Source organism: Vicia villosa, unplaced genomic scaffold (genome assembly GCF_029867415.1).
Source record: "Vicia villosa cultivar HV-30 ecotype Madison, WI unplaced genomic scaffold, Vvil1.0 ctg.000010F_1_1, whole genome shotgun sequence".
In the NCBI taxonomy this organism is placed as follows: Eukaryota; Viridiplantae; Streptophyta; class Magnoliopsida; order Fabales; family Fabaceae; genus Vicia; species Vicia villosa.
In genome coordinates this window covers 1,158,270-1,230,358 of record NW_026704940.1, presented here as the reverse complement: position 1 = coordinate 1,230,358, position 72,089 = coordinate 1,158,270, and the positions used below count along the sequence as shown (strand labels likewise).

Below are 72,089 nucleotides of genomic sequence, written 5' to 3'. Positions count from 1 at the left end.
TGAAGATGTCACCTTTAAGGAATGCGATTTCTGGTGTGATATGAAACTTATCAGTTCAAAGCTGCGTAATTTGAGGATAATTGATTGTCACTTTCGGAATCATGATTCTCATAAGATAGATATTGATGCTTTGAATCTCTCATCCTTTGAATATAGAGTTCACACTTGCACGAGGCCCATAATCTCTGTCGAGGCTCCAAAGTTATTGAAGGTTTTTTGGGATGCAGGTATCGGAGAGATAAATGTATATAGCTTTGGTACAATTGCAAAATTACATCAGGTTGAGAATTTAACTATGAATATGGGGTTTTCACAGGTGAGTCACTCAAAACCCATACATACTAGTTTATATTTACGTGTCTCTCACTCTTAGGTATCCTTTAATTGCTTTTAATTCACTTTAAATGTTACTTGTGTAATCAGATAACCAAGTTAACGAAGGATGTGGTTGGATTTCAAAATCTTAGACATTTGGAATTATTCATTGTTGGTCCATATAATCCTAATATGGATTACTTTTGGATTTTAGATATTGCAATGGCTTCTCAGCATCTCCAAAAACTTTCTCTAACAGCGAGCTATCCAACCTTATTCTCCATTTTTTAATATGTTACAATTTACCTTTTTTATACATATATTATTTCTAAATAGTCCTATGTAAATCAAGCTTATGAAATTAAACTTGACTTGAACTATAAGTTTCATTTTCCTTATTTAATATTTACTCCAATTTGTTGAAATTTGCACCTATTTTAAGCTCTGCATTTGTTATATATGCCTGATAAAATTTTATAATGTTTGTTTATTTAAATGTATTTTAATATTATGATTATTGTTCTATTTTCAGATTAAAATGGACATACGAAAATATCACATTTGGTTGGAGCTCAGAGACAAAGAAGAAAGTATGTCAGGTTTTTTCACAATGGTTTAAAATATGTGGAATTACATGGCTGTGTTTGCTCCATAAATGTAATTGAGTTAGCAACTCATCTATTGAGGAGTGCGGTTTTGCTTAAGCAAATTACTTTCAGTTCTAGTCACAATTACTATATAGGTGCTGGAGCATGGACTAACAAGGGCTCCAATGGTTGTTGTTGGTTTGAACGGAATCTTATTCATAAGCATCTTAAAGATGAAGTAAATGAACAATGTCGGCTCGTGATTTTGTAGTGTATGATATTTATTTATAATGAATTATGCCACGTTTCTGTTACTAGTTCATTCTTTCCTTCCAACATTGTATGATTTACATTGATTTGAATTACAATATTATTGAAAGATCTTATTCAATCCACAACTGAACTCTTGGAAGGATCAAGGATCCCACTATTCAATAATTAATGGTCATCAATATGTTAAGAACAGACTTTCATTTTCTGAATTGTAGTTGTTGAGCAAAGCGTCATGAAATTGAATGGTATGATGTTTAACATATCATGTTCATGTCATGCTAGGGTGCTTTAGGTCATGTTTACCTTGTTGACATTAAACATCATGTTAGAACTTAGAACAATGAGGAAACTGGTGATTGAACTCTTGAGCACTTGTTCGTTGAGCCTTCAGTGCTGTGTTGTTTAACACCTAAAATATTATATCATACATTAAATCAGTTATCATACAGAAGTGGACAAAATAAAAATTGGTGTTGGAACGACAAAAGTCGAAGAAAATTTTGATCGATCGATTGAGAAGTTGAAACCTGATGTGACACTGTGAGTGGAAAAGTGATTAGGATTAGAGCATGTACATTTTGGTGTTGAGGAGGTTCTTCCACCAGGAGTATCTGAAGTGTTGATCAGACATCACGAACTGGAACTGTTTTGCGGGTCATTGAACGAGTTGTATTGGATGTTACAATTAGAGATTTGAAGACCCGAATTAGTAATAGAAACGATTACAATGCTTATAGCAATTAATCATAAGCAATTCCAACGATGCAACATAAGAAATCACAAACGTGGTAAAAATTCGTAAAAATTAGAAGACGATTCCGACATATGCATGACGCCATTATTCCGTACAGTAACACAAAATAATGATAAATTTAAGAAAAGCACCATGGAAGGGCTCTTGGAATGGTGGTAGAAGTTTTTAGTGATAAAAAATAGAGGAGTCTATAAGGTAGCATTTCAAAGTTCAAGTAAATATTTAAAATGGTTTTAAATTGTGATCTGCAACCGATTGCACCCGCAATATTACGGATACAGTTGCCTTTGCAAACGTATCGAACCAAAATTGTGGTGTGATTTTAAAGTTACACCTCCAATTATATTAGGAATCACATCGAACAATTTCAATAATATTTATTTAAGTATTTTCATCAAAAATTAAAATATTAGAATTTTAAAACTCATTTTATTTGATAAAACTGAACATTAACTTTTTCATACCGCAATAACTGTAATACGCATCGCAAAAATTGTAATGATGCAATTGCAACATCCGTAATCGCAATCACATCTACAACTGCAATTTAAAACCATACTTCTGAGTTTATTCGATAAAATTTTGTTTTTTTCCGGATAGATATCTTCCATAGCCATTGTCGACATTCCTTGTTTCTTGTTGAACTTGAGATTCCTTGTTTCTTGTTGAACTTGAGATACTAAGGAGAGTGAAACAACAAAATTAAATAACTCTTTCTGTAATCATTTGGTCATTTTAGGGGAAGGAAAAAGAACCTTTATTTGTTCATTAAATAACTCTTTCTGGAATCATTTGATCATGTGGGTTAAAATTCATTGTAGGGGAAGGAAACAGAACCTTTAAATTGATTGTTCTATTTATTGGAATTTATTGGAAACAAGTGTTGTTGCTTCTCCTTGGTTGGAAGTTTCTGAGAAAGGGTGTAGTGATGCTGTGGAGATCAGAAACATGTATAGATTTTTTTTAGGTTAAATACACTTTGATCACTCTATTTTTGGTGTTTTTTTAATTTTTAATTCTCATATTTAAAAATAAGTTTTTTTAGTCCCTCAACTATATTTTTATTGGGATTTCGTTGTTCCTCCTCATGATTTTATCGACATTTTTGGAGGGTTCTGATTGCACTGACAAATTTGTGGTCTAATCGCCATTTGTATAAATATGGGCATATGTTATAGAGAAATGCAACACAAAAAAACACATCTTCCTCAATTTCTGATTAATGCGGAAGTTAATTCAACGAAAACGATCCTCCTGTTGAATTCAAGCTTCCAGATGGCGTTGCATCCCTTGCCAATTTGAAAGACAAGTTGAATGGATTGGTGTATGATACGAATAACAGTAGGATGAGAAAGATTGAGTTCCGTGAACATTGGATTGATACAAATGGAAGGGTGAAATACAACTTAATTGAGTTGAAGATCAACGAAGATGTCAAGGTCATGTGAAAATCATTTTGCCGTAGGATAACTAAAGGTCTGATTGAGTTGGATGCACAGATAACAAGATACATCAACAACATAATCAAGATGTTGAAACGTCCAGAATCATCTGGTAGTACATATATTTTCATGTTTAGTGTTTTTCAATTTATGTTGGTGGTACTGTTTTATGTTGTGTTCATCTTTAAATTATGTAATCCCCAAAATATTATGCAATAAATAAGTACCGTGATAAGAATTCTGTGTCATAAAATATACATATACATATACATAGGCAACACAGGCCTCCACAAGAATCTGCTCAGTCTCCACGGGAGCCTCCTCAACAACCACCTCCAAAATTGGTACCTCCTACTCCACAACGGGTACCTCAACAGATGACTCCTCCACAGTAGCCTCAATAGTTGCAACTCTAGCAGTCTGATGTTGGGGTGCACGGAATTGTGTAGCCCCTTCCCGTTTAACCATCCGCCCCCAATGATAATTGGTTGGAGGATGTCGTCCAACTCGTAGGTGGGAAGACTCTGCCTCATCCCTCCGAGCCAGAGCTTCTTCTCTATCAGTCAGCCTGCCCACAATGGTGTTGTCTTTACACATGGTTCTCACTAAAACAAAAAAGGCAAAAAAAAAGAAATTAGTTAAAGAATAAACTACCGGAAATTATGAAATTTCTGAGATTTTTCAAAAAAAAATTGTACTATCGGAGAGAGAGAGAGAGAGAGAGAGATAGAGGGGCTCACATTTTTGGATTTTAAAATGTGAAGGAAAGTGCCTCTAATTATAGGCTAGAGGTTGACACAAAAAAAAGATAATTTTTTGGGAAAATTTAATATGCCAACAATTGGCGTCATGCATCAACTGATTGAAAGGCCTTCAAATAAATGTTTAGGCTTTTTTAAAAGGGAATAAGGGATATATAGTTTCCATTCATTAAGACAATATCTTAAACGTTTGAGGATCATTTTTGCACTAACCTAACCAATTGGGTATAAGTGCCAATCAATTGGAGAGTGTAAATTTTGTCCCAAAAAATTCAGACAGTACCTAATTCAGGTAGAATGACTTCAAATTTTTTTTTACAAATGATTATTTTTAAAAATAGGCTTGAAAATGTATTTTAGTTTGTGTGTGTGATATAACCGTATAACCTTACGAAAAACCCTTGTACTTTTTCAACATATTGTTCACTCAGACGCAATAAGGAGAGCTTTCACACTTCATCTTTTTCAAGACTTGTCATATAATTCAACCATACACACACTTGCTTGAATTCATCTTGGAGATGAGGCTGGAGATTTATTCTTTGATTACTAAACGTGCAAAACATGGTTCCACATTCTCCCTCTTTTTTACGATGACAACACATCATTCAATGAGGTGGTAAAAGAGATAACAAATATATGTTTGGAGTAATTAAACACCCCCTCAATCAAGTAGAGAGTATAATCTACTCCCATTGAGAGTATACTTCTCCCCATTGATTCATTTCAATAATTTAAATATGCAAACACATTGTCACATAAGCATTATGAAAGGAAAAATATCACTTTTTTACTAATTCAAATTTTCTAAAATTCAAAGTACAGAAAGAGAGAATTTGTAGAATTAAAATTAGTACAAAAACAAGAAATTTAGGAATGAGAAAAACACCCTAAAATAAGACACATAAGTGAGACTATCTATTTTCATAAGTATCATCATCCCTTGAAATGATTTTCTTGATCTCTTCCACATCTTTCACTAAAATTTGACATATCTCTAGTACTTTGTTGGTTTTCGTGTCTTTTGATTCTTGAATCTCTTCTTCTTTGACTATTTAGTTGTCTTATAGTTCTCAATGTTTGATGAGAATCTTCATCTCTCTGAGGCGGTTGAAACATGCACAAGTCAACGTTGAATGTTCCTAGGAGTTTGGTGATCATTGCTTCGTAGGGAAGTCTTGCTGACTGGTTTTCTTTGGAGCGAATCATTTGATAAAGTATTCCTTTTACCCAATTTGTCTAAACTTTTAGGGTTAAGATCCAGACGGATACAACATCTTCTATGATGACAGAGTTAAGGTTGAGGCTCATTGGAAAAAGGATTATTTTTTGAAGATAGTGGATGATGAGAACCTTTGATTTTAAAAAGGTTGAATTGAAGGGGACTTTATTTTTTGTATGTGGTTGATAACAAGGTAGTTTAGGGTTGTGGAGTGCTTATCCTATGTGTCCATCATAGCTGTAGGATGTTCCTTCAAAGGAAAACTCAAATATTCTACCAAAGTTGTCCTTGCGGATATCTATTTCCACTCTTCTCACTAATGTTTTAGGGAGGTTCCTTCAATCTCTAGGTTCCAGTAAAATTATCTTACAAGGTTTTGGAAAAGTTCTATTGGATACCTTTGTGAAGAATTCTCTTAAAGAGGCTTGACATATTTAATAGTATGGTTTATAACTCCGCATAAAGTTTGGCTCCATGTAACATAGTTGGATCACCCTTTTTCCGAGGATCATTATCTTTTCTTTTTTCTTTCTATTTATCAACCCAGTGGGGAACACATTTATTTTTAGGGCATCAATAGATTTGTGGCTTTTTGATAAGGCTATGATGATACTTATAGCAAGTGAGTGAGTGAGTGAGAGAGAAGCTCACACAAGAAAAATTATAAGAGAGGAGAAAGTTTGAGAAAAATATAAAGTGAAGAATGCATACCTATTTATAGCGTGCCTCTTGATGATTTTAAGTGTGTATTTCTGACAAGAAATCAATGGAGAATGTGCTTACTGAAAATAAGATCAAAACCATTCCAAAAAGGTGTGTCAATCGATTGGCTATCGACTCCAATAGATTGGTTGATAAGACATTCCATGATTTTAAGGGATTATCATCAATGTTAGAATCGGATTGCCTTGGAGGCTATGTTTAGCTCAAATTTAATTTTGTGGACATCCACCATCATCTATCATTATTGGATCAGAGACTTCAAAAATATTATTTACTTGAAAAACGAGGCTACAATAATATTGTGTCAATTGGAGATATATTTCCCACCATCAATTTTGATATTATGGTTCCCTTAATTGTTCAAAGAAATAAGATTTTGTGGTCCAGTTTATTTAAGGTGAATGTATATAAAAGAGTGATATATGAAGATCTTTAAAGGATATACGGAGAATCATCACTGACCGAAAGCTTCGATCGTATAAAGGTACATCACATAAGAAGTCGTCGAGTTCTGTTCAAACTATTTGTCAGAAGCAGTCTATATAAATTCCAAAGTCTCATCATGCTTACAGTTATGGAGGTAGAGGTACTCAAGATTTAAATGTTATGTCAATGCCTTGGGATATAGTTCTTCAATCATATTTGTATATATTGAATAATGTTGATTAAGTTCAACCTTACTTATCTACTCTCAAAAGACTTATCAAAGAAAAATGTCCCTGAATGAGTGACCAATGGTTGTTGAAATAGCATAACAAGAATTTCATAATTTTTTTAATGAACGAATTTCTAATTATAACAGTGCATCTGAGGCAATTAAATGGATGTCATACATGTCAAAATCTAACTTAGTAACTTGGACTACATACAACATTACTAATTTTTTTATTTTATACAAAATTAAAAGATGGCCGCAGTACAAAGAAAAATAGTGGGATTATGGTTGAGGCCGAGCCCATTTATTTCTCTAGTTCGAAAGATACGAATCCTATATTGGCATCTAGAGCGTACTTTGGGGCCATTGAGGAGATTTGTGAGATTGACTTTATTTTATTCAAAGAGTCTTTATTTAAATGCAAGTGGATTGACAATAAAAATTGGTGTACAAACTAATGAGTTAGGCTTCGCACGGGTTGACCTTGGCAAGGAAACTTATATGACCGAACCATTCATCATGACATCGCAAGCAAAACAAGTGTTTTAGGTGACTGAACCTTCTGACAAAAGATGCTCAATTATTCTCCTAGAAAAATACATTCCTCGTAGTGATGAAAATCATGATTTAAATTTTGATATTCTTTCGACTCCTTCTTACACAACTCAAGTGCCTACTTCATATGAAAAAGTTGATAAAGATGATGTGCATGCTATGCGTAATTATCATGAAGAACGCATATGAGAAAATTAACAAGTAAATGTTTTTTTTATTCTTTATTCATAATTTATTGTATGTTACAATTTCTAAGGTTATTTACTAACAAGTATTATTATTTGAAATTATAGGTGTTTAAAGTCAAGACATCAAGAGACAAGTCATACTCATCACGTTGTAGATATTATTTGATGTAATGATGTGTAAATTGTATGTTATTTTGTGCCATTTTAATTTTGATATAATACAATTTTTTTGTTCTTAATAGTTGTCATCTATGGATATGGTTCACAAATTGTTTGTGTTGTCGTTTCTGGCCTAGTTATGATTCACAAAAATGAAGGTTAAAAAAGTTGTGGTTTCTAAAAATTCAAAAATTTATATTTAAAAAAAAAATTATTTCACCAGGGTTGGTTGTTTCAATCGTGGGTATATGTAGCGCGATGTCCAAAATAATACCGCCAAAATAACGTTTTTGGGTATCTAATCAGGATCTTTTAGTTTTTCACTACGGTTGTTTATTACAATGGTGATAATATGTAGAGTTATTTACAAATTATTACCACGTTCAATAGACCGTGGTGGTAAGTAGTCCACTTACTATCACACACTACTTTATCCAGGAGCATCAACCGTGGTTATATGTCTGTTTCAACCGTTAATTATGAAATGTGCAATTCGTAGTAGTGAAATCTGTTGTTCGAATCAAAAAGTTTTGTGAGTTGAATCAAGTGTAAACTATGAGTCCAATCATGACAAATTCATAAACTTCCCGAAAGCTTCTGTTTCATTTTATTCAAATCTTAGGATGTGTGATTCGAATCACACACCTAAAATCTTTTTTTGTTGCAATTTTAAAGGTGTTTCGGAATTCCAATAATGTCATGACTTGAATCAATCTAAAATATTGTTTTGATCTAAAAACTGGACTAATTAGCTTTAAGTATATTGCTTACATTAAAAAACAAAATTTTTCATTTATGCATGCAAAAACACGATGTAATGCAAAACATCATTTAAAAAACATTGCATTCAATTCTAAGTTGTTTTCAAAGATCTATGTTAGAAGAGACTCAATTACAAAAACGAAAAAATGATAAACGATAATAAAGGAGGCAAACAACAAAACCAAAGTTCTAGAAGGCAGAGCAACTTTACAATAGTGTAGGGAGGAAGAAGATGGCTAAGAAGAAGAAGAGTAAGAGAAATACCCATGGAGAGAGAGTGATGAAGTGAATTTAAAGTCTTGAATGGAGGGAAATATCTAGTTTAGTGAAAATGTTTGTGACACATGCAGTAGATGATAGTAATGTGAAAGTGATTTATTGGTTAATTTGTTAAAGACTCATTGGTGTAATTAATGTGTAATTAATTTGAACATGAAAAGGGTAGATTAGGTAGTGTGTAATGGTGTTATTATCTTAGTTACTAGTTAAAAATATATCCTATTTCAGCTGTTTCCAAATGATAAAGCAAATTAAACTGATATCTTGACGTAGGCTCTAAAGTATAGAGAGGGGAAGGACATAAATCAAAGCAATATGTACCAAAAAGAGTTCATTCAGAAGATGAACACGGCAGAATCTTGGAGATAGTGTTAAATTGTGGATTGAATAAGATCTTTCAATAGTATTGTAATTGTAATTCAAATCAAAGTAAATCATACAATGTTGGAAGGAAAGAAGTAACTAGTAACAGAAACATGACATAATTCATTGTAAATAAATGTCATAACACTACAAAATTACGAGCCGACATTGTTCATTTACTTCATCTTTAAGATGCTCATGAATAAGATTTCGTTCAAACCAACAACAACCATTGGAGCCATTATTAGTCCATGCTCCAGCACCTATATAGTAATTGTGACGAGAACTGAAAGTAATTTGCCTTAGCAAAGTTGCGCTCCTCAATAGATGACTTGCTAGCTCAATTACTTTTATGGAGCAAACACAGCCATGCAACTCCACATATTTTAAACCATTATGAAAAAATCTGACATACTCTCTTCTTTGCCTATGGGATTCAACCATATGTGATATTTTTGTATGTCTATTTTTAATCTGAAAATTGAATAATAATCATAATATTAAAATTGTAAATATTAAAGAAGGAAAATAAAACTTATAGCTCAAGTCAAGTTTAACTTCATAAGATTGATTTACATGTGACTATTTAGTAAAATATTATCCATAAGAAAAAAAAAGTAAATTGTAACATATGAAAAAATGGACAACAAAGTTGAATAACTCACTGTTAGAGAAAGTTTTTGGAGATGCGGAGAAGCCATTGCAATATCTAAAATTCCAAAGTAGTCTTTATTAGGATAATATTCTCCATCAATAAATAATTTCAACTGTATAAGATTTCGATATTGACCCAAATACTCCTTTGTAAACCTGAATATCTGTTTACAACATTAACATTTAAAGTGAATTAAAAGCAATTAAAGGATACCTAAGAGTGACAAACACACATAAAAATAAATGAGTATGTACGGGTACGGAGTGACTCACCAATGAAAGGTAAGAATTGATAGTTAAATTCTCAATATGATGTAATTTTGCAATTGTACCAAAGTTATATACATCTATCTTGTTAAAACCTCCGTCCCAAAAAACCTTCAATAACTTTGGAGCCTCAACAGAGATTATGGGGCTCGTGTAACCTCTATATTCAAAAGATGAGAGATTCAAAGCATCAATATCTATCTTAAAAGAATCATGTTCCCGACCACGACAATCAATTATGTTCAAATGACGCAACTTTGCGCTGATAATTTTCAGCTCACACGAGAGCCTGCACTTCTTAAAGGTGACCTCTTCAAGTTGGAGACATTTAGAAAACAAATGAGTTACAACATCACTTCGTATATGTTCAAAGAGTCCATCCAACACAATTGTTGTCACATTTTTCAATCGGGAAAATTTAACAAGATTAGAAATTTGACAACATCTGTAGTTAAACTGGGATAAGGTATGAGAATTAATGTTCAGTTTGTGCAATCTATGTGGAAAGATACACTTTGAAGAATATTCAATGGATAAGAGATTTGATGCAATGATATCAATTTTCCTTGCCATGGTGGCCTTTGTAATGGTTCGCCCGCAGTCAATGTTCAAATGAAGCAATGTTGTACTCCTTATTCTTAAATCAGATAAGAAGATACATTGGTTAAGAGTGAAGTTCTCAAGATGGATGCAGTTAAAGCATAGGTGCCGAAGCATATTCTTCTCCACAGGAACTAGAGTCAACACAAGAGTTTTCAAATTCTTCAGGCCAGAAAATTTCATAGATGTTGCTATGTGGCAGTTCTGTAGGTGCAGATATGTAACAGAATTAGTGCCAGACAAGAAAGGAAATAAAAATTTGTAGGGCTGTATTTTCAAATCAGTTTTATATGAGAAGAGAAGCTCAATACGATTGGCACCCTTAAGAACTCCTTTGTGAATCAATCCATCAATGGCATAAGTATGATCGACACCTAATGGAAATTTTACTCGGATTGAACTGATCATGTCACCGGGATATTTCTGCATGAAATAATCCAATCTTGTGGCAAATTGAGATTGAAGTTGTTGAAAGAGTGGGCGGGTTATTGGTAACTCTGGAAGTGTATTATAGTCAAACATGTTATGGAGATTAAACGTGAGGTCCTTCCTTAATCCCCATTCATGATACCATTGTTTGGACAAAGCACTAGTTTTCACCAAATTCTTCAAACTTAACTTGGAAAAGATATAAGATATAACACAATCAGGCAACTCAGTTGACTCGCTGTTGAGTTTTTTAACTCCATTCATTGTTGCTGCAAATAATAATAAATCAACTTTAGAATTTCAATTAACAGCATAACTTGAGTATATAGTAATTATTATTGTTAAACAGGAAGAAAAAAGTTTCATATTCCAACTAGAAGCTACAAAAGAAAATATTGAGTTACGGGAATGAGCAGCACCAACCTCAGGAGTGGCTGTTTTTGATCGTGATGCTTTGTGTTGTGAATGGAAAACCGGGAGAAGTAGGATTTCTATCAGTCTGGATTTAGGGTTTATTTCCTTCGGTTCATATTTATAAATAAATAAATAAATAGTGAAAACATTTGAAATCTCCATTATAAGGCTTTCACTGGGCCTCCTTATGGGTTTTTTCGCTGGTTAGGGTATGAGGAATTAACCTACCACCCCTCCACTTATATACGTCACTCTTCTAAATACGGTGTTATTATTCTAATGCTTTTTTTGAAAAAATTCCTTATTTTTACGGAAAACTTTTTAACTTTTTTTGAAAATTTACCATATTTTTTGAATAATTCCGTAGTACATTTTCAAAAAAAAAAATTTTTTTACACTATTTAAAATATTTGATATTTTAGTAAAAAATTTAGATGACTTCTAAGATAAGGGTTCAATTAAATCCCTTATGAGGAGAACATTTCATTAATGCTGTTAGATTCAATGAACAGATAGATTGTTTTAAAATAAAATTGAAACTTTTTACATATTTACATAGAGAAACAATATCCTTTCTCTTTTATTTCTTCTTCTCCATGTTGATCTTCTCGGATTAAAAAGAAAGGATTTTTAAAAATTAAAAAAAAAATTATCTTAATAGATTTATCTTTTAATAAAACCAACCATGAAGTTTGCTTTTTTTAAAACAGAAATGAAGTAAATAATATATTTAGTTTGATATCTACAAGCTTGTTGGTAATGGGAAAAATTTGATTGATATATGGGTGCTTAATATTTTTGTATCTAAATCAGTGAAGGTGTGTAGGTATATGTATGTATAAATCGAAGATCTAAAGAATTTGCCGTAATTTTTTTAATTTGCAGTCAATAATATTTTTGTAGATTTCTTTTTAATAAAGAAGAGATAGAGGCAAGATTCTATGTAGCATGTGTAAATTTTTTATATGTATTTTTAAATAAATCTAACCATTGATTAAATCTAACGGTATTATTTCAATGTTCCACCAGTGAAGGATTTAATTAAGCCCTCACCTTAGCCCTAGTTAAAAATTTAATATATTTCGAAAAAATTGATAGAATACAAAAAAAATCTAAAAATTATACCAAAAATTTATAAATGAACTATCTAAAATTTAATTCTTGAACACCACCTAAATTTATTGATCAGCATTTTTTGGAATATTTGAAAATGAGGTGCCAGGTTAAATCTTCTTAGAGTGCATATTTATTTGGCACTTTTTAAGGGTCTGATTTGATAAAAATAGTGGTTGACTGATAAGTTAGTTGATAGCTTATAGCTGATGATTGATGACTGATGACATATGGTTAGTTATAAGTTCATTAAAGTGTTTGATAAAATTAGCGGTTCAATTAACTTTTAAATGTAAAATGACATAAAAGATATTTAATATATAATTATTTTATTTTAAATTAAAATAAATTATAAGGGTTAAAAATGGATTTTAATTGAAATAATAAGGATAAAAAAGAAAGAAAAAATAATAAGCTATAAGACATAAGCTAAAACGCTATTTGAAATAGCGTTTGGAAAATAAGCTATAAAATAGTAAAATAAGCTATAAGCTTGTGATGAAAAGATCGTTACCAAACGAATCTAAATTATTATATGAGCTTATAAGACATAAAACATAAGGGTCTTGCTAACGAGTGCCCCAGGGGCACTCTTTAAGCATTCTATATAAAGAATATATTCCTTAAATAAATTATTTATTTCAATTTCTAATATATTGAATACAAGTATTTCAATAAAACAATCTATGTTATTATTTAAAAAAGTCAGTTATTTCCATTTCTAACACATTAAATACAAATATCGCTTACCTTTTTTAACTCTTAACAAGTGCCCCTGGGGCACTCGTTAGCATTTCCCAAAACATAAAACTTAAGATATAAGCTATAAGCTCGAAAACATATCTTACCAAACACAGCTTAAATCTATTGAGAGTTTGATTGAGTAATAAAAAAGATATATAAAATCTTTAAGTTATAAATCTAAAGTAACTAAATAAGTAACTCCCATTAAAAAAGTAACTAAATACAAAACATACATCATATTTACTAACATATAATAGATTTAATTTTGGTATTGATTTTCGAAATTGATCTTCCTATTTAAAATTTAAATAATTTTGATCTCTTATTTTAAATTTAAATAATTTTAGTTCTCTCTCGTACTTTTAGACTTAAAATTAATGATGTTTTTTACATTTTAAATGAAAAATTACTGGTAAAACATAAAAGATTGTCGTATATAAATTTAATATTAAATTTTATATATAAAAATATAAGTTAAATAATAAAAAATCTCATCAAATTTTTATTAAAACTGTTTAAATTTAAAATAAAATGACCAAAATTATTTGAATTTAAAATAAATGTACTAATCTCATAAATTAGATAAAATAAGAGAACAAAAATTTTAATTTAATAAATTTTAAAAATATTTATTTTATTTTCATAATCAACTGAGAATGTGGGAATAGGCATGAATTTTTTTAATTAAAGGAACGTGATTAGTGGTTTTTACACATTTGTTTACCGTTGATTTTAGTCGTCTTTGCTTTATATTATCAAGCGTTTTACTTCATTCTTCTACATTTTATGCTTTGGTTGTATATTGTACTGTTTGCAGACTCAAAGGAATAAATCGAGAGAAATCAATGCGAAAAAGTACAAAAAGGGAGTTTCGAAGGAAGTGAAAAATCATGCTACACAGACCTGACACGACCACTTGTGTCACCTGAAACTGGCCGTGTTAGGATGAAGCTGTTAGACACTAGGCTTACGTATCTAGAGGGGGGGTGAATAGATACTTCAGAATTTATTCAGATTTCCTTAAAAAATTATGGCGAAAGCGTTTAGGGATCGACTCACGTCTATTCCGAACCGCTACGAGAAGGATCAGATATGTTTTAAACCACAAACTGATTATGATGTGATGATGAAAACTATTAGAGAATCAACAAGTTATAATGCGATAAATCGTTTAAGTGTTTGCTTGGATAAACTTGTTTTCAATGACTTTGATTTATGAGGAAAGCAATATATCAAACACTTGGTGATAATGTCCAAATTGAATTATGAATCAATGTGTGGTGACTTGTGATGTTTATGCAGAATTGTAATACAGTGGGAGAACTGACTTTTTTTGAAATGTCGCGGTAAGCAAGAGTCGCCACCGACTTTTATTTTATCCAATTTAATAGAAAGGCTAAAAGAACAGAAAAAGACCTTTTAAAAAGATTTTGAGTTCGGGGGTAATTTATACAAAGGGAAGGTTTAAGGCACCCTTTGTATCTATGGTTTTCCATGGGCTCTTAATTGCTTAGCTCATTTGTTTTCAAAAGTTTAGAAATGTATAAAAAAAAGCATTTGAATAAGGACTTTAGCTTGCAAATAAGCGTAGCCTTTTTGATAAAAGGGTAAAATAGATTTAAACCAGAGCAAGCAATTAAGAGGTAATTACCCTTAAAATATTAAAAAGGTTCTTTTAAGTCAAGATTTGCATTACTTTTATAATTATCTTTTGAAATTTAAAATTTCATATTTAATTCTTCTCAGTATAAAAATTTCTTTAATTTAATAAAAAAAAATATTTTATAATATTCTAAAAACATATGAAAAAAATTATTCAAAAATTTAAAATTTTAAAGATAATTAAACAGTTTTGTAAATTTTAAAAAATAGTAGGGACTAAAACTGCATACATAAAAATCTCACGGTAACTTGTTAATTCTTACTAGATGCGCATAAGACCATTAAAAAATTGAATAAAGAGGTAAATCAACTTATTTAAATTAATTAAGTTACTAATTAAAAGATTTAAAAGTCGTGAATTCAATCTCTAACCAAAAAAAAAAATTGAAAAATATAATACAAAATATTAATAATTTGTTATTAAAAAATAATTTTAAGTTCAAACCGCCAATCAAATAAGATTGAAAATTAATGAATAGAGCAGTTTCAGAAAGTTATAAAATCATAGTTGCAATTAAATTGGTGAATTCAATGTAATTTGGCTATTTCACCGATTAGATTAGTGAATTATTGAATTTTTTAAACTAACATATTGATTTTATTTATATTTATTTTGTAACTCGTCAAATGATATTATTTAGCGTGGAAAATAAAAATAACAAATTCTAAAAATGGAAAGTACTTAGATGGACACAGTCATAACACATGGATTTACACACAGCCAATCACATTTTTTTATTAATTAAATAATAAAACTAAAATTATCTCTCTCCTTCATTATCACAACCACCCTCCATGTTGGCAATTAAAAACGAAATTAAAATTTAAATAAATTTAAATTCTCTCTCTCTTCTTATTGGTTGTGCCTAAATATATGAATTTAGGTTCGTGTCCATGCAAGAATTGCTCTCTAAAAATTAAAAGAAAAAAAAATGTTTATCCACCCTCACAGTTAATTTTTTTAATTTCTTATATTGTATTGTTATAATTTGAATTTGTTTTCTTTAATTTTTTTTTTTTATAATTGAGATACATTTTCAGGGCTATTCATACCATAAGAGGTAGGAAGTCCTTTTATTGGAGGTTGAAAGGTCATCGGGATTATCGTTCGCCATAAGACTGACCTTGCCATAAAGAGGGCAGGTAGTCTAAGGGAAGGATAAAATAGTCATTTTAGGCAAGGACACCTCAGCAATCGAAAGGGACTATCATATCATATTGTAGGCAATCTCGAGGGACGAGATCATATAACTGGAGACAACATCGAAGGGACTTATGATCTTCAGTAATGATAATGAACTGAGAGCAACATTTGTTGAGGCATCCTCGTATCCGAAGGACTGGACTATTCTGCAATAAACAATGCAACAAGGCAGCAAATAATAAGGCAACAGGCAACAGGCAACAAGAAGGTTACCCAAAAGTGTGAGTGTATGGCACAATCAGGTGGTTCAATTCAGTGGCATTTATCTTTTAAATTAGTTATTCTAATTCAATTCAGGGTTGCACTCCCTAGAATTACTAACCACGCAGTTAATCATACAGAAAATAAAGCAGCAAAATTAAACCCTAATTACTATTACAACCTCAGAGCAGTTACATAAGGCAAAAAAACAGTTTGTGGGCAAACCACAAGACAAGAAATAATTAAATAGATGATAAGTTTAGGGTTACCACAAGATTTGAGCTTTAATCAATCTGGTTAAAGTTGAAAATTAGGCACGAAGAAGAGAAATGTTAGTGCATTGATTGATCGACAACCCTGATTTATCGGGGTAAATCAGGGTTTTAAAAAAACCATAAGATTAAAGATCAATAATTTAAATAACACCCAAAATTAAAGAAAAGTCGAAAGTTCGATTTAATATATCAATTAAATAATTATTGGATTAAATCCTTATTATTTAATTGATTAAAAGGATTTATGAAAATAGAATTGAATTTTTTATTTAAAATATAACCATTATTAACAAAAATAAAAAATCGAACTTTCGATAAAAATAAAATAAACAATATAACAAAAAATAAATTTTGATAAATAAATAAAGATTTTTTAAAAAATAAATATTTAACAAATAAAAAAGAAAACAAATAAATAAAGAAAATTATATAATTAAAAATAAAAAATTGGAAAACTTAGCTTTTAATCTGGTGTGGCGTGGCGCTGAAGGTGTATGATGGACTGGCAGAATGACGTGCGTTGGATTGATTGGAGAGCAGATCTGGTGGCTGAGATGAGACATGCACATCGTAGGGATGTGAGTGAGGCGCATCATATCCAATTGGATTTAAATCCAAACGCGCGCGTGAACTACCCAATGAGAGGGTGCCACGCCATCGTCACATTCCTCTCTCCGTCGTTTTAGCGAACCAGGGTTGTAGTGACGGCACAAAAGCGTCGCCATAGACCCTGCAATTTATGGATAGTAGCAAAACGCAAAAGAAATCCTTCGCGAGACCATAGATCGATTACCTATATCTTGCTGAACACGATAATGGTCTCAATTCATTCCAATTTTAGCTGTAATACGAAGCCCTAATTTGGAACTAAAAACCCTAATAATGGCTGATTCTTTATTCGTACATATAATGGCAATTAAACGTCCATAATTATTCACAACATTACAACAAACACAAATATATAAACGTAATATATTCATGATGCATGAAACAGTGCAATCGAACAAATCTAAAGTGGTACAAACCTGGGCTTGAAGGAGATGATTTTGGGGGTGTTGCACGCGTGTAAGTATCCAAACAGCTTCAGACTACCTCAAGGAATCTTTCTGGATGCGTGGAATGCCTTAATTCTTCCTCTAACTCCAAAATCACGTTTCACTTTTCTTGAGAATTTTTGAAGCTTTTATGGTGCTCTTCACTGCAGAAATTCATCCCCTTATGATTTGATCAACTTCTCTACTTATAGTAGAATGATTTAGGTCAACAAAAACAAATCAAATCTCTTTGAATCAATCCATGACAAATTGATTGGAAATTGATTTTAAATGTTTCTAAATTTGTCCAAATTTCAATCCAATCTTCACAATCTTATTTGCACGAAATTAGATGGAAAATATGCTAATTAATCAATTGAATTTGATTGGAAATCAAATCCAAATCACCCCTTTTCCATAATTCCTTGAATATTTGATTTTAATCACTTTTTAGATGAATAAAAATTCATATAAAAATCAAATAAATCATATAATTTCGTGGCTATTGGATTTGAGAATCTTGGATACTTGGGAAACAAATTTGGACTTTAAAAAATTGGGCCTCTTTGCAAGAAAATCCATTTTGAGGTCTTTTATTTTACATTTTCCTTCTCAAAATTGTCTAACTTTGATAAGGAATATCTCCCTCAATTTTTAAGGTATGGAAGATTTCTAGGACTTTTTGGAAACCTCAAGATGTCCTCTTCAAGCCACTTTCGAAGCTTTTTTCCATTTGAGGATTTTATCTTGATGATATTGGCTTTGACAAAAAATTGCTTTTGGTTGACTTTCAAAAAGGAGCTATAATCTTTTGATCCATATCTCTCAATTGAAGCATTTTTAGACTTGGCATGTGAGAGGCAAAGTTGTAGAGAATGCAATTTCCTTCATAATGAGTTTTGAATGGGAATTTTCTGATGTGCCATATGGAAGTTATGGCTGGTCAAAGTTCAGTTGACTTTCTCCTAGTAACACCCTAATTTAGAAATTATAGGTTTTGTTGATTTCTGAGCTTCCCTTGATGAATCATGATCAATCCTTGATCAAATGATGAATGATACTTCAAAATGAGGATGTTGACAAAAAATCAGGAATTTTGACTGTACTTTGACCAGTTGACTTTTAGGTCAAACTGGTCGACTTTTGACCATTTGAGCAGTTGACTGAGCAATCTTATGGATCAAAGCTTGGAACTTGGCATGAGGATCCTTTGAAGCATATGATAGGCCATGGAGTCCACTTGAGGCATCAGAAGTTGATTTCTCCTTGAGAAAAGAGAAAACCCTAGTTGGAGGCTCTGTTGCCTAGGAGATAGGTAAGTGAGCCTAATCCTCAGTGCTTGAGAATTTGAAAGCCAGGTGGATCAAAATATCTTGAAATATGATGGGAAAATTTTGGGGTATGACAGCTGCCCCTGTTCAATCTTCTTAAACCTGAGGATGTAGATTGGCATGTGTGCGTGTCGGAATTTGAAGGTGAAAGAGGATTGAACACTAGAATACCCAAGAAATTTGCCCTTGCTTAGATAGGGACTTTTTGTAGGAGATGGGCTTAAAGATGCCATCCGGATGTTGGACAAGATATTTTTCTGGAGAGGTTCCTGAAAAGGGTAGATCACTGGCCTAAAGAAGACTATGATTACTGATTTAAAGGAGATTGGGCTTTAAACAAAGCTCGGGAAGAAATGTCTTAGAGAAGACTAACTAAAAAGCTCCATAAAAGGCCAAGAGATGTCTTTAGAAAGGATTGGATAAATGTTTTAAGGGAGATTACCTAAAAAGGCTGAGATACGTCTTAAACAAGACTCACCTAGAAAGACTCTTTAAACAAGACTACCTAGAAAGGATCCTACAAAGGATATGAATCATCTTAGAAAAGATTACCTAGAAAGGTTCCTAGAAAGGATGATAAACGTCTATGTCTTAAACAAGACTACCTAGAAAGGCTCCTAGAAAGGATATGAAACATATTAGAAAAGATTACCTAGAAAGGTTCCTAGAAAGGATGATAAACGTCTTAGAGAAGACTACCTAGAAAGGTTCCTAGAGAGGATGATAAATGTCTTAGAAAAGACTACCTAGAAAGGTTCCTAGAGAGGATGATAAACGTCTTAGAAAAGACTACCTAGAAAGGTTCCTAGAGAGGTTGTGATATGTCTTAAACAAGACTGACCTAGAAAGGCTCCTAGAAAGAATATGAAGTTCTTTGATTGTTGCTGAATCATCTTTGGAGAACGACCCGGAATGAAGCATCAGAGTTGTATTTGTGCCTTGAATGAGTGTTAAGTTGTGGTTAAAAAGGGTCTAAAAATATTGATTATGGTTAAACATTAACAAAATAAAACTTCTTTATTTTACGCAATTAAACTATGGTAAACCTACACATCATCACCGAAAACTTAAAACAATATTAATTTTTAAATTAACTAATTATACAATACACTTTAAATTGTTGCTATTATTATAATTTTTTAATAGATTTTATTATTTAATTAGCTTATAAAATAATTTAAAATATAAATTAATTAGAACTATATAGATATAAAAAAATTAGCTTATAAAATAATTTAAAATATTAATTAATTAGAACTATATAGATATAAAAAAATAGACCGGTAGTCTCGGTGATTACTCCTAGGGCCGGCTCTGACATACATGAAAGATAAATTAATATTTATTATGATGTATTAGAACTTTCAATAAGAGTCCAATTACTTTTTTTTGACTAAATAAAATATTCATTCATTCCAATCGATAGAGTATATTGTTGCAATACAAATTAAAAATCACCAAAAACAAAAAGGATGAATCTGCAAACAAACTCACAACATCCATGTTAATAGCATAAAACGGCAAATTGCATATGCCTACAAATATAACTATGACTATATTGAAATGTCTGAAATATTCATGCCTCCAGATCTGTAGCGTTAATGGCACCAAAGTCATAGATAGGATCTGCACTAGATCAAAACTCATCTTTCAACCTGAAATAAATGAACACTGCGCACAACGACAGAAAAACAAAATACACCGAACAAAGACGGGAAATCAAAACAAACAACGGCGCATTAAAATGACGAAATAAAAAAAAAACATTAAATATATGAGAAAACCACTTATTTAACTAATAAAGAAACAAGAACGATTTAAAGGGGTGATTTGGAGGGGTGGTTTTGAATCAAAATCGATCCTAAATCACCCCTCTCTAGAGGATACAGAAGAAGAAGAAAAGTGACGACGGATAGGGTTGAGAGAAGGTAAAATTTAACTTTCAATAAGAGTCCAATTACTTAAACTAAAAAGAAAACAAAAAACAAGAGTTCAATTTCATTGCATTAAAAACATATTTAATTAGGAGTTATATAATAGATTGTGCTAATTATATTTGTTTTAAGAATTTGTATCTTTGGTTTTTCTTATGAAAAACAACACATATCATCAAAACAAACATGTATTTGAGAATATTAGATAGGCACCCTAGCATATATCTCAAACATAAGTGGGGGCGTATCGCCACCAGGGGCGGTTCTTGGGCCCAGCCAAGGTGGGCACATGCCCAATATTTTTTTTAATATCCATGTGTTAAAAAAAGCAACAAAAAAAATTTTAAAAAAACATAAAGAAAAAGAAGTGAAGAGAAATAGAAAACGGTAAAGTGACCGCGCCGCTTCACATTCTCCTTCAGTCACCGCACCGCTCTTCCTCCCTCTGTAGCCTACATCACCTTCTCCATCCTATCAAAATCATCCCTCCTCTCTGTCTCCTCCGCCGTTCCACCACTTCTGTAACCACCGTCGACTCGTTGTTGGTCTCCGTTCCTCCTCCTCCGCGGCTCAACTCAGTCAGGCAAGGAAAGGTAACTTTTTTAAGAACTTGTTGAAGAAGAAGATGCATAAAAATCATGAAAAACTTGTTTAAGAATTTTTTCTGTTGAATAACTTGCAGAATATGCTTGTTTGTTTGTTTAATAGCTTGTTGAATTTTTTTTTTTTTAATAATTTCTTTTATAATTACTATTTAGAAGAAGTAGTCAAGGAGATGCTTATTATATTGGATTTTTTAACTATTATGACTATTTGTTGAATTTAATATATTTAAAGTAATGTTGTAATGCGTATCCTTAAACCTTAATGCTGGACAGCTGGAGAGATGTTGTCACGCGGCGACATATGCTAAAAAGGGAATGTTGTATAAATTTTTGTTTTATATGTGAGCAATGTATAGTTTTTGTTCTATATGTTTGTATTTTGAAGCACATTAAAATATTCAAGTTCTATTAATCTTTAAGTTGGGTTAAAAAAAAAATATTTATTATTTGTGGATAATGGTTTTAATACAAATAAAATATTTTTATGTTTATTTAATACTTTTATATTTTATTAATGATGAGGAGATTTTTGGTTGAATCAGAACCAGAACCAGAACTACCGCCTAATATGGTTAATGAGTTTAACCCAAATGAGATTGTGCGTGATTTAGGTAGTAGGAAACAAATTGATGAGTATGCTACGGATATTCAAGACCAAGTGTGTAACATCCCGATATTTTATACGCGATACATCTACCAATTTACTAAATTTTATTTTTCAGTGAATAATTTATTTTATGGGTATAGTTTTATTTTAATTAATTATTATTATTATCAATCTATTTAGTTATTTGTTTCAATCCTTCTGATATAGTTATTTTGATAACTTGGTAATATAAAAATCATTATTTTTATACCTCCTTTATTTTGTTATTTTTATAAATATATTGATTATATTTAATAATTAATATTGTTATATTTATTATTTTATTATTTTCATAATTGAAGAATTTTAATGTGAATATTTTAAATAAATAATATTTTAAATATTAATAGGAGTGGTGAGGTGGAGTTTTGAAAGAAAAAGATTTAAAAAAATGAATTAATTAAAGAAAAAAAATAGAGAGAATGATGCGTGGGGTTTGGAAAAATTGGTTATTGGTAGTAGTTTTTAGATATTAATTTTCAATAGTAATTATAATAACATTAATAGTAATAATGATAATTAATAATAAAAGTAAAATTTGAATTAGTCAAATTCTCTCTCTCTCTTTGTTCACTTGTACATTTTAGACTAATTCAATATTCTCCTAATTTGTAGAACTACACGATTCTTCTTTTTTTTCTCTTAACTTCCATTATGAACTTTAGTATGGTATAAACTCTTTACAAGATTAAAATAAAAATCTCTCATAAAATAGTTTCTCATCAACGTAACTCTTCTATTTCATTCTGGTTTTGTTCTCTGGAGTACTCTTGAAAGTGTGGTTCGTGTAATCAGATGATAGAGTCCTTAAAAATATTTTAATTCAAAGAGAAACACATCGATGTAAGGGCTTTTTCTCATGCAATTCTAAACTAGATTTGAGTTAAGAATTAGTTAAATATTATATGCATGTTATAATGTTTGAGAGGTTTAAATAATTGAAAATAAAATGACGTAGTAATGAAGTAGTATCTTATTGAAATGCGTGTAGGTATGTGGATCTCGTGACTATTACGCTATAAAACTGATACAATGTGTTTTATCTAATATATGTGAGTTTTTATACCTCGTGTGTCATCAAATATATGTGAGTTTAGTTATAAAATTTACTACTATGCCAAAACTTACTTATGTTGTGTAAAGTGTAAATGCTTGGTTTGTTTATTTTAGGTGTCATGTAAACATGGAGTATGTAATGGTGTATATGTATAGTGTTGTGGTATGGCTAGAATTTCCTCCGGCCTAAACAGAAGAAGAGATATAGCGTACGAAATTATTAAAGCTCATTAATATGTAGCCTAAGAGAATTAGTTTTAACATGAGGTAGATATCCAAGATTATATTTATTTTTAAATAAATTAAATAAATAAAATGAGACTTTATTTAAATTATTGTAGCGCGTTGCTTGAGTTAAGAGTGAATAAATTGTGTTTTTAAATTTATGTGAGATAAATATTGTTTGACTTTGTGGTTGTCTGAGTGATGGAGTTCTGTGTGATGGCCTTAGTGGCGGGTAAAGATTTCTGTGTGGATGCCTTAGTGGCGGGTAATTATATTTTTCATCATATATGACATATCATATGCATTTCTGTGTGGTGCCTTAGTGGCGGGTTATTTTCCTCATTGATATGAGATGAATTCTTTGTGGTGCCTTAGTGGCGGGCTAAAATATTCGGATCATATAGTTTAAGAACATTCATATTTTGCATATAATTATTTGTTGTCGTTGTGGTTGTTAATCTTGAGTTAATTACTCTATGTATATTGTGTCATAGTTACCGTGCGATATTAACAACTTCGGTGGACCTTCCTTTTATTTAGTTCTCTTTGACATGATATGTATATTTATATTTGGTTGATTTTTAATTCTCGTTTAGTTTAGTTTGACATGGGTAACTGACTCTTACAACAATATTGTAGGTACTGATGTGGAAATTCAAAGTGATTGATGTTTGACTAATGCGTGATCGCGGGAAAGAATGGGTTTTTTTAAAAGCATTATGTTGTAATTAAACCGACCCCATTACTTTTTGAAATTATTTATTTAGTATTTTCCATGGAATTAGAAACGCGATGATTTTTTTTCGCTTAGGAATTTGGATTGATGTTGAATGGATTACATTTTCTTAAACCATTTTATTTTTGTTTAAACAAGTATTTAATAATCTCTAAGTCATATCTCGGATGAAAATCCGGGGCGTTACAATTGGTATCAGAGCAATAATCCTCGGACAAAACATTTTGGGTTGGGACGAGCGTGTGTGACGTTTGCTTTAAATTATATGTGAATGTTTTTATGTCCTTATTTTTAGACTTGTTATTATTTTCTCCTTATTACTAGAATGATCAATAGTTATTTATTTGTAGTCATGGTATGTTTGATTTGTAATTTTGTGATCTATGTGTTTGTTATTGTATGTATGTGTTATTGTTGTAAATATAAAAATGTTTGTTATTGTCTACTTGGTTTAATATTTTAGAATTTGTAACTTTGATTTTAATGAAAAAATATTTTAACTTACTTGAGGTATATATTTAACTATCATATTCATTTGAGATTAGAGTGACTAGGAAAAGTGTGACATTTTTGTAGTAGTTATAAACTTAAATGATCAATTTACATGAATTTATACTTAAAAAAAATTTATTATAGTTTTCAATGGTGAATTTATATAAGAGGAGTTTAATAGTTCTAATATAGTTTTTAAGTATTTTCTTGATTTATCTCAATCGGTTAGTTTTGAAGATATAATTATTATTTTAGGTAGTAATAATGTGAGTCTTCGAATTATATTTTATTATAACTATTTTATTAATTGTTATAAAATTTTAACTTCACATCATATAAATAATTGTATTGTCGTTTGAATTTATTTATTGAAGAAGTTATATTCTAATATTTTAGATTTTTAGTTTCGAGGACGAAACTATTTTAAGGGGGTAAGAATGTAACATCCCGATATTTTATACGCGATACATCTACCAATTTACTAAATTTTATTTTTCAGTGAATAATTTATTTTATGGGTATAGTTTTATTTTAATTAATTATTATTATTATCAATCTATTTAGTTATTTGTTTCAATCCTTCTGATATAGTTATTTTGATAACTTGGTAATATAAAAATCATTATTTTTATACCTCCTTTATTTTGTTATTTTTATAAATATATTGATTATATTTAATAATTAATATTGTTATATTTATTATTTTATTATTTTTATAATTGAAGAATTTTAATGTGAATATTTTAAATAAATAATATTTTAAATATTAATAGGAGTGGTGAGGTGGAGTTTTGAAAGAAAAAGATTTAAAAAAATGAATTAATTAAAGAAAAAAAATAGAGAGGATGATGCGTGGGGTTTGGAAAAATTGGTTATTGGTAGTAGTTTTTAGATATTAATTTTCAATAGTAATTATAATAACATTAATAGTAATAATGATAATTAATAATAAAAGTAAAATTTGAATTAGTCAAATTCTCCCTCTCTCTTTGTTCACTTGTACATTTTAGACTAATTCAATATTCTCCTAATTTGTAGAACTACACGATTCTTCTTTTTTTTCTCTTAACTTCCATTATGAACTTTAGTATGGTATAAACTCTTTACAAGATTAAAATAAAAATCTCTCATAAAATAGTTTCTCATCAACGTAAGTTATTTGAAGATCTAATCATATAGGTACCCTAACACTCTCTCTAATATTGCCAACAAAATACTTAGACAACTTTATATTTTATTCTGGTACACAACTTGAACAAATTGAATACACCACATACTGAGTTATCCCATATATTGAGTTGTCCCATACAATTTCACCATAGAAAAGTATTAACGAAAAATCATCAATCTCTTAATATTATTAATTAAACGGTGATAAGCATCAAAGATTCATGAAGGAAAACACCAAAAACCCCTTGATAATACCCGCCCAGAACAATAATGTGAGAAAGTAAGAAGCTCCAATTGGGAGCATAGGCCTGACGGCGTCTTTTAGCCTTATAGATTCGGAAACAAACAAAGACTTAAGAGATTAACCAAATGAGTGATGTCAACACGGGCTGGGTTTAAGAGACTTTAAGAGGGAAAGTCACCATGTTATTTAACATAACATGTTATCAATAAGCTGCTATAGCAACGTTGTAACATAGTACTTAGTAGTAGCATAGTAGAATTTGGAAAAACACCTATTATGCATCCCGCAATTGAAGAAACACGCATGAAAAAAAAAACGCAGTCAGATATCAAACTAACTAACAAAACATTCAATCAAGGATTAGACTAATTGATCAAAGACGAAATCAACAATTAAACTAACAAACGAAAGACATTTGAGGATGTTCATATTGATATTTTTTTCACAGCATGTTTGTATTGATACCTGCGCCAGTGCACCAGAACAAGGGACACCTTTATCAACAACGGCAACCAATAAGTCCGAATCCATCAAAAACTGGCGAGCAACTGTCAAACCGAAAGGTAATTCTAAAGACTGGCAAGTTAGGGCTCTCTCACAAACATATAATTCTACTTTAACAAAAACTTGAAAGATAGAGCAGTTATCCATTAAGAACTACCTCTATTTCTGGATCATGCTACTCGAAAACCAAGCTACTGGAAACTGGAAATTACAAATGAAGAGAGGGACGATGGTGGTGAGCTGACAAAGGGCTGAGTTCGACGGAGAATGAGTTTTGTTCGTTCTTTCTTTCCGTTGTTTCCTCTTTCCGTTCAAGTGGTGAATTGGAGGTGAATCTGAATCGATAGTGTTTTCACTTTCCGGTGGTTAATCGATGATGAATCGATGATCGAGGGTGAAAAGTATGTCTTCTGGCCTGATGAAGAGAGAAGAATGTGTGGCTGGGTTGGGGGTTCGACGGCGTGAGTGAATCGAAGGAAGGAAGGTTCGACGATGTGAGTGAGTGAATAGAAGGAAGGAAGGTTTGATAGCGTGAATGAATCGACGGCGTGAGTGTGTGTTCTGGGCTGATGAAGGAAGGTTTCGTGTGAGTGGGTTCTGGGTTTGGGGAGAGATAATGGGTGTTTTGATTTTTGGTGGTGAGGGGCCAAAAATTGTGCGCCAAACGAAAATTGTCTGCCAAGAGTGTCTTCCTTTTTTTAATTTTTTTATATTACTTCTTTTATTTAAATATATATTTTATAAAGTTTAACAATAGCCCTTTCACACAAACGATAACATAGGATAGTAAATTAATAGCGTTTTAGAAAAAAGTGTTATCTTAGTGAAGAATATTTATAGCGTCTCGAATGAAGTGCTAACTTAGTGAAGTCAAATAATAGTGTTTTTCTATAAAGCGCTATCAAAATCACATTGTATGTAATTTATGATAGCATCCGAACATAAAGTGCTATTATAGATATGTTTTTTCCTTTTTAATAGCACTTTCTTTAAAAGTGCTATTAAATTAGGTGATACCAAAAATCAATTTTGGCGTAGTGGATGCAACTTTTTGTTTTTATTGCTTTCTCTTTAAGAAACCCGGGAGGGCCGAGCGCTTTGGTTTTGAAGTCTTCACTAAAAGCGGATATAAAGATTGGAAGCATTCATCTCAAGGATTTAAAGATCATGTTGGTAGTCATAATAGTTTACACAACTCATGTGTCAAGCACTATGATGATTATAATAATCAAAGACAAAGCGTGACAAGTAAGTTTGCTAAAGCAACCAAGGAATCGGAAGAATTGTATAAGATTCGTTTGACTTGTTCTGTAGATTGTTCAAGATATCTCATTGCACAAGGCATGGCTTTCCGTGGCCATGATGAATCCTCTATTTCTCTAAATAAGGGAAATTTTAGAGAGATGGTAGATTGGGTAAAATCTAATAATGAACAAGTGAGGGATGCTTTTGAACGTGGTGGAAAAAATGGCACAATGACTCCCGATGATATTCAAAAGGAGCTTGCAATGTGTTGTGCTCATGAAGTTACCAAGGTGATTATGGAAGAGCTTGGTGATAGACAATTCTCTATGCTTATTGATGAGTCACGTGATATATCCGTCAAAGAGAAAATGGCGGCGATGTTGAGGTTAGTAGTTGTATTTTCTAATTTCTAATTTTCATTACCTATTATTCTCTATGCTGCCAAGTAAACTTGTTGAATTTGTTTTAGTTTTTTGAATGACAAAGGGAGTGTTGTAGAACGATGTATTGCTTTACATCATGTCAAAGATACTACATCTGAGTCATTAAAGGATGCTCTTTATGGTATTCTTGATAAGCACACATTATCTATTTCAAGGATACGAGGGCAAGGATATGATGGAGCTTCTAATATGAGAGGTGAATTTAATGGTTTGTAAAGAAAAATTCTAGATGAAAACCCTTATGCTTTCTATGTCCATTGTTATGCTCACCGTTTGCAATTGGTTGTTGTATCCGTTGCTAGTACTTGCTCATCTATTCATGATTTCTTTGAGTACATCTCGTTGATTGTGACCACAACAAGTGCATCTTGTAAGAGGAAGGATGCTTTGACAGAGGCACAACACCAAGATATTTTAAATAAATTTGAGATTGGTGATATATCTAGAGGAAAGGGCTTGCACCAATCATCTAGTCTCACTAGATCTGGGGATACTAGATGGGGTTCACATCACACTACATTGCTTCGTTTGGACCAAATGTGGTCCTCCGTGTTAAAGGTGCTTTCTATGGTTCATGAAGATGGACGTGGGCCATCTCAAGCAGCGAGTTTGATAGAAAAAATGGAGAGCTTTAAATTTGCTTTTATTTTGAAGTTAATGTTAAAGTTGTTTGGTATCACAATCGAGCTTTCAAATGTCTTGCAAAGAAAAGATCTTAATATTGTGATCGCCATGGAATTAGTTGATGTTGTCAAAGTTCGGTTGGCCACAATGAGAGAGAGTGGTTGGGATAATTTATTTTCCGATGTTCAAGAATTTTGTGTTGCTAAAGGTATTCCGGTGCCAAATATGGATGAAGAAATACCGGTTCGGGGTCGTTCAATGGCAGAAGGGAGGACTATCACTAATTTACATCATTATCGTGCAGAGATTTTTTATGTTGCTATTGACAAAATATGTTTGGAGATTGATCACCGCTTTAGTGAAGGAAGTAACGTTATCCTTGATTGCATCTCATGTCTTGACCCCAAGAACTCTTTCTCCAAGTTTGATGTTGACAAGCTTGCTCGTCTTGCTGACATTTATGATGCAGACTTTTCTGATAATGACCGTGGAACAATAAGGGATCAACTTGAAACTTATGTTCTTCAAGTAAAAAGAAATGCTTCATTTTCCACTTGTGAAGATGTTCACAGTTTGGCTATGAAGATGGTTCAAACTGAGAAACATTTGGTATTTCCATTGGTTTACAAACTTATTGAGTTAGCTTTGATATTGCCAGTGTCGACAGCATCCGTTGAAAGAGCTTTTTCAGCAATGAAGATTATCAAGTCTAAATTGCGCAATAAGATCAATGATGTGTGTTTCAATGACTTGATGATATGTTACACCGAGCGGGAGATATTCAAGTCACTTAATGATATTGATATCATTCGAGCATTCACCGCAAAGAAGTCTCGGAAAGGACATTTACCTCGTGATTTTATTTGACACGTAATTGTAAGGTTATGTTTCATCTCTTTCAATAATTTTATTTTAGACTATTTATATATTATATACAATATAAATTTGCAGTCTTTATATTTTTTGCCCGGGCTTTAAATTTTTTATGGCTCCGCCACTAATCGCCACACATATAAAACGAATGGCTCCCTCGACCCTGTTGTGGGCTATGATTGCCATGGCAGGTCTTTGTTCACAAATTTCATATGGATTGGTGATTGACATAAAGGTAATATTTGATCAGGGAAGAAAGTGATAGGTTGATTAAAATGATAAGATAAAGAGTTGTGGACACTCCTACAAATGATGATGGGGTTACGAGACCAAGGGATTTATCCAACACAACTCTTGCAAGTGGTATTCTCTATATTCGAAACACAATTTTAAATTCGTATTTTTACCTGATGCAGACTCCTGAAGACGCAGGATCACCGGTTGATGTGGTTAGCTGCATGTTTGGATTGACTTCTACAAACCTCAAAAGCACTTCTAATCCACTTTAACTTGAAAATTGTATTTTTTTTTTTGTTTGGATACTTTTTCAAATTCAATTCTCCTCCTGCAAAAACAATTCTAGTACAAACTACAATTCCTAGCTTTTGAGTTTAGTAGAATCAATTATACATTTATTATATATTATTTATTACAACTCTTTTAAATTTTCCTACTTTATCCTCTTTAATTGTCATCAATTACTTATTTTCTTCTTGATTTGTACTAGAATTTATTACCATTTTAGTATTTATACAATTCAAAATCAATTTTGTTGAAACTATTCAAATAACATTAATTGATAACAATCATTTTTATATCATTGTATCCAAACATAAATAATTCTTCTAAACTCAATTCTATTAAAATCAATTCTACCAAACTCAATTCTCTCAGAATCAATTCTGACCACCGCCAACCCAAACACACCCTAAGTCATATACGCGTGCACGGTACAAGTGAGGTGCAAGTACATGTGAGGTTTTAAAGATATGAAATTAAAATAACTTTTTTTGAAGAAGTCACATTCTGATCAATCACAATTATGTCCCAAGTTTTTGTCAAAATTAAATAAATTATGTCCTAAGTCCTCCTAAAATGCCATATAAGACTATATTATAAATGCTATTTACTATGGTAATTATTTAGTTATAATTACTGCAATTAAGTCTCTAATATATTAAAATTGTTTTTAAATTTAAATTTTAATCTATAACAATATATAAAGAGGATAGAGAAATTTGGGCTGGCCTATTTTCATTCCAAAATTAACCTCCACTTCTCTTATTTTGATCCACAAATACCCTCAATTTGAATTATTGAAAACCTGATTATTATTTAAAATAGTAACTACCTGTAACTTCTATTTTATCTATCTATAATATAAGAAAAGAAACTGTTCTGGATTTCTCAAAAATACCCTTTTACTCATCTTAGTCTAAATTAATATATTTGAGGATAAAAAAGGTCTTTTAATTATTTATTAAAAATATTTAGTTACAACCATGATTTATGACTGGCCCATGAAAAAACAAATTGGAACAAAAAGTCTGTTAGTTTATCACCGGCCCACATCCCAACTAATTAAAACCCTAAAAATTAATTTTTTTCTCTGCTCATGTCAGACCACTTTATACCTCTTCACGCATAATATAGTCCAAATTGTCTCACCCCTTTATCTTCTTTCTCCTAAAATTTCTTGAAACCGTAAAAAGTTATGATTACACACTGTTCTTCTTCTGCATACATAAGCCTCACATGCTACCTTTTCGCTCTTCTTCCTTCATACACGTTTCCTACTATCTCTCTCAAAAGATTTTATACTTCTCTGTTTATCTTTCCAAATAACAACAAATTGATTCTTCCAACAATCATCTGCTCTCAAGTTTGCAAGTTCTCGCAATGGCAAGACCTTCCGAGAAGCTGAAGGACATCAATGAGAGTAAGGAACTATCCAAAATCGCCGTCAGAATCCATCACAAGTGGACAGTTTTATCAAAGACCAAGGAGCACTTCGAATTGATTCTGGTTGATAAAGAGGTTTGTCTTTTGGTTTCGATTTTTTCTTGTGTTTCATGTTAGTGTTTCGTTGTTACAAATCTTAAATTGGTTCTGGTTTCGTGTTTGTCTTCATATTGTTATTCTGGTTTCGTGTTAAACTCGATTTTAATATTTGCATATTTTGTTAAAAAATAAAAAATTGATCGTGTTTCATTTGAGAGTTGGTCTGGTTTGTTGTTAAACTGGAATTTCATTTTAGGGTTTGTTTGTTCCAAAACTGAAATTGAAAGTGTTTCATTTTAGGGTTGGTCTGGTTTCGTGTTAAACTGTGTTTTCTTTTTAGGGTTTGTTTGTTAAGAAACTGAAATTTTCTGCCTACTCAAAAGGTGCATCATAATTTCAGAGAGAAAAACTTATCTCTCTGAATCATATGTCATTTACAACTGCAACACCGTAATGCAACTCTAGAGATCCAATTTCAAACTATAATGGTTTAAACTAAATTCCGGTTGGGACTTTATTTTTGAAGTCTTGATTTTGAGTAACTGGGTGTCTTTATATGATCATAAAGTTTTGGTCTTTGAAGATTTGTTTGGTGAAATTGAATAGATAAGTACACCTTTTGAAGTGTGTTTAGTTTTGAGCTTTGATCTATTGGGTATAGTGACATGAAAATTTGGAGTAGATTATTGTAATTAAAAAATTCTCTGAATTACATTATATTGTTATGTTAATTCAGCTCAATAGGTAGTTGTGCAGAAACATCTAATATAAGGTCGTGTTCGGACCCGCAACATCTCACTTATTCACCTTTAGAATGAAATTTCAGGCATCAGGCTTTTATACCAACAAGAATTTGAATATTTTGGTATTGTATATGATCATTTTAAGATGAATATTCTGGTAAAGTGATTTGATTCATTTGTTGAATTCTGCAGGACCAGTGTGTGAAAATAATAGCGCATTTGTTCCATGCTCCTGTCGGTGCAGAAGAAACAACGGTAGGTGTTGGAACTGTAGGATCATCAAAGGCAATAATGTTAGCTGGTTTAGCTTTCAAAATGAATGGTAAACTAAGAGAAAATCATAAGGCAAACCTTATGATAAGCCCAACATTGTTTACCAGTGCTAATGTCCAGGTTGACAATTTATGACATGTCAATAAACTCTTTGTGATAGCTTATGAAAACAGCTTATAAGTGGCACTATCACGGAATCAATTTGACTTTACTTTATATTTTGTTATAAAAATAGTTTATGTCGATGCTGCGAGTGGCGGTTTTGTTGCTCCATTTCTCTGCCCTAATCTGCTATGGGATTTTCGTTTGCCGTTTGTGAAAAGTATCAATGTTAGCCATTTGCGTCATCTTCGGGTAAAATACACAACTGACTCAATTTGTCAACACTGTTTCAAAGTTGTGTAAGTTTGTTCTTTGTAGCTATATTCAGGGGAGACTCTCCTCATTCTTTCTAATAAATTATCAAGTTTCTAATGAATTCATATTGCCTCTATCAGTTGGAAGTGAAATGCTAGCTACACATTTTACATCAGGTTTCACTAAATAATCTAAGCCCTTAGTTGCCGAGATGTTAGTCTTAAAATTTTCAACTTTGGCTACTGATTATTATCCGTGAGACAAGTGACTCTTGTGCTGATGCATGCCATAACTCTGCATACTTTTTTGATGGTTTTTGTTAACATGTCTTTTAACAGCTGATGTGTAACCATGTAACCGTGTATGTAATCTCAAGCTTCTCCTCAGTTTATGATATAATCAGCAGATATTCTAGAGTTCATTATCAACCCCATTATAAGGGGAAGCTCTAAGATACTATAATATGTTATCAAGATGTTAGAATATGTTTTTTGTAACCCTGAAAATGAAAGGTTACTTGAAGTGTATTGGTGAATCAAAATGTGAAATATGTTAGTTATAATGACGAATAATATTATATATTATTTTGGTTAACGATGATATATTATCAACCCCATTAGTGATGTTGTTTATGTGTCTCTATGATTTCTGTGTGGTAGGGAGAAGGAAATCTTACATTAATGTTCTCTTTCTTTGCACTTACTGCAGGCTGAGTTTTGATGGCGCAGATCCCAAGGCTTTTGTTGTATTGAAATGCAAGATAATCTTTTGTTACCTTTGGGTTAGTAATGGTTGGGCGGAATATATAAAGGATCCATTTTTAAATTTCGCACAACATACTACTGGCATTAGATTGAGATCAAATGATTAATTTTCAACTATGGAGCGGGTACTACTGCTGTTAGGTTGATATCAAATGATAAATCCAGACTAATCTAATGGTTTTAATCTATAGCGCACATGCACGTCATTTAAAAAATGATGTAACTTTAATGTTTCCTTAATAGTTGTATATTCATTCTTCCGAGTCTGTTTATATAGCTACAGATCATCAATTTCGACATCATTTGTTTTCCAGGTTTACTGGCCCATGGATTCAAAATCATATACTGGCCATGTCAAAAGTTATGACAGGGAAGCTAATATACATCATGTACGCCCTTATATAAATTATTGCTCAAATGTTTCGAATAGCTCTGAACAAAATGTTATGTGCAATTACAACTATGTGTATTTGTTGATGTTGCACATCTTATTTGGTTTTAATCTATAGCGCACATGCACGTCATTTAAAAAATGATGTAACTTTAATGTTTCCTTAATAGTTGTATATTCATTCTTCCGAGTCTGTTTATATAGCTACAGATCATCAATTTCGACATCATTTGTTTTTCAGGTTTACTGGCCCATGGATTCAAAATCATATACTGGCCATGTCAAAAGTTATGACAGGGAAGCTAATATACATCATGTACGCCCTTATATAAATTATTGCTCAAATGTTTCGAATAGCTCTGAACAAAATGTTATGTGCAATTACAACTATGTGTATTTGTTGATGTTGCACATCTTATTTGGATTTGATCCTGTCATTAATAAATATTTGCAGATCGAGTACGATAATGAAGATAAATTTAGATGTACTTAGAAATAATGTTCTGAATGAAGGATTTGGATGTGCTTAGAAATAATGTTCTGAAGGCAGAAGCTGTAATTAAAGCAGCAAAGAAGAAATATGATGAAGAAAGTAATCAAGTGAGTGAGGTTCTGGCTCGATTTAAGACTGCTGATGACATTCGTCAAGAAGCTTTTGTCAAGCTACAGACTTTGAATAGGAAATTACACGAGAAGGTTTGATCTTTCTTTCCTGTCTACTACACTCCTTTTTGTTTTCAGTGTTTCCCTGAGGAAAAAAATTGTTGCGAGATATATGTTTTGTTTATCAGAACAGAGCAAACTTTACTCTTGGGTTGTTTCGACAATTGATTTTTTCCGCAAGCTTCCCCAAGACGCGGAGAAAGGTGGAAATCCAACTCACTCACTTTTCGACAGATATAACAATGCTTTTCTTCGTCGAATTGGTAAGAAACAGGAATTCGAGAACTAAGTCGATGATTTGCTTTGTTTCCCCTATTTTTCTTGCTGATACTCTTTTGTATGTAACAGTTACCACAGTCTTGTCCTATGTGAACATGGTATGTAGTAATCTCAGGCATACCATTCCCAAGTCCGTAGTTTATTGTCAAGTGCGCGAAGCTAAGCGTAGCTTACTTCATAATTTCTTAGGTTGATGTTTGGTTCAACATGAATCACCTACTGCTTTTATCTTAGCAAGACTTCTTTTATGTGTTGTTCTAACAAAATCTTTGTGTTGGTGTACTTAAATGGTTTATATGTTTTCAATTGAAATTTAGGGTGAATAAAACTCAACCATTGACTCTGTCTCATCGCAACTTTCATTTCCCAAAACACCATAACAACAACAATCATCAATAAGAACAAGATCATCGTCAACAACAACGAGAACAAAGTCAACGTTTGAAGAAGCCTTCAGAAACGCAAATGCAAGGTGAATTAGAGTTGCCACCTGGTTTCAGATTTCATCCAACCGATGAAGAATTGGTGAATCATTACTTGTGTAGAAAATGTGCTGGCCAATCAATTTCTATTCCTGTTGTTAAAGAAGTTGATTTGTATAAGTTTGATCCATGGCAGCTTCCTGGTACTTCATTTTTTCACTTATGAATCATTTCTTTTGTTACTTTTCTTTCTAATTGCATATGAATAATTTGTTTTTGCTGATGTATGCAGAAATGGGTTATCACAGTGAGAAAGAATGGTAATTTTTCTCTCCGAGGGATCGAAAATACCCGAACGGTTCCCGCATTAGTGTAGATCCAAATCTAATGGTCCATGCATTGGTGTGTCAATGTGTAAGAGCAGGAAGTCGTGTAGAAAATTCTTGTATTGTTGCTGGCATTTTTTCATATATTTGTAATATACTTTTCAATTCAAAGAGATGGAATGTTGCTTTATACTATTACACTATTATACGCTTTATTTATGAATCCATGACAAAAACAACGTTCAAAGAAAAAGACTTGCATTAAAATACTAAGAAGTCAGAACACAAAACAACTTCCAATGTATTACTACTAATAAAAATTGAAGCTGCTCAAAGGATTGTCATGTAAAAATATAAATAGTTTATAGTTGATGATGTTACACTGTCTAATTAATGTTCACAACTTGATGTTCCTATGATATTGTAGACATTGTTTGTTGAGGAAAAACTGATATATTCATAGCAGCTCGTCTGTATGAATAAACTGATATTTTAATTTTATTTATTTATTTTGTCATACTTTTATAAATGATGCTACAATTTCGAAAAAACAATTTAACGGTATTATTTTTATTTACGGGAAAATGTATTACTGATTTAAATATTTTTATAAATTATATTAAAATACGAGAAAATAATCTATGGTTAATCCAAATATTTTTATAAATAATATTATTTTTATATACGAGAAAAAATGTACTAACTATTCAAATATTTTTATAAATGATGTCAAAACAAAATATTTTTGTTTTATTAATTTATTAATGTGTACAAATGCGCGTAACAAATCAGTACTCGTGCATCCTCACGGCTACTTTTCATACGCTTTGACTTTCTTTTAGTTTCTCTTTTTAAGTTGTTAAACAATTACTAAATACCATGTAATTTTATTTTCAAAAACCGCTTATAATTTACTTTGAATACAAATATATTTGTACTTCAAATATTTATTTTGTTCTCATTAATGTATTTTTTATAAATAACAATTACTATTTGTGAAAACAATGCGTGTGTTCGACCAGAACCCGTGCGTATGCACGGGTTTGTTACTAGTTATTTGTAAAAAATAAAAACCTCCTCTCTCACTTAATCATATGACGGTTACCATATTAATGAAATGCAAATTACTTTCCTCCTTTAAAACACGTATTCAACAAGCTTTAAAATAAATATATAAATAAATTCAAGAAATGAAGAAAATATTTTTTTTTTTGATAAGCAAAATGAATTAATAATGACTACAAGGGGTACTCAACCCATTACACACTTGCAGTCAAAAAACAATCAAGGGGAGCATGAATCCAATTGTACCAAAGTGGACAATTGCTCTTCACTTTCCCCATAGACAGCCAAGACCAAGAAGTAAACTTAATGTAGTATAGAATATCATCTAAAACACAAGGAATTCCTCTAAAAATAGCATTATTCCTGGCTATCCACATAGACCATACAGAAAATATGTTATCAGTGACCATTTGTCAAATTAGCAACAAAATAATTCTTTCTGTCTAAAATTGCCAAAAGTACATGTTTCCTAGAAATACATATAAGCATAGTTATGAGTATTGTCATGCATCTATTTTATGTATTTTTTGTACTGTATATTTAATTAATTATTTCTAGGTTGAAGTGTCATTTCTTATTTCGTATGAATTAATCAAATTAATGAATGTTAATAACCAAAAAATATTAATTAAGAAAAAAGTAAATGTTAACTGCTAGAAGCTAAAACTGCCAGCATTAGCTTTTACAATGCACGTAGTCGTGGCCCCACAATAGTGACCAATTTTCATAACTATTTTTTCAAACAATTAGTGATAACTGAAGGCCATTTTAATCATTTTTCAATTTGTAAACAACTTCACATCACCTGAAGGCATGTACAGTGCAGACATGGACAACTACTAGCAAATACCTTCTTCTATCGTGTCTCTGGTAAACCATATGTCTATCAATCATTTTTCCAATTTCATAGTTTCTTACTCATTCATATGGTTTCACTTTCGACTGACCAATTTATATCATAAGATTTAATAAAATAATATTCGATGGAGAGAGACAATTTAGTTCAATCACAATATATGAAAAACCTTGCTTTTATCTCTCTAGATCTGTTTTGAGAAGTGTACTTTTATGTTGGAGAAAGCACCAAGTGAATGATGAGTACAACTAAATTGTCTCTCTCGATTTATGTTTAATAATATGATAATAAATCTATGTTTATTATCATATTGTTTTTTATATTTTAACATAACGTAAGAACAAATTAAATTACCTATTATCTCTTAAACACACATCATGAGATTTTAACATAGAACTCAGTCAGCATAAAATGAATCATAAAATACTGATGGTTTGGTTCCTATGGTTTGGTTTGGTATGAATTAACTCAGATATGTGAGTAAATCACATGCATTTATTTGTGATTGGTGACTGTAGTATAATAATGCAACTTACAAATCAAAGGTACGTAGTATAATAATGTAGGTGAGTGTTTGACATTTTTCAGTGTGTATGAAAGAGTGGTTCTAATGAATAAATAGAAAAGAGAAGAAATACCAAAAAGATGACAAAAATGTTCACTACAACGCGCAAGGCTTACTAAAGCGCTTTTTTTGGCCTTTAACAGCGCTTTAAAGCGCTGCCAAAGCCAGCGCTGGCATAGGCTACGAAAGCGCTTTTAAAAGCGCTCTGGTAGGCCCCCCTATAAGAGCGCTTTTCTGGAAAAAGCGCTCTTGTAGGCCCCCCTTTAAGAGCGCTTTTCAGGAAAAAGCGCTCTGGTAGGCCCCCCTTTAAGTGCGCTTTTTCCAGAAAAGCGCTGTGATAGGCCCACCTGTGAGAGTAAAAAATTAAAAAAAAACGCAACATACTAAAGCGCTTTTGTAAAAGCGCTCTTATAGGGGGGGCTTTAAGAGCGCTTTTTCCATAAAAAGGGCTCTGATAGCCCCCCCTATAAGAGCGCTTTTACAAAAGCGCTTTAGTATGTTGTTTTTTTTTTTTTTGCTTTTTTAGTAATCTTTGGCAGCGCTTTTAGAAAGAAGCGCTTTAGTATGTGGGCCTTTAAGAGCGCTTTTTTAAAAAGCGCTTTAGTAGCTAAATGAGGTATTTTAATGTGCAGCCTGTAATTTAATCCTCCCAGTCGACCTGTAATATTTTCGACCTGTAATATGTTTTCAGCCTGTAATATTTTCGACCTGTAATTTATTTTCGACGATATTATTTCAGCCATCAGTAAGACAATATATATATATATATATATACTAATATAATACCATTATAATATCCAAAATTATATATATACATCATTACAACATCAATAATATTATAGTACTTCAATTCGACACAAATCCTACATGAAAAAGCGCTTAATATAAAAATGACACAAATCCTCTTTTATTTCTTCCAACTTAAGTCTCGGGTATCCAGCGGCACGGAATTCGTCAAGGTACTACAAAACAAAAACAAAATATGAATGATACATTTAGTTAAATGTAATAAATTATATGAAATTATCTTAAGTTATAAATTCATACCGTGAGCGGAATCTCTAATTGATTTGCCTGAAGGATTTCTTTCATAAACCTCAATACAAAGTATCCGCAATCGTAACTGTTTTTCTGTTGCGGACACTACATAGAAAAACAAATAAGATTCTATAGTTGTGCATTGTTTTATCAAGTAGCATAAATATATTATAAGCAACATTGTGAAAAATAATGTACCTGCACTTGGATCCAAGTAATGTTGCTAGATTTAGTTCGGGATACCTGTGCGTCCCGTTGACTTCGGAACACTTGTATTGTTCTAATTAACAAATATATAAAAGCATATGTTTAGATCAATCCCACAAATAAGTAAATATATATATATATATATATATATATATATATATATATATATATATATATATATATATATAAATATACACGAATATATATTTAGAACGATCCCACTTACAAATCAACGATGTCCTTCATGGCCGGATAATTGGTCCATTCACCATTTACCGAATTCAGATAATACACGACTTCCCTTATAGGGTTGATAGCAAGCAGCAACCAGTGTGCTCTATAAATAAAAACAATAGGTTATATGAAAATTTTGCTATACACAAAAGAAACAGAGATTAGATGAACAAAGAATGAGAAACTAACCCTACTGGTCGGGTATTATACGCCCAAAGATGCAGACATTCTGTATTGCCGGTGGACATGAATCTATCTACTAAGCGCTGTCTAACTGATTCCGGTTCCGAATCAATTGCCATTCCGCTGCAGTGGGCGGAAGACACGAAACGGAATCTGTTAGACAACGGAGTCCCGCGCAACACTCTGTCATACAACAACCTTAAATAAAAACATAATAAACATTAGATTATTTTCATTGAAATGTGTAAATAAATTATATTGTGGGACTAATTAAATAATATATCGGATGAGGGAATATTACCGAATGTATGAGTGCATGTTATTGACGCCTAGTTGATCATGCTTAAAAATCTCCTCCAAGTCATCAAGTGTAATAAGTGACTTGAATTCAATACCGAAGACACTCTCATCCATAACGATTTCACGTAAAGCACCATCCTTCAAATCGGACATATCAACCATTGTTGCGAGCGTCGACCGGTACCGAGGCACAAAAGCACCGCCTTTTTTTCCCGCTGGCTTCGGAGGACCAGTGGGTGGTACGGTACGAACTTGCTGCGTCACTTGTTGTGACTCTCGAGCGGATGCCTAAAAATCATATAAGTTATGTAAAATATAAAATCATGCAGATTTAGATTCAGATTAATTATTAACACTTTAAATGTACCTCTTTTAGTGATGCAACGGACTCCTCCTCCTGTAAAATCCCTTTACCCTTAACTGTGGGTTTTATAGGAGCAGTCTAAAATTAAAATGTAAAAAATAATTAATAAACGGTTTAGAATTGACATTCGAAAACTAAATGATTCATAATCGTTTTCAATATACCTCATCACTAATGGTAATGAGCTCCGAGGGCCATGCAACAAATGATCCTATTGCATCTCGCAGCAATGTCGTCTCTGAGACCATGTCAGGTACCGGTAGCATCGCATCATGATCTACTACAACATCCACCGATACTTTCAGGTGTCCATCCGGGAGCGGTCTATGGTGAAGTAAATCTCCCAAAGTGTTGTGCACTTTTCCCTTGCCAACTAGTCGATAACTCGGTTCCGATAAGTATAGTTGGCAAGATGAAATGCCCTAAACCAATAGTAAATATAAAGTCATTATCATTAATAAAATAGAACAATTTAAAAGGAAAAAAATTATAATTACCTCGGGAAATTTCCTTTGATAGTTTATACTAGCCTTATCACTAATTTCTTTCACCGATGAAGTGTTGCACTTTTCTCTCATATATGCCTCTTTATCTCTTTGCAATTCAGAGACTTGTGCTTGCAATTCCGCCAACTTTTGCAACACTTCTTCATTTGAAGGATTTCTTCTCCTAGGACTCTTGTAAAAAGAGGTTGGAGTCACACCATGACCCTTACCCCTCTCCCGACCGGGATACTCAGGAGCATCTAGTGCTCTACTAAGTACGCTCCCCTCACCGGTGGATGCCGATTGCGACAAGGTCTCCTGTAATTCATTTACATTAAAAAATCATTTATATATTAAAAAACATTTGATTTAATTAAAGACACAGTATTATACTTACACATTCAGTAAAAACTCTCTGAACTTCGGGATCGACAGCATGATCCTTGCCCACACGAGCTTCCCTCCACAACACATGTTCAGGAAGTGAGGTTTCCTCACTTTTAGTCTCCTCTAACTATGCATTGACACAAATGATAAAATCGTCAAATAAAACACATTTAGACAATTAATTAAAACGCATTTCTATTTACTTACAATTTTATCCTCCAAGCGTGCATATCCCAAACGCCCTTTTTTGTATGGATATGCGGGTTTGGATGCTCTCGCACTATTCTTGGCACTCCTTTTCCGAAAATCTTCATCTCTTTGCTCTACAAACTTAGCCCAATCTTCTTCACCAATGAAGATCTCATACTTTTTTGGCCGTCCTGGTGCCTCTTCAAGAAAGTTTCCATCTTTATCCTTAAGATAAGTGTTTGTCAAAAAAGCTTTCCACCCTCTATATCTTTTGCCGGCCAAACCAAGTATGTAGCGTCTACGATCATCTGGTATCTCAAAAGTCCTCTGCAAAAAAACATACTCATAGTGTGTTAGTATAAGTAATTTAAACAATTTATCATCAAGATAATAACAACAATTAACCATATATGATATATACCTGAAGCTCGTCCCAAATCGCTTTTTTTTTCGCATCCAAGTCTTCGCTTTTCAGATTCCATCTAGCTACGGAGACCGGAATATGCATACGAACAAGTGTACCAATATAACTTGTCAACTTTGCAGAATTAGGACCAATTGCTTGTTTATCAGAATTCCATTCCAATCGGTATACTAATCCTTGGTCTCTTGTCGAACGATTCCCTTCATGATAGTGATGCCTCGTGCAACTTCTTTTGCTTCAGTATCAGGTGGAGCATTTGTATCCGATACTTCTCTTTCTTGAGCATCTCTTTCTTGTGAGTTTTCAGGTGGAGCATCTTTATCCGGAGCCATTTAACCTGTATCAAACAAACTAAAGCACATTAGTACACTATTAATAAGCTAACAATCTATACAAGTAAAATGGAAGTCAAACCATGCATGTACAAGTAAATCGGAAACGAAATCGGTACAAATCAAAATAAGCGTTAAAAAATAAAGTTGTCGGAATTGAACGAAATTTACATGGCTATGGTAAAACGTCCCCACGGACTCAAAAATAAAGTCGGTTTTCCGAAATTCAGACCCTAAGCCCGACTTTTGATTACGGGCAGAAGCAAAACCGATAAAAAAACAGTCCCGAAATGAACATATAAGTGCATGAGCAGCTCCGGAATCGTCAAAATAGTATAGTTACATGTAAAGAAGTCGACAAACGGATACATGGTTCAAAAGTTATGTACAAAACGAGAATATGCACCAAAATTGAATAAGTACTATACTATTGATTAAAACAATCGGTACAAATTGAATAAAACAAATTAGTCGGAATATGTATACTATTACCTTTATCACTAACGTCTCTTTCTTTTCTTTGTAGGATTGTGTTCTACGCGTCTCTTAACAACGCGGACGGTTGGATTGATCCAAATACCCTCATTATGATCATTTCTAGTACAAGATTCATTCTCATTTTGATCGTTTCTTGTACAAGATTCAATGCCAACACCAATATCACCTTGATCTTCAATGTTTTCATCTACTATTTTGTTAGATAAAAGCACTATAGACCATTTCGTACTTGTCGGATCATTGACATAGAACACTTGTTTAGCTTGAGAGGCTAAAATGAAAGGCTCATCTTTGTACCCTACCCTATTGAGATCCACTTGCAAAAATTCTGACTTATTCATTCGTATGCCACTATTATTTTCAACCCACTTGCAACCAAATACAGGAATCTGAAACTTCGCGTAATCAAACACCAAAATGCGCTCGATAACCCCAAAATATGACAAATTTGCAAATTTCGGATTTAAGTCATTCGCACTTGATATGTGCATTGCTTCAGCTACCAAGGTAACACCACTATTTTGCATAGTACTTTTATCATCCTGTTCTTTGGTATAAAATGTGTATCCATTAATTGCGTATGCGCTATAAGAAAGCACAATTACACTTGGACCATAGGCTAAACATCTCAACCTTTCTGTTACTGAAGCAGGATCTGAACGATACTTTGAATAAATATGATCCCTAAACCACGGTATGAAACTTCGATTGTGCTCTCGTACTATCCAGTTCTCATTTCTATTTGGATTTAAATCTCGGAGAACAACCTTGTGCATTTCAACATACGGCTCAACCTCAATCTCATTGTGCATGTCTTTCATTTTTTACACAAACAATTTCATTGATTAAACCGTAAAAATACCAATAATGTTTCTTCATAAATTCATATATAGTAACAAGAATTTGTAAATTGAGCAAGTTGTGAAAGATGAGAGAAAAAAACCTTGGTAATGGTAGCAATAGAACAAGACAAGAAGAAAATGGTAGCAATAGAACAAGACAAAATCACCTATCTCAATAAGCACTTACTTAATCTCTACATGTGAAACAATTAGAGCACTAACGACAAGCAAATCCAATGATCAAAACTATTGAAAATCTATTGATACATTTTCATAACAATAGAAATTTTTAAAATAAAATAACTCGATTTATTTGCTTCTGTTTTCAGTTATGGGAGATGCAAGCAATTCCAATACATTTTCATAAAGCAAGGCAGTATTGATACATACTTGGTTCAATCCATTCCACAAACAGTTAGTATGCACAAAAGCAAGATTATGAACACTTCCATTATAACAAATCTATTGCATCTCGAGTAATAAACAGATAATTCAAACAAATTCGCAAGAACTAACGACAAGCAAATCCAATAATCAAAACTCAATTCAAAGTTTGTGAAGATTATCGAAATTGAAAGATGTCGTGAGAATCGGAGAAGAACTTCGCGGTGGTGGACGGCACCGATGGTTGTGGACGGAGGACCGATGGTGGTCGACGGCACCGATGGTGGTGGACGGAGGACCGAAGGTGGTGGACGGAGGGGCGATGGAGGATGATGAAGAAGACAGTGAGGGTTTCTGTTTCGCGTGCAGAGAAAACGAAAGAGAGAAAGTGAGAAACAGTAGAAGCGTGTTTTTGGTTTTAATTTTATTAATAAAGGCTACTAAAGCGCTTCTGGAAAGCGCTCTCATAGCCTGGTCTATACCAGCGCTTTTGACTAAAAAGCGCTCTCATTAAACCCCCCTACCAGAGCGCTTTTGAAAAGCGCTTTCGTTCCTCCCCCCTACCAGAGCGCTTTTGAAAAGCGCTTTCGTACCCCCCCCCCTACCAGAGCGCTTTTGAAAAGCGCTCTCATACCCCCCCTACCAGAGCGCTTTTTAAAAGCGCTTTCATACCCCCCCCCCCCCCTATAAGAGCGCTTTTTTAGCGTGTTTTTTAATTTTGTTTTTAGCGAAGCCTATACCAGCGCTTTTTCCTAAAAGCGCTTTCGTAGGGGTGCTGCTAAAAGACAAATTTGGTATAGTGGTTTAAATGCGCATGTTCTAAATATTCCTTTCGGATTCGTGATACCTTTCGAATTCGTGATAATAGAGAATTACATACTCTGACTTTTGTCAAATTGAGAAAACATAATAAAAAAAACTTTTCACCTATGTATGACCTTTGTATGAGAAAAAATGATTAGCTTGTGAGAAAAAATGATTAGCTTACAATTCATATGTCATTGTGGTGGTTCTCTCTTCATGTGTGTTTTTTGATTTCTACTACTTAAGCATGAATCTTAATGCAGCCTTATTGTCCTTTTTAATATATTAGACTAGAGGAATACAATTGCAGCACATATCTTTTATTCTTACCCGATATTGCGTACTGCTTATAAAACCTGATAAGAATGCAACACATATGATCTCATCACCTCTATCTACAATTGCAGTAATAAATCCACTAAAATTTAGGCGTTTGAATTTTTTACTAAAATTTGTAACAAGCATGTAAGTATTGTATCTATATCGTAAATGAATATTGTTTACCATCTCTAATACATTAATTATCTTTTTGATGCATGCATGACATCGTCATTTATTTCTTCAATGTTCTCGGATTTTGCGCTTATTTTTTTTTTTTTTAACAATACATTTTTAAGACGCACAGTATATAGTTTTTTATATTTGATATTATTTTTCAAATGTGATCAATGTAATTAATTACTTTTAAATTGCGTGTGAATGTTTTGGCAGCTATATCATCAAAATGGAGAATGATACCCGTCAAGTATCAAGTCAACATCAACGGGCACGAAGGGCAGAAAATGAACGCAAAAGAAAACAACTTATGGACAACACACAAAGAGAAAATCATTTATTAAGACGACGAGAAAACTATAGGCGACGACAAGAACAAGAGAAATAGCCTCAAACATTACACACTATAACCAGTCGATCGAGAGTTCCATTGCAAAATTTGACAAATATGACTTTTCCAAGTTCACACTTTCAAGGCACTCATGACCATGAAGCCGGCCCGAGTAGAATTACACATGTTAATGATGTTGCACTTGGTTGGTAGTGATCAATATAAAGTTTTTAGTAATAAAATTATACAACATGATTGTTAATTTGATGTTTAATGTATGTGTGTAACCCCGCAGGTCGTACGTTCGTAAGACCCCATCAATCTATCAACAACACTCAGTCTGGTAGTACAGGTATAATGGGTTATTGTTTTAAAGATACTATAAATAATTTAACATTTAACATATATATATATATATATATATATATATATATATATATATATATATATATATATATATATATATATGTGATATATATACATAAATATGAACATTTTATCTTTTTCTTACCAGATGATATGCCTGTTGATGGATCTTTGGAGGATGTAGCAACATCGGATGTTAATATGGAAGGAAGAGAAAACAATGCCTCATCGTGTCATCCTCAATGTATGTTCATTAACTTTCTCCCTCAAATAAATGTCGCTTACATTCAAGAGACGTGAAATTGAAAATTATAGGCTATTAAATTTGTATGTTGATGCACTGTGCATTGAGTTCTTATTTGTATTTTAGATCTTATATAATATTCAGTAATCAATATCTATCCGCTTCATGTAGCCTCGCGACATCTTTTTCGAGCAAGATATAATATTGCTCGAAATTTCAAAAATAACATGGTGATGGCAAAATCTCGGTTGCCTAATCCAACTACCTGTAGACGTTGCAACGCAAGACTGTTTCACCACGAATCACGTGACACATGTTGTTCTGGTGGGAAGGTATCGTTTCCAAGGGTTGATGCTCCTACAGAATTGCAAGAACTATTTTTGGATGGTTCAGTAGAAGGAAAACATTTTAGGCAGCATATTCGAAGTTACAACCATGTCTTCTCTTTCACTTCGATTGGTGTTCACGTCGATGAATCTATTCTTGCATCTGGTCGTGGTATATATACATTTCGTGCTCAAGGAGCTTTTTACCATAACATCGGAGGTTTCTATCCTAATGAGGGTGACAGGCCACGCTTCCTACAGTTATACATCTATGACACAGATAACGAGCTACATTATAGAATGCGGGAAAATCCACAACTAGATGAATCTGTGGTTCAAAAACTACAACGTTTGCTCCATCAGTATAATCCTTTCGTAATTAGGTTCAGACAACTGTCCTTACTTCCAAATATCAGTGACTGTAGCCTCATACTCAAAGAGCGTCCAAGTAATCACCCTCAATATAATCTTTCATCTGCGGAACAAGTCGCTGCAATTATTGCTGGAGGTGATACTGAATCTATGGCATATGGAAGGGACATTAATGTCATTCGCCATGATGGAAATCTAAAGAAAGTACAAGAAACAAAAGGATATTATGATCCCTTGCAGTATCCTATATTGTTTCCATTTGGGACGCATGGTTGGGATGTTAACACGGCAAATTGTAATGGGCGAAGAGTGTCATGTCGAGCGTATTACAGCTACATGCTTCAGGTACATTTAAGTTATTTTTTACTACATATTATAATGGCATAATTATAATTTGAAAAACATATGGTTTACTATCGACATGTTGTTTAATCCACCGTAGATTCGTCCAAGCGATCAATCAATGTTGTTAAATGCGGGTCGACTATTACAACAATATATCGTAGACAATTATGTCAAAATTGAATCAGGGAGGTTAAGGTGGATTCGAGAACACCAGGCAAATATACGTGCTGAAGTGTACCAAGGTTTACAAGATGCTTTGCATGTTGGTGAAACTAATGCAGGTACACATTAGTATTTAGTTATAGATTGATAATTCTTTGTTTGTTTAATCACAGCCAATCCTATATCCTAAATTTAACGCATTACATTAACCATCGTAGAAAATATTGGAAAAAGAACAATATTACCATCATCATTTATTGGAGGTCGCCGAGACATGACACAACGTTACGAAGATGGCATGGCTATTGTTCTTAATAGCGGTAAACCAGATATTTTTTTGACCATGACGTGCAATCCTTCTTGGTGTGAGATAACATCAGAACTGCTGCCTTTTCAAACACCACAAGATCGCCCAGATTTACTAACGAGAATATTTCGTGCTAAATTCGAGCAATTGAAGGATGATGTCATTAACAAAGGAGTCTTAGGAAAGGTTAAAAGTTACATGTATTTCACTGAATTTCAAAAACGAGGATTGCCGCATGTGCATATGTTGTTGGTCTTGGAAAGTAACGACAAGTTGCGTGACCCAAAAGATTACGATAGTGTGGTTAGAGCTGAAATACCTAAATTAGAATGTGAACCACAATTGCATGAAGTAGTTGTAAAACATATGATCCACGGGCCTTGCGGCGTACTCAATCAAAGATCTCCATGTATGAAAGATGGCCAATGTAAAAAAAGGTATCCCAAACAATTTTGTGACGAAACACGCCAAGGCACTGACTCATATCCAGAGTATAGGAGAAGGTTCGACGAACCTATATCTATAGGTAGAGATAGGTCTATTGATAATAGATGGGTGGTTCCTTATAACCCTTGGTTACTGTTAAAATATGACTGTCACATCAATGTAGAGGTTTGCAGTAGTATTAAAAGTATCAAGTATCTATACAAATATGTGTACAAGGGCCCTGATCGTGTGTCTATGGAGGTTCACAAAGGATCATACATGGACGAAGTACAGCAATATGTTGATGCAAGATGGATTTGTGCTCCCGAGGCAATATGGAGAATTTTCCGATTCACTCTTTACCGATTATATCCTTCTGTTGAAAGACTACAGATCCACTTGCCAGACCGTCATCAAGTGCGCTTTTATGAACATCAAAGAATTGCAGACGTCTTAAATAATGAACGCAACTCCAAAACAATGCTCACACAATTCTTTGCGCTAAATCAAAGAGATTCGGAGGCAAGGAGTTATCTATATAGAGAGATACCAGAGCACTACTGTTGGAACAATAGGGGCAAGGAATGGCATCGCAGGCGATCAACGAGAAAAGTTATTGGAAGAATCTATACAGTATCACCTTCGGAGGGGGATAAGTTCTACTTGCGATTATTGTTATCTCATGTCAGAGGTCCAACCAGTTGGGAATATCTTCTTACAAATAACGGCATCCCATTTAATACATTTAAAAAGTCAGCCGAGGACCGAGGATTATTAGAGACTGATCATAGTATTCGTGATTGTTTGGTTGAGGCTACGGGTCTCCAAATGCCATATGCTTTAAGGAGGTTGTTCGTGACGATTCTAATATTTTGTGAACCTACTGATGTTAGAAGTCTTTGGAATGAGTTTTTTACACATATGACAGAGGATTATCATCCAATGAACAATGGCGTGGAATTATTCTTGACTAATATGTTGTTGAGGGATTTGAATGAACTCTTAGGCCAACATGGCAAAAAAATTGAAGATTATGATCTCCCATCATTATCCCCTGATACAATAGAAGCGAATGTAAACCCAAGTGTCATACAAGAGGAGTTAGCGGTTGATATCCCAAATGAAGATATTGAAGCTGTTGCTAAGTTAAATAATGACCAGATGATTGCATTCAAAACCATCATGAATGTCATTGATCAAAAATCCAGCGGGATATTTTTTGTTGATGGCTCGGGCGGAACAGGTAAAACATTCCTTTATCGAACATTAATGGCAACTTTACGAAATATAGGGGATATTGTCTTAGCAACTGCATCATCTGGCATAGCTGCAACGCTGTTGCCCGTTGGTAGGACTGCACACTCTCGATTTAAGATACCTATCGAGATACAACCGGGTTCCATCTGTGGTATTCAAAAGCAAAAAGATCTTGCAAACCTCATTAGAGTGGCAGCTGCAATAATTTGGGATGAAGCCCCCATGATAAACAAAAATTGTTTAGAAGCCTTAGATCGATCATTGCAAGATATTTGTAGCAACAATGCTCCATTTGGTGGAAAGGTTATGGTCATGGGAGGAGATTTTCGTCAAGTTCTTCCTGTTGTAAAGAAAGGTACTAAAGCGCAAATGATTTCGGCGTGTATTGTTCAGTCTCATTTATGGGCACATACCAAAATTTTGCGGTTGCGTCAAAATATGCGGTCACTCCATGACCAAGAGTTTGCAGAATTCCTTATTCGCATCGGTGATGGTGTTGAACCTACCAAACCAGATGACATGGTGAGGTTACCTTCACAGATTGCAATCCCGTGGGAGGGTGAAAATTCTATACAAGTACTTATCCAACATGTTTTTCCTGAATTAGAATTGCATGGATGGGATGCCCCTTATATGGTACAGAGAGCTATTTTGACCCCAACAAATGACGAGGTTCAAAAGTTGAATGATATAATCATCGATCGGTTTCCAGGAGAAGAACATGATTTATTGTCGTTTGACGAGGTTGAAGGGGATACTCATAATTTATACCAGCAAGAATTTTTAAACTCAATTGCACAGGGTAGTTTGCCACCACATATTCTAAAGATAAAAAAAGGTGCACCATTAATGTTGTTGCGAAATCTAGATCCTAGATATGGACTGTGTAATGGGACACGACTATTATGTCGTGGTTTATTTATGAATATGTTGGATGTGGAAATCTTGACAGGAAGCAACGCGGGAAAATGCGCTTTCTTGCCAAGAATTAAAATAAAAACGTCTGCAAGTGATGGGTTGCCTTTTGTGCTAAGTAGAAAGCAGTTTCCTGTACGACTAAGTTTTGCAATCACAATAAATAAGGCACAAGGACAAACCATTCCAAATGTTGGAATATATCTTCCACGACATGTTTTCAGTCATGGACAGTTATATGTGGCTTTATCCAGAGGTGCCTCACAGACTACGACAAGAGTTTTGATTAGAGAGGGAAAATTACAGGGAGAAGATGGTGAATATACAAAAAATGTAGTCTTTAAACAAATTCTATTATCGCACCCGCAGGTATTTACTAACTACAATATAAAAAATCATTTCCATTATTTCGTTGATTTTTACAGTAAATACGATTGAATATTTTATATTTCTTGCTAATGACTTACTCTAAAATTATCCTTTGGTTTCCTATACAGGCAAGCTAAAATACAGTGAAATCTTTCAATTATGTAAGGAGTTGAGACAAAAGAATGTTGAACCTCACTACAACACAAAAGTGTGTAATACCGAATCATTTTTCTAATGTCATTGTATTATGTCAACTGGGTCATTGTTCCTCTCACTATTATTGTGCAATAAATTTTAGATGGGACACTTTGAAGATAAATGGAGCACATGGAAGGACGAACAAACTATTTCTTCCATCGACAAACCCGACAATAAGGTGTATTTACATGTTTATGCAAAGTAAATGTAAAAAAACTATTTGTTGCATTTTTCATCACCATTTCACTAATACTTTTATCATCCTTATTAAAACAGGTAAAACGTTTGCAGATTTACTCTCTCGGTTGGTGCTCCACCGTCATAACAGATAAAACACAACTTTGGAAAATGGTGAAAAGAGAAATATTATCTCAAAGGATAGAGAGGTATTGATATTATACATTTACAACTTTTTAGTCCTAACATATTTTTGGAGGCATTGATTTAATGTTTATTTATTAGTTTATCTCTGGATATAAAACCATGGATATTATTTAAGTTAATTATTTCACTTTTTTTAGCAAGAATCCATGTAATTCAAGCATCGAAAAGAGTTGTTGTTCTACCAAATCTACACTAAAACAAAACATCTCTATTCTTCAGGTATTACATTATTTATGTTTTATACTAAACCAAATGATACATTACGAGTAACATGTTTTAAATGTATTAGTTTCTTGATCATATATTTCGTGATGTATTTGTAGTTTTTTAAAACTCAAGATTTCATTGATAAAGGGGTGTATGAAGAATTGATTCGACTATTTTCAAGGTATGAAAAATACTATATTACACTAATTAATATTAATACTACACTATCTTTTTACTCTAAAAGATTATAATGTTGTGGTCTTACGTTTTTACTCATTACTGTGGTCTGTGGAAATAAATTGCAGGGAAAAAGATAATTCTTCCCACGAAGAATTCATGTTCGGCCTTTCTCATAAGGAGCGTCATTGATTACAAGCGATAATATGGTGCAATGTATGCACCGGTCTTTGGATACTATTTAATGCATGTGTTTGTTTCCCATTTTCAAAGTGAAATAATATTATTAGCATGTTTAGAGATCATACATTCAATGGTATCTTAAATTTGTTTACTTCTACTAATATCGTCTATATATGAATTATTTTTGGCGGGACATATAACTCAAACTTCGGAATATACATGTGTTATTGAATTAGTGTCCTAAGGTCATATAGGAAGAAGGTATGGCTCATAACACAATTTGCAACGAAGCCATTTATGTTGTGTCTAACTATTAATTTGTTTTAAGTGTGTCGTACAATATAAATACCTCTTTAAAAGATGTACAGACATTTATTTTTCACTGCTGTGCACATAAAAAAAAGCGGACAAACGGGCACGGAAGTGCCCGTTTGAACGCTAGTATTTATAAAGAAAATCAATTAAAATAAAATAAATTACATCAACGTGAATTTCATCTTCCACGTTTCATCATCACCATATTCATCTTCTAACATGAAACTCTAAATTCGTGTTGGTCCGTAGCCACTTTCGAACAATCCGAAATTATTCATTGTGCTTATCTCATTTTTACATATTTTTTCCCAAACTTAACACAACATTCATCGTGTTCGTCCCTGTTTGTCGACGGTTGCAATAATTGACGTTGCTCAAATTTCTCGACGGTTCTCCAGCAGCTGCCATGTTCTTATACCAAAATTTCAATTCACGAGACTATGCTTTATAATTTCTACCGCGATTGTATTTCTTTCAGAATCGTAAACCTTGTCCTTTTTCCATGCAAACTGAAACCATATTCCATTTTCCAAAAATTGAAAAACATTCTTGATCTATCGAATCTGAGATTCACATGATTATTTTTCTCGCACATCTCATGTACAAAGAAAATCAGTCAAACTTGCATTTTTATGTTTTGCATTTCTCTGAAGATGTTTGTTTTGATTTGGGAATTTAGGGTTTATTCGTTTTAATGCCCACGATATCGTTTATTGATTGTGTTTGTTTTGATTTTGGGATTTAGGGTTTCATTGAAGAAGAGGGTTCTTATTTGCAGAGAGTAAGAGTAAGAGGGTTCTTATTTTAAGTTTATTGATTAGATATTCAAAGTTGTTTGCTCTGATTTTGTTGTGGTTTTGATCTAATTTCTGCAGGTACGAGGTATTCTTAACAATCATACAAAGTAAGCGAATCCTTCCCCTACAAGTGGATAAACAAGAAATGGAAAGAAGGTTTTCATGTCACCTCAATGGCTACTGCTGGAAACAGCTGGGTATTATTATGCCTTGCAATGCTGGATTCAGTGATCAGGTTTGTTGTTGATTTGTATTCTATTTTTTGGCGCTGTATCTGCTATTTATGCCATTACTAACCTTTTCAATGTAGGTGGTCGAACTGGATTTCCTCTATCTGAGTGAAGGAATCCATAAACGTTGGGATAATGGTTATAGGATTACGGCAAATGCAGCTACACTGGATCAATCTGCGCTTATATTAAGTATCCCGAGGAACAGGCTCGGTGATGAAACTCAGGAAACTCTGCGCACATCTCAATTTTCCAGTGCTCATGTAAAGGTAGGGCAAGTTGAATGACTCTCTAATTTCTTAAAATTATTATCAAAACTGGTCCCCCTCATTATAATTTGTTGTTGTGTTCAGGAAAAATGGTCAAAAAACCTTTATCTTGCCCATTTGTGCTATAGGCGCACAATATGCTGATTGATCTCCATTACCATCGGAATTTGATTGACAAAAGAATTATGGATTGTCTGCTGCCGTATCATATATAACATCTTTTTGAAGACACTATTTGTGCCAGCAGAGAATCATATTTGTTCTCTGTTGTATAGTTTATTTTTACACCGTTCTCTACCCTTTTAATGTATGATTTACTTTTGCTGTGAATATGGCAGGGTACTGTATGTTTTATTAGCTATTATATATGTTCATCAATTGATCTTGTGTATACTGATCTTTTTCTGTTACAGATCTTGGTCTCTCACAATGGGTAAATCGCCTGGAAAATGGATCAAAATGGAACTGTTTGGGAAGAAGTCATCCTAATCAAATATGCCAAGAGGAAGAGAGGTAATACTGTACTAATAATGCTATTAAAGTTCAGGCAGCTTCGACACTCAGTCATCATCAAACTACGTTTACATTTCATGAATACATTCCCAAATATTCTTTTAAGTTACATTATTGGTGACATGGCACAAATATTGAAATCATTGCTGCTAAGATTGAAAATATCGCTGCATTCTCTCAACTAAAACGAAAGTACTTTGATATGATCTGTAATGAAAATTCTGACTTATTTTACTATAATATGATTTTGAAGCTTGTTAATCAAAAAGAAAGAGTTGTTACTTCCAAGGTTTCAGAAACTGGTTTGGCTTTAGAGCCAATCGTCATTACTATTCCCAGACACGAGGAAGAGTTGGAGCTGGAGAGTAGAGAAGCAGAAAATGTTTTGCCTGGGAATCAAGAAATTGACAAAGTGGGACATGTACATCAAGATGCACCACTTGATCCAGAAATATTGAGGCGGGAGGAAGCAGTTACGAAAGCACAAGCTGCTTTCAGGGGTTATTTGGTATGTGAACTGTTATAGATACTTTAATGATTAAACTGTAAGTGCCATTTAGTCTGACAATTAAGAATTTTAAACTATAAAATATGAAACATGAAAAAGATATTTTAAAGTACACTTTATGATTGTAAATTCAATTATGATAACATATGGCTTGAAGGCTTTGCTCGATTGAGAGATGAAGTTTAGAAGATTTTTAGTGTTTACTTAATTCTATTGCACAACCTTGAGGCCTAGTGCAGCGTTAGTTATCATATGATAAATATTAATAATCCAAATTTTTTTATGATTTGTCTTTCCTTCCTCCTTAATTTCACTTTTGATTATAAATTTGTGATCTTAATTTATGAAGTCGATTTTTGGACTATGGCATATTTATTTCTGAAGAGCAACTGTCAAGCAATGTAAAAACTGTCTTCATTGTAAACAGAAGATCTAGTTATTTCTTTCAGGTTAAAATTAATTATCAAATACTTTCTCGATGGAGATCAACACACTCGGTTCACTCTGATATGTCACTCAAGACAGAAAACCTTATTTCCTCACTAAGTTTGCTGCTGCCCTATCATATATAACATCTTTTTGAAGATACTATTTGTGCCAGTAGAGAATCATATTGGTTCTCTATTATATAGTTTATTTTTACATTGTTCTCTACCCTTTTAATGTGTGATTTACTTTTGCTGTGAAATTTGGCAGGGTAATGTATGTTTTATCATGCAACTGCAATCAACCACCAAAGTAGAATCATGAAGAGAAGATGTGTTGTTTAATTATAACATGTATGTCCTTTTTAAACAGTACAGTCAACCTTATTAGCTCATGCTCATTCGCTGGTGAGTTCGTTTCACTACCAGCGAGTTGGATATGATAATTATCGTTGGTGAGTTCGTTTAACTGCCTGTAAACTTAAATTTACATTTTAACTCATTTTCTCCTTCTGAATGCATTTATTTGTGCAGGTGTTTTGGATGTCGATGGATCTAATTATTGCTCGAACCGTGACTACAAAGGAATCTCTTGTCTTTAGAGAGTTAATAGATATCACTGAGAGTAAGGTTAATAGATTAACAACTCTCTAAACTTTTTTCAAATGTTCATAACTTTTAAATATTTTAATTTATGAAAACTTGAAGAGAACTATTTTTTATGGCATGCAGCTGTCATTCTTGAAAAGCTTTCTTGTAAGATTAATGATCATTCTTGGATGCGGATGTTGTGCATTGTCTTTAGATCCTATGAACCAATTTGACTAGCATTTGGTTGAGACAATAATTAGAGTTGATACATGGAAAATATCCTCTCCTATAAACCTTGCCACTAATGAGAATAACATGAGAATGACACGGAGTTGAGCTTAAGACAGATATGTTTTGTACAGGTAATGAAAACATGAGATTTCTTATGTTTCTAACCTGAAGTACTTTTATTTCATAGTTATTTCTGCTTCACTGACATGAAGTTTTTCAGTGGAGGTTGATTTGTTGTTCATGCTCATAGATCCTCCTGCAATTTTTCAGTAAACGATTTTTCAACTGATGGAACCAGACGGGCGGTCCAGATAAAAATATTTTATGTTTTCTTGATCTAGATATTGATTTATCCGCTTACACCATGTGCACTACATTATGACTTTATGTTTTTGTTAGACACCAAAGGCAGACTTAGCACAACTAGAACTTATCATGAGATGAAAAAAACGTGGAACCAACTGCAACAAAGTTTCTCAACTATGGTAAGAAATGTGTGATCTATTTAAAGTTTTTGTTTAATGTTGATGAGAAACACCAATATACTAACCACTGATTGATAATTTCCAGTATCATGTTCCTTATTCACGGCTGAAACCAACAAGGTTCAACAACAATGCAAACGTTTCTTCCTCATTCTTCCTTCAGGAAATTGACTAGATAATTTGCTTGCTTCTAACCAGTTGCGAAAAACCAGTGGTTGACGAGGTGTTCATGTCTATTGTTGGTGATAGGAAATCACAAATGTCACTAATTTTGTGTATTGGCTCTGTTCATTGAAGGGTTTTCACTTGATTTGCTTTCAGATGAATTGAGAAAAACTACCATTCAAAGAATTACATCTGATTATTTTGACTTAATCGACAACTTTGATGAAGCTTCATTGATGGCATGTTCCTCTGGTTTATTTGGGATTCCAGTTTTAATCCTTTCTGCTTCTTTGCAATCTTCTTTGCAATCACTGTAAGTACTTTGGAAGATCTCTAAAGCTTAGGATGTTGATTCCTTCCGCCAATAGAATAGCACTCAAAACTTGGACTTGTTGGTAATTACGACGCTACTGGAAAAAATTCAAATAATCCAAAGTATGGATCAGATTTCGTATCGCTGCTAACACCGTAAATCTGTGGACATCTCGTACTGCAATAGTTGATCCCTCTATTATTTGCAACACTAAGAATGAGCCAAATTTTGTGAATGTAATTTCCATATATAAATTTAAATTGTACCTAATTCTCTACAGCTTAAAGATGAAACCGAGTAGTTTTTTAATTTATTTTCCCATTCTTGTTTTACGAGCCCCCTCAAACACAAGATGGTCAACTTAGTTTAACAGCACTTTTGATAGTGATTTTACATGACTCGACTATGAGCATGATTGAATTCAGCTGCATAATTTCGTCGAATTTGGTTGCATAACTTGGTTGAATTCAGCAACACAATTTTGTTGAATTCAATTACGTAATTTTGTCAGATTCTGTTGCAGAACTTTGTTAAATTGAGCTGAATTTGACAGCACAATTTTGTCGAATTCAGCTACATAATTTTATCGAATTCTGCTGCATAACTTTGTTAAATTGTGCAGAATTTAACATCACAATTTTGTTGAATTCGACTGCATAATTTTGTGGAATTCAGATGCATAACTTTGTTGAAATGGGAATAAACGCATAACTTTGAAAATTGCTACTTCCATGTTATGTCTCTTTCTTTCAGCTAAATTAAACTTTTCCTTGCAATACTCGTGAACAAGAAATTCACTACACTTCATGGTATGAATATTAGACAAAATAGAAATTAGGATCAATAACAGTTTCAAAAGCTCCATTGAAAGAAAATGGTAAGAAAAGGAAAATAGGATGTTGCAGAAGTCTTAAAGGTGAATGTTTTTATAGAGTTGAAAGATTTAATAAACAAGTTTTGTTGCATTGTTTGTTGGTATTTGTTTCTACATTTTCAAACCATTTTTGTAGTGGAGAATTTTGTCAAGTGCTGTTTGTTTCAGGTATAATTAGTGTATACTGAATCTCTTGAGAGTAAAGCTCTCAAAAACAAATGTTCAAACAGGACTACACTTATTTGGCATAACATAAAACCTAGCCAAAATATACAACAATTACATACAGACTAACCTACACCAAAATTTACATTTATATTACAAGTAACCGATGCAGCAGCTTCATCTCTACAAGATGTTTTCAATTTACAAGCCTCGCTAGAAGATACTGGGTAAGTTTTGATTTTTACTCAATACGTTTTGATGCCAATTCCCATTCCATTAGATAGAGAAGAATGAGTGGGATATTCTGTACCAAGTTGAGAGTTAGTTGGAATCTCGGAGACTGTATCCATGGGAGATAAAGTATCACATTGTTCTGTTACATTTCTATCTGCTTGAAACTGAACCACCTCAGGGGACCCAATTTGCATTCTACTCGAGAGGGAAGCTAGGGATAATTCGAAAGAACTAACATTTGTATCCATCATAGTTCCTTGCTCTAGAAACAATGTTGACATCTGGGCATAGACAGCAGAAAAAATTATGCCACTAGACCAAATTAGAAGCATGGGAATCAAGATTTTCAATTCTTCCATCTGTGAAACAGAGCAAAGCCTCCATGGATTAGAATAGTTGCCACTTCTGTTGTTCTCTGAATCAGACACTACAACTTCTCTATCAAAATACCTTTATTTAAACATCAAGAAAAATATTATTAGTAGGAAGCAAAATAAAATTAAAAAAAATGTCGAAACTTGAAATTTTAGCATACAATTTCTAAGTGAGGTGATGATATTCTATAGGAAAAATGTTGACATGCAATGCATCCTACAAAAATGACAAAGGAGAAACAAGAAAATACAGAATCTGATATTAGCACACTGGATGGATATACCATGACAAAAATCTCTAGTAAATTTCATCATTTGAAAAAGAGTTTTGCTATCCTTATACTAGATTAGTTACGCCATTCAGCTACACCGTAGCTTTTTTCAAAATTTGTAAGCGTGACACAGAAATCAAGGCAAGAGAAAAATAATAAAAAAACAAAAAGTATATGAAATGGTATAAATATACGGTGTAGTGTCAATTCTAGGAGTAAGTTTAGCATTTCTCTTTGAAAAAAAGATTAAAGGTTGCATCTTGTACAATCATTTCTAACAATACAGAACGGGAAACAATTATTCGCAAAGTTGAGTGATTAAAGTAACATAATAATTTAGTCACACACTTATCTAATCATGACTTATAAAAGAAAGCAATGTAATATGTGATTCACAGCCGGTGTTCAGTCATTGGCATTAATATATATGCTTACAGACAAAGTGAAGCGTGAAACACAACAGTATCTCTATGCATCAATTAGGATTCAATTATCATGAATAATTGTTTGTGGTATACTGAATCATTTCTCCTCTCATCTCTTTCTGTGTGTAATAATAAAGTAATTTCTCTTAATATAAATAATAGCTCAAAAGAAATATTAGACAACATAGTTGCTTAAATTAGACCTAAACAACACATAAACAACTCCTATAGCTTTGGAGCAGGGCTCATATTTCAAATTTTTTCATAAACAACAATCAATTCCACATCCAGTTAGCAGGTTTGTTTTAAACACTAAATTCCACATCCAATATTATCCACCTAGCCTCCCAAGTCCGTAACATTCATATACATATATTCTACAAACGAAAACAACTCCAAAAAGTCACTGCCAACGATTTATGCCCAGTTCAACAATAGTTTCAGAATTCTACTATCATCAAGTCATTACCAAGCTTGGCCAAAATTAAGTGACAGATCTAGTTCTAGTTCGCTATTACAGATGTACCGATGGAACTTCTATTAAATTAGTTATTCAATTCTATGTACGGATCAGAACTTACTTGCGTGCTAGCATGACCCTTCAAACCATCAATCCAACTGTATCTGACACCATCACTGAACTGTTCTTTCTGTAGGTACAATATGTGCTGGAAAAAATACAACAGTATTATTTCATAAATTCTTCAAGACTTAGGAATAAACATAATGGAGAAGTTGATACAAACCTTTGGCAAATATGGATTCTCATCATCATCAAAGGCCTTGCGCACTATCCATTTCTCTATCCTTTTAAGATCAGGCCTTATCTGAGAAATTTGTCAAAAATTTCAAGAGGGGGTTAAAACATGATACAAGAAGAATCATGCATGAGACATGATCATCAAAAGAATAAAACTTGAACATTTAAACTAAAGCAAAAAGTTAAAATGACATTTAAATTTATTTTACAGCAACCTAACATAATCTCAATCAACAATGTATCCAACCCAATTTGAACTGTTATGCTGCATGACAAGACAAGATGAACAATAGGAAAAAAAAAGTAAAGGTAAATATCATTTTCCACTCTGGATCGATGGCCATGGTTGTGCTGATAAATTCCTTATCCAAGAACGGTACACGTGCCTCTATAATCCAAGCGGAAGTTGATTTATTGGCTCTTAGGCAATCATAAAGATGAAGTGCTTTAATCTGTCAAATCATCAAAACAATAAAAAAAATGAATAAACAGGTCAAAAAGTAATCAAAATATGGGGCGTAATGATTATAGTATATTACTTTTCGGCATGTTTCTTCATGAAGCTCTTCCTTGTTAGGTGCCTTATGAAAATACAGGTAACCTCCAAATATTTCATCTAAACCTTCTCCGGAAAGAACCATTTTCACTCCCAATTATTTAATTATCCTAGACATGAGAAACATTGGAGTACTTGCTCTCACAGTTGTTACATCATATGTTTTAGTATGGTAAATGACTTCCTCGAGTGCATCTATACCTTCCTGATATAGCCAACATTAAATATTACCTGAGTTAGCAATAAGAATATCATCGGCACAAATGTAAAAAAAAGATGAAATAATGTATGAGACAGGTTACCTGAACCGTGAAATGAAGTTCGTGGCGACGAGTACCAAGATAATCTGCTACCTCTTTTGCAGCTTTCAAATCCAGAGAGCCCTGAATGATGGAAAAATATGCCATGAAGCATGTAAGACCATTTACAATGGGGGTGTTGAAAAAATTATTCAATAGTTGAATGTCTACAATGGTTTGTTGAATGAGGTGTTTAATGTGATGTGGATTAATTTAGGGGTGTTCGCGGGCCGGTTTGGTTCGGTTTTGAGAGAATCCGATACCCAAACCGATTAAAATTAAATGGATTGGTTTGGATTGGATTTATAAATTTTTGCGATAAAGCCCAAACCGAACCGATCCGAGAAACAACGGATTGGTTTGGGTTGGATTGATCGGGTAGATAAAAATTGCAAAAATATTTTTAAAAAATAACTTATTTACAAAAATTAATTTTTCATAATATTATAAAAAATATAATATTAATAGTATTCAAATTTAAATATTATACTACAAAATTTTCTCTAATAGATTCAAAAATATCTCACAAAAATAATATCTAAGATTAAGACTTTTGAATCTATAACTAGTCACTTGAATTAATATAATAATGAATGTGTTTCATAATTTTATGTTCATTTATCATATTACACTATCAATTTTCTAATAACAAATTAAAATAGCATAACTTGTCCACACACAACATTTTATTTTTTTCTTATTGAAGTTGAATGCTTTGTAGTAATTTTCATGATAATTAATTATGGTTGGTTTGGGTTGGGCTTGCGGGTAGAAAGTTGAAAATCCGATGCCCGAACCGATTGTCATTGGATTTCATTGGTTTGGTTCGGTTCTTGCCCGAACTGAAAAAATATCCAACCCAAACACTATGGTTTGGTTCGGATTCTGGTTTGGTTCGGATTTACCCGAACCAATGAACACCCCTAGATTAATTGGTGTTGAAAAGATTCAACATGTTGAATGAGAAAAAAGTGGGGCCACATGCAACACTTTACACAATTTTATTGGTTGTTGTGATTATTTAGATTTTATTTTCTTTTAATCGTTTAAAATTAATTATTTCATAGTAAATAAATTTTTTATTTATTTTTATCAAAATTCATTATTTTTTTCCTCTATAAATAGAGACTTGGTTCATTTGATTTGGACTCATAAAAAAAATTATTTTTTTTCCTCTATAAATAGAGACTTGGTTCTTTTTTAGTGTGTTGTGTGTTTAGTGTATTTATTGCATTTTTAAGTTTTTTTATAATTTTATTTTTTTAAAAAATAACTATTTTTACATCTCTTATTTATTACTTGCAAGAAAAAAAATTAAGAATAGAAAATTAGAAAAAATAAATAAATTATTAAATTTTAAAAAAAAAGTTTAAATATTAATTATTTTAATTTAATTTTAATTGATAATAGATATTAATATATAATCATAAAAACAAAACTTTAAAAGAAAATAAGAATATGATGTGGGGTAGGGTGTTGAATTTTATTAAACAAAACCATTGTAGTGAAAAAAATTGAATAGGTGTTGAATTATTAGGTGGAAGAGAGAGAAGATGATGTGGAAGATAAAAAGTGAAAAAGTAGGGTGTTGAATAATGTAACCATTGTACATAGTCTAAATGCTAATATACTACGAAACGTGAACGATGGATAATACAACTCATTTTCACCTAACACGGGAAATAATTATTACCTTTAAACCAATGCAGAAAGTATGTAACTGTGATCCCCACTGCTGAGAAGCGTCAGATTGAGACAAGTGTCGATTGGCCACCGCAGCAACAAGTGATGAGTCTAGTCCTCCAGACAAAAGAACTCTAAAAGGCACATCAGTCATCAGTCTTTTAATTACAGCCTGCATGATATCACATTTAAAATAAGTAAATAGTTAAAAGGGGTGTTAGTAAGGTTATCCGTTAGTATGAGACTCAAGTACACCAAAAGAAGTCACTACATGTAAAAGGAGGACCAGTGTTGTCAATTGTGGATAGCGAAAAATAGATGCTTGTTCAAATTCCGATACGCAACAATGTTGTAGCACCACTATAATCCCTATTTGACAACACTTTATATCCATGCAATGCCATTGGTCTAGAACTAACAGAATCTACCAATGAGTATAGTGAATCAAACTAACTAAGCTAGCCTATCAAATAGCAACAGCCGGCACATGCCTTACATACAGAAAATACAAAGTATAACATATATATTATATACTCCTAATACTTCTCCACAAGATCAAGGTGGTGAATGAAACACAACTTTGAGCTTGTTTCTCAAATCTTGGAAGGCAATGGTCGACAAGGGCTTGGTCATAATGTCTGCAAGCTGAGCTGAGGCTGGCACATGCTGTATCTTAAGCTTGTTGGCCATTACTCTTTCTCTAACAAAGTGAATATCAAGTTCTATATGTTTTGTTCTGACATGTAAGACAGGATTATAGGATAGTAGAACAACACTGAGATTATCACAGAGTAGTGTAGGTGAGAAATATTTGATTTTCAATTCAGTAAGTAAAGATTCGAGCCATAATACCTCTGAAGTAGTGTGAGCTAATGCCATGTACTCTACTTCTGCACTAGACTTAGCAACAAGTGTTTGTTTCGTAAAGCTCCATGAAATCAAATTAGGACCAATGAAGATACATGTACCCGAGGTTGACCTTCTATCATCCGGGTCATTAGCCCAGTCAGAATCACTATAGGCTCTTAGAGATAAAGGTTGGTTTGGAGTGGCTGGAGATAGAAGAAGTCCCATTAAAGTAGAGCCACTCAGATATCACAGTATCCTTTTGACCATGCTCCAATGACTTTGTAGAGGAGTAGCCATGAATTTGCAATGCCTTGTTGACACAATATGCAATGTTTGGTCTGGTGGGGTGATGTATTGTAAAGCTCCCACAACTGATCTGTAGAGATGAGGGTCTTCCAAAAAATCAGAACCTAACTTGCTTGGTTTACAATGACTGAGTATAGGAACGTGTACTTCATTTGCAGTTTCCATGTTTACTTTGGAGATTAGATCTTTTATATATTTTGTTTGTGTCAATACAAGGGAGCCATTGCTTCTATAGTGAACTTCCAGCCCTAAGAAATATTCAGACTTACCAAGCTTCTTTAGAGCAAACTGATCATGAAGATGATTGATCAACTTCTGGATTAGATATGCAGAAGATCCCGTGACCAGAATATCATCAACATATACAAGAATATATAAAGTAATACCTTGATGATTGTAGATGAACAATGAATGATCATACTTGCTAGCAACAAACCCAAAATGAAAGAGTGTTTGATGCAGTTTTTCATACCAGAACCTAGGTGTCTGCTTTAGCCCATACAAAGTTCTATTCAGTTTACAAACCAAAGCTTTATTTTCATGTTCAAAGCCGAGTGGTTGTTGCATATAGATTTCCTCATGGAGAGCTCCATTGAGAAAGGCATTATTTATGTCTATTTGTTGCACTTCCCAACTGTAAGTTAGGGCCAAAGTGAGGATAACCTTGATGGTGTCTGGTTTTACCAATGGATTGAAGGTTTCATGGAAATAAAGACTATATTATTGGTTTAAACCTTTGGCCACAAGTCTGGCTTTGTGTTTACTGATGGTGCTATCAGAATTTTCTTTAAATTTGAACACCCATCTACAGCCTATGGCCTTTCTATGGGAGGGTAAAGAAGTTAGCGCCAGGTGTTTTTGTCTAAAAGGACATTATACTCTTGTTGCATAGCTTCAACTCATTTTGGTTCAGCTAAAGCTTGTTTAAGGTTAGCTGGTTCACACACAGCTAGAAAGGTTTTAGGCTGCGATTTCCTGATTTTCCTCTAGTAACCATAGAGTGTATGTTAGTGACTAGGGAAGAAGCAAGAGAATTATGTGGAATAGGAGAAGTACTGGCAGCATGTTGTGAAGGTTGAGTATGAACTGAAGGATTTAAAAAATCCTCATTATGTGGGCTTAAAGTGTGATTCTGAATTGGAGAGCCATGTTGGTCATGGGAAGAAATCAAGGTCTGTTCGGTGGAGACAAATTGGTCATGTTGCAGACTAGGAGAGGGACTGTTCATACTGAAGTTGACTGGAGCAATAGAAATTGAATTAGTAGGATCATAATGATTCCCACTAGGTGAGGGGTTGTCACTCTCAACTGTGATATTTTTGTACTTTATGGAGATAGGAATAAACTTAGGGAAGGATGGGACACACTGCTGGTTTTTGTCTAGTTGCATAGTGGAGTAGGGAAAGACTTTTTCATTGAAAATGACATCTTTGGAAATGTACAACCTACCCTCTTTGATGAGACATTTATACCCTTTATGTTGGGGGGGGAATACCAAGATACACACATTCAGTACTTCTTAATTGTAGTTTGTTTTTGTTATAGGGCCTTAGATGTGGGAAACAAGAGCAACCAAAAACTCTAAGAGCTGAATAGTCAGGGACTTTGTGAAACAAGGCCTGAAAGGGGGATATAGACTTAGGAAGTGTAGTGGTAGGGAGCCTGTTAATGAGGTGAACAAATGCAGTAAAGGCATGATCCCAGTAATCAATGGGCATTTTTGCATGAGCAAGTAAGTTGAGGCCCATTTCAACTATGCTCATATGTTTTCTCTCAACAGTACCATTTTGGTGTGAGGTGTGAGGGCAAGTTAACATGTGAATAATGCCTAGCTCATTAAGGAATTTAGCAAAGGGTCTGTATTGACCTCCAAAATCAGATTGTATGGCCTTAATGTTAGTATGAAATTGTGTCTTAACAAAAGTCAATTTTTTTAAAGTACCTAAGGCATCCAATTTTTGTTTAAGGAAGTACACCCAAGTGTATTTGGTGTACACATCTACAAAGGCTATGTAATAGGAAAAGCCTGACTAGAAGGGTTTGGGGAAGGTCCCCGCAAGTTAGAGTGAATTAATTCAAAAGGACTAGAATACACAGTAAATGTTAAAGGAGCACACAATCTGTGAGATTTTCCAAGGCAACATGAATTACAAAATTCAATACTATCTCTATTGCTCAAGGTAACATTACAAAGTTTTAGAATAGATTTAACCACTACAGGACTAGCATGGACAAGTCTAGTATGCCAAAGAGAGAATTTATTAGGTAGAGAATCTAAGTTTTCTGTGACCTGAGTAGTAGTAGACACACAAGCTTAATTGACTGCAGGTTGTAAGGATGACTCCAATTTGAGATTGGGAAAACAGTACAATCCTCCAGCATCAAGGGAGTATTCTAAGAGAACCTCCTTAGATGCCTGAGATTTAACAAAATAGCTGTTAGAATGGAACTCAAAGAAGACATTATTTTCTTTAGCAAATTTGGAAGCAGATAACAGATTGCGTGTAATAGTGGGAACATGAAGTAGATTGTTTAAAGATAAAATAGAATATGGTGCAGTCTTAGCCCTAAGTTTTGTTGTCCCTATGGAGTTAATTTTAAGTCCTTAGCCATTTCCGATAAGAACTTCATTGGAGCCACAATAAGGCTGGGTGTGCTGAATGTTTAAACTAGAGAAAGTAATATGATGAGAAGCACCTGAATCCGCAAACCACGCTTGTGATTCAAGGTTGGATGGAATGTTGAAATCCTCCTGATGAGCTAGAAATGCAGACGCTTGTGTAGAGCTGGAGGCTTTGTTCTTTTGATCCTCTTTTGTTTGAGTGTACTCCTGAGTGGATTTAGCTGCAAGAAGTTTAAAGTTTTCATCATACTTGTGCCAGCAGTCAATCACAGAGTGGAATACTTACCATATAGTTGGCAAGTTGGTTGATTCCCTGGAGTATACGAACCACGAGCTTTGCCACGACCACAACCTCTAGAACTGTAGCCTCGTCCCCTTGATTGTTGGAAGCCACCTCTGGTGGACTTGGGATTATTAGTTTCTTCAGTGTGTGCAAGATTGGATGAGGCAGTGTTAAGGGCAAGTTCTTGACGATATTTGTCAAGCTGAGTTTCCTGCACATACAATAGAGTCTCAATATCATAGATGGAAGAGAGTTCACCTTTATCATAGGTCATCATTATAAACAGATTGTATTCTTCTGGGAGGCCCTGCAGAATCGCGTCGATTTGGTCTCTCTCGGATATAGGATCTCCAATTGCAAGGAGTGCATCCGCAATCGCACGAATATGAAGCACATATTCTGAGATCGAGCGATTCACTTTCTTCGTTGTTTTCAGCTCAGATCGAAGCTGATGAACCATAGCCTTCATAACATCATTAAAATTCTTGTGAATCTGGTCCCAAATTTGGTACGAGTGTTTGCAAGATAGAACACGAGGGAGTACCGATTTAGAGATTATTGATAGGAGCCATGAAAAGAGCGCTTGATCTTGCACAATCCAACTTTCGTACGCATCAGAGACTTTTTCCGCAAGACAATCTTCATCGGAATTGAAAATTGGGGGAATCTGAGGGTTGACAACAAATTTATGGAGCTTATGAGATAGAATAATGCCTTCAACCTGTTAATTCCATATGAGAAAATTGCTCTCCTGAAGCTTAATCGAAAGTTTTAGTTTAAAGACGTTGTCGCCATTGGAGAAGATAGAACCTTGCGTTTCTTGATTCGGAGTTGCCATGGTGAAAGATTGAAAATGAAGAACGAAAACTGGAATCAGAGCTTCTCGGAAGCTCGGAGCTACGAACGATGATGAAGCGGAAAGGTGATTGGATTGAACGTGACTGATACCATCTTAGAAGTCAAGAATGCTCTGCATTCTCTGTAACTAACTTTTCATTGATACTACATTTTGTATAATTGTTACAAAATCGGTTACAAGGATGCATAATATATATATATATATATATATATATATATATATATATATATATATATATATATATATATATATATATATATATATATATATATATATATATATATATATGCAATGCCATTGGTCTAGAACTAACAGAATCTACCAACTAACTAAGCTAGCCTATCAAATAACATACAGAAATTACAAATACAAAGTATAACATATGAGAAATGCTATTCTTACACCATATTCATACACCAATTTAGCTTGGACAATATTTTTCATGTACGGACGTGCATTAACCAACTTCATTAACCAAATTTTTACTCTACATTAACCAAGTTTGATGACTGCTAAAAAATATTTTTAGTACCTGAATGTTGCATTAGCCAACTTCATTACTGCATTACCCAAGTTTTTATACTGCATTAACCAAGTTTGGTTACTGCTAAAAATTATTTTTAATACCTGAATGTTGCATTAACCAACTTCATTACTGCATTAACCAAGTTTTTACACTTCATTAACCAAATTTGAATAATGTTATTCTTACACCCATAAACAGTATTTTACAGTAGTCACCAAATTTGGTTAATGTAGTGTAAACACATGGTCAATGCAGTAATGAAGTTGGTTAATACAACATCCAAGTATTAAAAATAATTTTTAACAGTCATCAAACTTGGTTAATGCAGTATAAAAACTTGGTTAATGCAATAATGAAATTGGTTAATGCACGTCCGTACATGAACAATGTTGTCCGTAATTTAAAAACTAAAAAATATTTTTTATATTTATTATTATTTTATTTTAAAAAACAATGTTCACCGTATAAATACGGTAAACAGTATTTGGTGTAATTATTGGTGTATAAATATAGTGTAAAAATAGCATTACTCATATAACACACACACACACACACACATATATATATATATATATATATATATATATATATATATATATATATATATACATATATATATATATATATATACATATATATATATATATATATACATATATATATATATACATATATATATATACATATATATATATATACATATATATATATATATACATATATATATATATATATATACATATATATATATATATATATATACATATATATATATATATATATATATATATATATATATATATATATATATATATATATATATATATATATATATATATATATACTCCTAATACAAAGCTCTAAGTTTTTATTTATTTATAGTAGCTGTAGATGCACACACTATTGATGGAAAAAATTTAAATTTACTTCCCCTCTAATTAAATTTATGTTGTTGATAACATCGTCAATAATTAGGTTGTGATAGGTGAAGGATAATATGGTGAAGTTGAATTATTTCTCCATTATGGTGAACTATTAAAATAACCAATGATTTAATATTAAACAAATTGAATGGACAAGATTGGGTGCAGGTACCGTGCATAGATAAAAATCTATGCACCGTGCATAGATTACTATGGACCATTGAATCATTGGATCAAATTCTAGACATCAATTGTAATTACTCAATACTCACCACTCAATACTGGATTAAAAACATGATCTAATGGCTTAGGTAGACTTATGCATGGTGCATAAGGAAAATCCTTATGCATATTAGCCAAACCCGACAAGATTGATTATGGGTGACTTACTAACCAAATAGTAAGTAAAAAAATAAATATTTACATTTATATCCAAAATATATATTTTTAACTAAAACCCCAAATTTTATTTTAACAAGTTACACTAAAAATTTAAAAAGCTATATACATTAAAGCATGTTTCGGGAAGAGGTGAGAGGGCACATACACTATAGAATTTTAATTTATTTTGATAGCAATCTTATAGAAATGTATATTATTATTATTCAATTTATTTTAAAAATTCACAAATTATATATAGAACTCCGGCCATTTTATTTTATATTATCCTATAAATTTGTACATAAATTTTAAGAAAATAAATAGATATATTGATTTTATTAATAAAGTAAATTTTATTTATTAAAATATGTTTTAGATTAATTATATGAACTGAAATAAATAAATAGTAATATTTTGTCAAGTTTTTTTTATATGTTTAAAATGACAAAAAAGAGAAGATATAAAATTATTAAGAAATACTTATAATTTGACAAAAAAAAGTATTATATTTCATTGATTTTTTTAAATTATCATAAGCATTTTGGAAGAAAAGAAATTAGTTTTAAAGTATTCGAAAATTTAGTCAAACAAAACAAAAATAAATATGATTAAATAATTCTTTTAATATTAATAAAAAAATGAAATTTACTTCTCCGCCATGTTTTTTATTTTACTGTGTTTTTTCTGAGATGAAAATGTTGTTTAGTTTTTTAATTTTATGTTTTAAAATTTCATTTATTATTATTATTATTATTATTATTATTAATTATTTATTTATTTTTTATATTATAAATTGCTTATTAAAAAAATTAATATTTATACTTTATAAATAAAATATTTATTTGAGTCAATATTTAATTATATATATTTTTGGGTGTTTATGTAAAAGTATAAAGTAATTAAAGGTATATATTGGTCTTATATTTAAATTGATAAAAATTTGCTTAACTTGTAATAGTAAGTCATTTTTAATTCACCATAATAGACCAATTAATTTTCTTCACCATGTTAACCTTCACCGGTAGGGGTGGGAATAGGCCAGACCGACCTACAGGGCCCTATAGCCTAGCCTACTTAAGGCCAGGCCAAGCCAGGCCTATTTGATAAAAAGGCTAGGCTTGGGCTTTTTTAAAAGCCTATTTAATAAAATAGGCCGGACTCAGGTATTAAAAAAGCTTATAAAGCCTTGTAGGCCGGCCTATATTTTCATATATCTTAAAATTAGTCTAAATAGGTTGGCCTATATATGTATATATATTAGAAAAATGTTAAATAGATTGGTCTATATATGCATATATATTAGAAAAAAATGCTTAATAGGTCGGTCTAAATGTTCATATATATGCGACCTATAAGGCTTCTTAAATAATATGAATTAATTGAAAATATTAATAAGAAAAAGGCTTTTAAATAGGCTTTCAGGCCATGCCAAGCTTTTAAAAAGGCCAGGCCAGACTGAAAAAACGAGTCTATAGTAGGCCATAGACCAGGCTTAGGCCTTGTAAGTTTATCGTAGGCCAGACTCAGGCCTTATAAAGCCTAGCATATTCCCACCCCTATTCACCGGTTGTGATATTACTTTGAATTAAACTTTCTTAATGGTTTTAAATATATTAAAATAAACCAATATCTTTAATTGATTTCAGTATTTCAACATCTCTAAACAAATAAGACATTATCCAATATATCTCTCTCAATGGAAACATGACACTAATTATTGCCAAGAAGTTGTTTCATTTAATTATCTTAGTTTAACTATATTTGATAGCATAGGCAATTATGGGAATGAATGATTTAGCAGGATATCCAATTCAAATAACAAAGTCAACAAGGGCTAGAAATTGGTTTGACCATTGAAAAACAGGCAAAATAGAATGACATCATGCCCAAAGTATATGAATGCTTTGATCTCCAACATATACCAGAAATTGAAAACTAGAGGTTCAAACAGATTGAACGAATTCAATCTTAACTAAAAAAAATGTCATTCAAATTTTTTGCCTTTGAGATTCATTTTGTCCTTTGTTTCTTCTATCTTCATCTCAATTTGAAATTCCACTCTATTTAGCTCAGAAACAAGGTCTTCTGCCAAGTCTTTCTTCTTTCTTATACGGCCAATTTCCAAGTTATCTGTGCTATCTGTATCACTGTAATCCCCCCCCTCCCACATCATGTTAGATCGATTTTCCACATCTTTGTCGATATAGTCTTCGAGGGAGAAATTAGAATAGGCGTCAATTTCTTCGTATATCTCTTCAAAATTTATTTGAGGAACCTCCTCTTGAACACTACTACTGTCTGTAAGCTCCTCCAGAGGATCAAAGCCTTGAGAACTTCCATCAGCATCAAGACACTCCACATTAGCATCAACTTGAGTATTTTCTGTCTGGTTTGGAACAGTTTGCTGACTCGGAGGACCAAAAGCAACCCTATCAGGAGCCTTGTTCACATTTATATTTTCCTCATCTGATGCCTCTAAATCAAGATCAAAATTGTCAGCGTCATTCCCACGTGGTTCATCTTGTTCATCCATGTGAACGTCACCATAGTGATCATCGTCATCTGAGTTGTTATCAGATTCTGTATAAAAAAAACAAATAAGTTGCTATATGAGAATAGAAAAAAACCTATTTAATCGAATCGAATCGAATC

The 72,089-nt window shown here is 32.7% G+C and overlaps 4 protein-coding genes, 3 long non-coding RNA genes and 2 pseudogenes across 22 annotated transcripts; 5 read left to right on the top strand and 4 right to left on the bottom strand.

Annotated features, from left to right (window-relative positions):
• Positions 1 to 1,173, top strand: part of LOC131621642 (uncharacterized) — a 1,994-nt pseudogene extending 821 nt beyond the window's left edge.
• Positions 1,174 to 9,185: 8,012 nt separating this feature from the next.
• Positions 9,186 to 11,252, bottom strand: LOC131621641 (uncharacterized). The gene is made up of 3 exons (XM_058892673.1): positions 9,966 to 11,252; positions 9,704 to 9,856; positions 9,186 to 9,512 (listed from the first exon to the last, which is right to left on the bottom strand). The coding sequence occupies exons 1-3, from the start codon at positions 11,250 to 11,252 to the stop codon at positions 9,186 to 9,188; spliced, it is 1,767 nt and encodes a 588-aa protein (XP_058748656.1).
• Positions 11,253 to 26,205: 14,953 nt separating this feature from the next.
• On the bottom strand, positions 26,206 to 26,874 carry LOC131621697 (uncharacterized). The gene is made up of 3 exons (XR_009289667.1): positions 26,736 to 26,874; positions 26,540 to 26,643; positions 26,206 to 26,345 (listed from the first exon to the last, which is right to left on the bottom strand). It is a non-coding gene; the product is annotated as an uncharacterized LOC131621697 (long non-coding RNA).
• Positions 26,875 to 27,113: 239 nt separating this feature from the next.
• LOC131621639 (uncharacterized) lies at positions 27,114 to 30,272 on the top strand. Its single transcript, XM_058892672.1, has 7 exons — positions 27,114 to 27,233; positions 27,655 to 28,208; positions 28,293 to 28,387; positions 28,496 to 28,824; positions 28,933 to 29,418; positions 29,476 to 29,625; positions 30,180 to 30,272. The coding sequence occupies exons 1-7, from the start codon at positions 27,114 to 27,116 to the stop codon at positions 30,270 to 30,272; spliced, it is 1,827 nt and encodes a 608-aa protein (XP_058748655.1).
• A 1,176-nt stretch (positions 30,273 to 31,448) lies between these two features.
• Positions 31,449 to 36,155, top strand: LOC131621589 (uncharacterized). Of its 2 annotated transcripts, XR_009289629.1 has the most exons (9): positions 31,449 to 31,800; positions 32,700 to 32,762; positions 33,846 to 33,918; positions 34,216 to 34,290; positions 34,534 to 34,608; positions 34,747 to 35,218; positions 35,304 to 35,423; positions 35,552 to 35,859; positions 35,949 to 36,155. It is a non-coding gene; the product is annotated as an uncharacterized LOC131621589 (long non-coding RNA). The 2 variants fall into 2 exon arrangements; XR_009289628.1 differs by having other exon boundaries at positions 35,552 to 36,155.
• A 3,102-nt stretch (positions 36,156 to 39,257) lies between these two features.
• LOC131621588 (uncharacterized) lies at positions 39,258 to 39,784 on the bottom strand. Its single transcript, XR_009289627.1, has 3 exons — positions 39,705 to 39,784; positions 39,516 to 39,611; positions 39,258 to 39,430 (listed from the first exon to the last, which is right to left on the bottom strand). It is a non-coding gene; the product is annotated as an uncharacterized LOC131621588 (long non-coding RNA).
• Positions 39,785 to 46,082: 6,298 nt separating this feature from the next.
• Positions 46,083 to 52,212, top strand: LOC131621638 (uncharacterized). Its single transcript, XM_058892671.1, has 13 exons — positions 46,083 to 46,170; positions 46,261 to 46,317; positions 46,480 to 46,575; positions 46,747 to 47,618; positions 47,716 to 47,899; positions 47,999 to 50,750; positions 50,805 to 51,001; positions 51,183 to 51,262; positions 51,353 to 51,430; positions 51,529 to 51,638; positions 51,774 to 51,855; positions 51,960 to 52,024; positions 52,149 to 52,212. The coding sequence occupies exons 1-13, from the start codon at positions 46,083 to 46,085 to the stop codon at positions 52,210 to 52,212; spliced, it is 4,725 nt and encodes a 1,574-aa protein (XP_058748654.1).
• A 469-nt stretch (positions 52,213 to 52,681) lies between these two features.
• Positions 52,682 to 57,354, top strand: LOC131621696 (casein kinase 1-like protein HD16). Of its 15 annotated transcripts, none has more exons than XR_009289661.1 (10): positions 52,682 to 53,118; positions 53,264 to 53,305; positions 53,394 to 53,550; positions 53,626 to 53,814; positions 53,899 to 54,327; positions 54,581 to 54,835; positions 55,532 to 55,715; positions 55,795 to 55,890; positions 55,993 to 56,567; positions 56,653 to 57,354. XR_009289661.1 is itself a non-coding variant. In XM_058892731.1 (7 exons), the coding sequence occupies exons 1-5, from the start codon at positions 53,093 to 53,095 to the stop codon at positions 53,956 to 53,958; spliced, it is 468 nt and encodes a 155-aa protein (XP_058748714.1). In that variant the 5' UTR covers positions 52,683 to 53,092; the 3' UTR covers positions 53,959 to 54,327; positions 54,581 to 54,835; positions 55,285 to 55,525. The 15 variants fall into 15 exon arrangements, 2 of the variants coding, with proteins under 2 accessions (XP_058748714.1, XP_058748713.1); XR_009289656.1 differs by having other exon boundaries at positions 52,682 to 53,305; positions 53,899 to 54,121; positions 54,228 to 54,327; XR_009289665.1 differs by having other exon boundaries at positions 52,682 to 53,305; positions 55,993 to 56,213; positions 56,482 to 56,567.
• Positions 57,355 to 57,991: 637 nt separating this feature from the next.
• On the bottom strand, positions 57,992 to 62,904 carry LOC131621637 (asparagine synthetase [glutamine-hydrolyzing] 3-like; annotated as a pseudogene).
• Between the last annotated feature and the right edge of the window lie 9,185 nt (positions 62,905 to 72,089).

Excerpts from the sequence above, each read along its gene's own strand:
- LOC131621641 (XM_058892673.1), bottom strand. The coding sequence starts at position 11,252 with ATGAATGGAGTTAAAAAACTCAACAGCGAGTCAACTGAGTTGCCTGAT. Across the intron at positions 9,857-9,965 it reads TCAATTCTTACCTTTCATTG|ATATTCAGGTTTACAAAGGA; the intron begins GTGAGTCACTCC and ends TGTTGTAAACAG. Across the intron at positions 9,513-9,703 it reads TCCAAAAACTTTCTCTAACA|ATTAAAAATAGACATACAAA; the intron begins GTGAGTTATTCA and ends TTCAATTTTCAG.
- LOC131621639 (XM_058892672.1), top strand. The coding sequence starts at position 27,114 with ATGAATCGACGGCGTGAGTGTGTGTTCTGGGCTGATGAAGGAAGGTTT. Across the intron at positions 28,825-28,932 it reads TGTGGTCCTCCGTGTTAAAG|TTGTTTGGTATCACAATCGA; the intron begins GTGCTTTCTATG and ends TTAATGTTAAAG. Across the intron at positions 29,419-29,475 it reads TTGAAACTTATGTTCTTCAA|ATGGTTCAAACTGAGAAACA; the intron begins GTAAAAAGAAAT and ends TTGGCTATGAAG.
- LOC131621638 (XM_058892671.1), top strand. The coding sequence starts at position 46,083 with ATGACTTTTCCAAGTTCACACTTTCAAGGCACTCATGACCATGAAGCC. Across the intron at positions 50,751-50,804 it reads GCGGGAAAATGCGCTTTCTT|TAGAAAGCAGTTTCCTGTAC; the intron begins GCCAAGAATTAA and ends TTTTGTGCTAAG. Across the intron at positions 51,002-51,182 it reads AAAATTACAGGGAGAAGATG|GCAAGCTAAAATACAGTGAA; the intron begins GTGAATATACAA and ends TTTCCTATACAG.
- LOC131621696 (XM_058892731.1), top strand. The coding sequence starts at position 53,093 with ATGATTATTTTTCTCGCACATCTCAT. Across the intron at positions 53,119-53,263 it reads ATTTTTCTCGCACATCTCAT|GGTTTCATTGAAGAAGAGGG; the intron begins GTACAAAGAAAA and ends TTTGGGATTTAG. Across the intron at positions 53,300-53,393 it reads AGGGTTCTTATTTGCAGAGA|GTACGAGGTATTCTTAACAA; the intron begins GTAAGAGTAAGA and ends TAATTTCTGCAG.